We start from the raw sequence: 72,089 nt of genomic DNA, 5'->3' as shown, positions 1-72,089 counted from the left end.
CAATAATGGCTACCCAAGGAACAACAACCATCAACTCCAACAAAATTCCTATAGAAATCATGGCAACCAAAATTTTTCCAGAAGTTTACAAACTCAAGGACTCTTTTCCAACTCCTCAAATCAGACTTGGCAGCCTAACTTCAATGGGAACCAACCTCGGCTCATTTGTCAATTGTGTGACAAGCCTGGTTATGTTACCAAAGTTTAGATCACATTCCTTACCCATTACCTAGCTGCAAGCCAACTTCACAACTCACGAAACTCCCAGTAATCAGTTAAGTTGGATAGTTGACTCCGAGGCATCTCATCATATCATCTCATATGTGCATAACTTATCCATTCACTTTGAGTATGGTGGCAATGATTATGTCATGGTTGGAAATGGTAATGGTGTTTCAATCACTCATATTGGATTTACCACTTTTAATTCATGTGATTCCACTTTCAAACTCAATAATGTTTTGTGTGCACCTAACATCAAGAAAAATCTTCTTTCTGTCTCTCAATTTTTCTCTCACAATAATACCTCTATTGAATTTTTTCCTGATTCTTTTCTTGTAAAGGATCTAACCATGGGGGCATTCTTGGTGTGAGGTCGGAATAGAGGAACCACCTATGTGTGGCCTACTTCAGTTAGTAGAACAACCCCATCACCACAACACTCGGCTCTCACAACAACCTTGTCCAAACCCTCCCTTCCAACCATTAGTCTTTGGCATAGTTGCCTTGGTCATCCGTCCACCAAAATTCTTCATCAAATCATTGCCTCTCATAAATTACCTTTCTCTAAGTCCAGTTTCTTGTCTCACTATTGTAATGCATGCTTATGTAATAAAAGTCGCAAACTCCCTTTTGGTGTCTTGTCATTAACTTGTTTTACACCTTTGGAAACTCTATTTATGGATGTTTGGGGGTCCGTCTCCTCTCCCCTCCTTTGATAATTTTCACTACTATGTTATTTTTTGTGGATTACTTTACCAAATACACTTGGATTTATCCTATCAATAAAAAGTCAGATATTACTTTTGTATTTGAACGATTTAAATCTCCTGTTGAAAATTATTTTTCTATAAAGATTAAAATAGTTTATATAGATGGAAGTGGCAAAACCACCAGTCTTGGACATTTTCTCTCTGGGGTTGGTATTCAACATCTCAAATCTCCTCCTTATACCCTAAAACATGTTGGCACGATTGAGCATAAACGTTGCGATGTTGTTGAAACTACACTAGCCTTGTTACATCATGCATCTATTCCACTCAAATATTGGTCCTTAGCATTTCAAGCCGTCGTTTATCTCATTAATCGAATGCCCTCTCCATCACCAATCTCCATTCTATCATCTCTTTAATCCGTCACCTAATTATTTATCCTTGGAAATATTTGGCTGTCTGTGTTATCCATGGTTGCAACCCTACACCTCTCAAAAACTCCAACCATGGTCCCGTCCTTGTATATTCGTTGGCTACTCAATTCCACATCATGCCTAAATGTGCCTTGATCCCTCCACCAATAAACTCTACATCTCTAGACATGTCATATTTGTGGAACACACTTTTCCTCTTCAGAATAACAAATCTCACACCACGTCTCCTTTCATCTTACCCTCCTCCACCAATTGGTTATCCAAATCAATTCAAGTGTCCATTCCTGCATCTCTTCCTAATCACTTCCAATTACCTATCACCTCTATCCCTTGAGTTGAGTCTATATCTCCTCCTCTTACTACCACTTCGTATGGCGAGTCTTCTTTTTACTAGACTAAATCTCCACACTAGGTCATTTCATCATCAGGACCCTCCTCTACGCCTCCACCATCAGATGCATCCTATCCTTCCCAGGTAAGTATCTCATCTATGATATCCTCTCCCTCATCTACAATTCTAGCACAACCTCACCCTTATAATACTAGGCTACGTAATAACATTACGAAGCCAAAACGTATCTTTGACCTTTACACAAATTGAACCTTCCATTTTAAACAGGCCCAACAACACCTTTAATGGTGACAAGCCATGAGCGACGAATACAATGCCTTACTCTCCAATCACACACGGTCTCTTGTTCCATGCAATCCTACTCAAAATGTTATTGGGTGTAAGTGGGTCTATAGGATTAAGAGGAATCCTGATGGGTCCATAGCTCGTCACAAAGCTCGTTTAGTGGCCAAAGGTTTCCATCAACGACTTGGGATAGATTTTTATGAAACCTACAGCCCAGTTGTCAAACTTTCCATTGTTCAGTTATTACTTACTCTTGTTGTGACTAAAGATTGGCCTCTTCACCAACTAGATGTAAATAATGCGTTCTTATAGGGCTCTTTATCTGAGGCAACCTTCATAGATCAGCCCCCTAGCTTCATCCACCCCGATCTTCCTGATTATGTCTGTTGCTTACGCAAGGCCATTTATAGGCTTCGACAAGCTCCTCGTGCATGGTACTGTGAACTTCACAATTTTTTTTATCTCGGAAGGCTTCACCAACTCTTAGTTAGACACCTCCTTGTTTATGCTTCACTCATTCAACAAAGTGCTTTATCTATTAGTTTATGTGGATGACATCATCATCACTGGATCCTCAGTTGCTCATGTGACTGCTTTCATCACCAATCTTTCCAAATGATTCTCTCTTAAGGATCTTGGTAATCTCTTATATTTTGTTGGGATTGAAGCTCACTTTACCTCTAATGGTTTGTTTTTGTCTCAAAGGAAATATATCCAAGACCTCTTGCATTGAGTTAACAAGGCCAAGTTCATCTCTACCCCTCTTGCAACTATTGAAGCTCTTATATTGTCGGATGGTTCTTCACCAACTGATGCCACCTTGTATCGCCAAACTATTGGGTCACTACTATACCTCTCGTTGACATGTCCTGACCTGTCCTTTGCCATTAATAAGTTATCTCAGTTCATGCATTCTCCTTCTACCCTTCATTGGTCAGCAATTAAATGCTTGATCTGCTATCTGGTTGGAACTCATGACTATGGCATCATACTTCGCAAAAACTCACCTCAGAAACTTCATGCATTTGCCGCTGTTGATTGGGCTGCTGATCCTAATGATCGGACTTCAACCTCTGCTTATATTCTTTTTCTTGGTGCCAATCCCATCTCTTGGAGTTGTAAAAAGAAAAAGACTGTCACTCGCTCCTCCACCGAGGCCGAATACCAAGCTATTGCCTCTACTGCAGTAGAAGTAAATTAGGTAATGAATCTCCTTCAAGAGTTGTGTATACCTGCATCCCCTACCCCGGTCATTTACTGTGACAACATGAGTGCTACTTATGTATATGCCAATCCAGTCTTCCATTCTCGTATGAAACACATTGCCATCAACTTTCACTTTGTTCGTGAACAAGTTACTACAAGTCGCTCACATGTTTCTCATGTTCATACTTCTAATCAACTAGCTGACTCTCTTACCAAGCTGCTGCCTTAGTTCTCCTTTCTTACTCATCAAACCAAGATTGGTGTCCTCAACGGCCAGTCATTCTTGCGGGGGATTGATAAGTCAACACCTACAACACCTACTACCATTGCTCTTCTAGTCAAGCCTTCCGTCAAGCCGTCAATCACTCCTCTGTTCAAGCCTCCATTATCTCCTTGAATCTTGGAGGAGATTGCTCTGATCTTACCATGTATAGCTCACACATCCATTACTAAGCATGTATAAAATCATGTACAACCATGTATCATTTAACACTTTGAAATATACAAGATTAATTACTTTCTTTAGTCAACTGCTTCTTTTTCTACTAGGGACGTCCTAGCTTTGACTCCTCACTTCTTCACTACTCCCATGCTCCTAGATTTACTCCCACTATTTTTTTTGGCAGGCCAGATTTACAGCCACTCTCCTTATAAATCGTACAGCTGCTTTGGCTCTCTTTGAGCCCATCAGTCACAATGCAAGGGTAATATATATGGGCATCACAGTAAAGTTGACATTTTCACCGGGAAGAGGTAGAGGTTATGTCAGCTCTTCTATTTCAGAGAAGGGAAGGGAAGGGAATAGGTGGAGGTTATGTGCGTATATATTTATCTTGGTGTCCTACATGTTTTTGTAAGTGGAGGAGATGGAGGGGGGCGCAAGCCCATGAATGTTTCCCCTAATAATATTGGCCCGATTATGATGCCAAGTTGCCAACTTGTGAGGAATGGCATTGATATATATTTTGGATAGAGGATAGAGGAGGCCCTCATTTTATACCCCTCCGGCTGCCTATTGGAGCTATTTCTAACTAAGCTAAGGTAGTGCACTTGCACATATGCATGTGGGTGGAGGAAATTTTAATTAGTAGTGTGGTACCGTTGTTAGGTTATGGACCTTATATTCCTAATCCTACACTGCAAGACACTGGCTGCAAGGAAAAATAAATATAGGTTTTTTTTTTTTTTTTTTTTTTTTTTTTTTTTTTTTAAATTTTAAAATAACTTTCAGTTCAATGAAAACCTATATTGAGTGTAGAGTGTAAATTAGGATGAGAGGTAGTGCATATTCTATTCTATATTTATGTGTTTCTCAATACTTGAACTTAAAATTTGTAATATGAAAGTTACAAAACTTAAAAAGAGACTTTTAAAAATATATGCATCCGCGTAGAAAACTTACTTGAAGTGTACATGTATATAAAAATTTCTTTTTTTATGTTGTTTTTTTTTTTTTTGGTAAGAAGTAAGCCTCATATATTACAAAAAGAGAAATACAAAACAAGGAGCAACAGATGAAGCCAAACTCCTTAACATCACAATACAGTGAGACTAGAGAATTTATGAATTAAAGGAACTTCAACAACAAAATTTGGCTTCATCAACAACGATCTTCACAATAGTACTACTATCAATTGAGCCATCACCATATAAACTCTTATGATGAGAACTCCAAATGTGAAACAATATAGTTGCCCAGGAAATCTTCCTTATTTATTCTATTAGCATTAGAATTTCCAACTAAACTTGTAACAACCTCAAAACTACTATCATTTATATATATGCTATTATTATGATACCCATAATACTATTTACTATACATCTCGGACCCAAAGTGGTACAAAGGATACCTGTTCACAAAATATACCACCTAAGTAGCGAAAAACATAAAAATACATTAACCTAATTTAAAATACTAGAGTTTCATTATTTACCAAAATAGACATATACATCTCCTAGAAGAAACACAATGCCCCAAGGGCATACCCAAAAATACAACTCCCAACTCAAAACTTACCTTGCAGTTAGGGCAATATAAAAATCCTCTCTATCTTGGAGCACGCTCCACACGCCTATCTGGATCACCTGAAATGTTTGGAATGCTGGGATGAGACACCTCTCAATGAGACGAAATAAATTATAACCAGTGTGTGGCAAATGAGTTTCGCATGAATAACATAATTATTAATTTAACTGTAACTGTGATAACATTTAAATGTATAATAAATTATAACTCACACCTAGGCCTTTTAAAATAAACTTTCTATTTAAACATACTTATAACTATAATAGGTAGTTCCCGTTCTCTATAAAACTATACATATATCTATATACCTATGAAAGCTTCTATAGATAGATAATTGTATGCATGAATTAACCTCGGATGCTCGGGTTGTGCGGCCCGTGGGCGGGACTTAACACTGGCTAGCCTACCAGGCTAAGTCAAACTATAACCTCTGTAGTACGATTGACCTCCTCAACCTAGACCGTCTGCAAGGGAGCTTACGTCTCTCCTCTAGGCACAATTGATTGTTCCATTCCACACTCAATCTGAGATGTGTGGTTGCACTCTATACTGTGTTAGCTATAGTACCGTGCTCTATAATCTGTACTGGTCTATCGATACTATATAATACTATGTATAATACTGTTTTACAATGATTCTACAATAAATTGTAATACCGTGATTCTGTGATAACTGTAAATCATGGTTCTATAAAAGCTGTGTATAATCATGGTTCTGTTAAAGTTATGTATACTTATTGTGACAACCCGAATAGAAATAGAATTTAAATAATAAAGAGGAAAAGAAAAATTCAAGGGGACTTGTCGACGAACACAGGAATTTCGTCGACGAGGGCTTAAGAGAATTCGTTGACGAAGACTAAATTTCGTCGACGAAATTAATTAAGAATTCATCGACGAAGGACGTGGCTCGTCGATGAATTCAGTTCTATAAATATGGAAAAATCAGATTTTTAACTTCATTGTTAAGCTAACTTCGCCCTCTCTCTCTCCCCTTTGGCTCTCTCTCTCTCTCTCTCTCTCTCTCTTCTTTTTTAGGCCATTTTTACACCGGATCGACGATCCGAAGTCACTATGACACTCCTGGGGAAGTTCTTTCCAAATTCGCCGGAGCGGATTGTTGGTGAAAGTAAGTTGGAAATCATCCCTGAGTTGAGGTAAGACTTTTTAAGTCAAATATGGTCTTGTGGTAGTTATAGGAAATGATACACACGCGAAAATATTGAAGTTTAATACTGAAAATTTTTAGTTTCAGGGTATTTATCAGGAAATCCTAGGGGGGTTAGATCAGAATATTTTAGGGGCTTTCTCAGTAGCCAGGTAAGGGAATAAACTAAAGCAATTATTTTCCTTGCAAATTATTATTATTAATTATGAGTAAATCTATTTTCAGAAAAGCATATGTTATATTTGTTTATTACAAATGAAATGTATGATTGGGAAAATATTACTATGATGTTAAAATGTATATGTATGTATGAGATGTCAGCAAAACACGATTTTAGAATATAAAGTATGGCTTTAAACAACACATGTGTGGCATGAATATTATTTTACGTGAAATGTATTATGGTATGAAAGATTTTACGAGTAAAGCATGTTTTCAGGTATTATGAAAAGATGAGTTATGTTATGATGATTTTGACGAATATACAATAAATGACTTATTTTCAGAATGTATATACTTGAAATGATTTCGGCATGAGGTCATATCTATGTTTTCGGCGTGAGACCGTATTTATGTATGATTTTCGCATGAAGCCGTATCTATGTTTTCGGCACGAGGTGGTATTTATGATTTTAGCGCGAGGCCGTATTTATGTAATCAGCACGAGACCGTATTTATGTTATTGGCACGAGGCCGTATTTATGTTATCGGCGCGAGACCATATTTATGTATGATTTTGGCACAAGGCCGTACTTATGAAATTATGAAAAATGTTATATTATTATTTTCTATATGTTATTAGAATCCGGATGTTAGTTTAGTTCAATTCAGGAGCTCGGTACCATAGCTATATGTAGATTAGATATCTACGTCAGATTAGTGCTAACCATCCCACGAGGGGATGGGAGATGGATAGTGGATGTGACTTTCAGTAGAGTATGGACGTCCACCTGGCAGTCCGGACCAGAGTGTGGCGGGCTCATCGTACTTACAAACATATTTGACTCGGTAGTGGTCGGCTAGCCATTGTCAGGTCCCACCTTCGAGCTGCACAACCCGTCATGGGGGGTAATACATGATATTAGCTAGCTATTCATCCTGAGTATATTTTCAGTACTACAATTATAGCAAATGTTTATGTACGTTATGAGTTATTAGAAAATATAAAAATGTATGATTATTCCATATGATATGATGAATGTTCTCCGATTTATGAAATGTCCGGTATATGTATAATTACACTAAATATTCATGTTGTCACTGTCGCGACGTCCCGAGAGCGCGTGTGCCCCGGGCGGCGAAATTAAAATCAATTTATTAATTTCAAGGAAAATATTGAATGTCGGAGTCGCCACTAACCTTTTAGTGTGGTTAGAACACATGGTTACTACCCCGTTAGGGGTAGAGTGGGTCTATGTTACCAGAGTTAGGCTCGGGAGTTCGGTTACGCGAGGGGAAGGTACAAGCACCCCCTACGCGCCCGTTCTTACGAACGGTACCTAATTAATTTGAAATTATCCCTAAGTTAATCTAATAAGTCTTTTGATTACTCCTTTTTATGAATTTATAAATACACGTAAAAAAATAAATAAATAAATACAATATATACATATACATTCCCTCAGAGCTTAAGGTACGTGAAGCCCGAAGGCTAATACCCCCCGCAATTAAATCATAGGGATAAAATTGAAAATAATTTACAAAATACACTCCCAAATTTTGAAGATTTTCTAGGGTTTTTTTTTTCTAAGTATTAAAATACTGGTTGGGAGGTTTTGATATATGATAATAGGATAATCAGCAACTATTTAAAATATTACAAATGTCAAAATATGTAATAAAATATCATATATATTACAATACTAAAGAGTCTATCCAAAAAGTAATACCTTATATATTGAGAATACTAAAACTATCTTAATAGGTAATGCTAAACATCCTACAGATATTATATTAAGTTATATTCTATATGTTAAAATACTTAAAAAAAAAACCCTAATACGTGATACTAAATATAATAATAATACCATATAATTCATAATAATAACAATAAACATATAATATGAACTTAAATACTGAAATACCATATGAACTAATAATAATACTACAATGCCATAATAATAAACTAATACTTGTAGACTAAAATATAAATACCACCATAAGAGTAATGTAAACATAATGATAAAGATAAACCTAATAAACTATGCCTAAAGATAAAAATAATAATATATGAACATAGTAATACCTATAAATACCACAATATATATAAAATGAACATAGGAATGATATGAACATGACAACGAACAAAATATCCAAAACATCACACAATAATGAAAATTGCACCATAAGTAAAAAGTAGTGATAATAACTCTCCAAGCGGTACACCAATATCCTATAAACACCACTACACAAATAAGGAAATAACTAATAAAGGAAATAAACCAAGTTTAGAAGTAAAACATGGGAACTAATGAAAGGTTAAGAAATAATGAATATATTACATTCTAAAATGTGCATAATCACAAAAATTAGCATACGATCCTAAGAAGAATGAACTTAAATCCTGCAAAAAAAAGACATAAATATCATATTGTCACATTAAAAGACAACAATATTCATTACTTAACATGCATTAATATAAACAATAAAAATTCGAACCTAAATGAATACTATGATGAAAACGAACCCTGCAAAACATAATAAATAAATAAATAAATCAACGTCAACTATATATATGAAACCTGAATTAAAATTTCTGCCACAGTTAGAAAAATCCTGCAAAAAGTCAATTAATGTTAGATATACACATATATAAAATACCAATTAAACGTAAAAAAAAAAAAATAAAAAAAAAAAATAATCTTTATATGATAAAACCCCAAACAACTCCAAAAAGGATATATACACGGGCATGTGTGTGACTGTGAGTGCGTGTTCTGTGTGTGTGTGTTCTGTGCGTGTGTGTGTACAGGAGATGGCAGCGGGTACTTACAGAGGAGGGGGGTACAGCCGGCACTTGAGATGGTGATGGCCAGAAATCTGGAGCAGAGAGGACTGGGTGGTTCGGGTTGCTGTGTAGCAGAGGGTTCTGTGACTGCAGGAGGGGAGCTAAGGTGCTGCCGGAGATCGAGCTAGTGGAGACGCTGCCGTGGGTTGATGTTCAGGCTGCGGTGGATGTGGGCTGCGGCCAATGGAGAGGGATGAGGGAGGTTAGGTGAGTGGTCTGCTGGGGAGAGATCGTGAGGCTCTGCCGGAGCGTGGCTGAGGTCGGTTGGTGTGGTGGTTGCTCACGGCAGTGGAGTGTTGCAGAGAGTGGCCGAGAGGCCTGCTGGGGACTGCTGTGCTGGTGGGGTTCTGGTCGTGTGGGTTCCCTGCTACTTGTGCGTGAAGGAGATGAAGAGAATTGAGGGAACCAGGCTGTGTGTCTCCCTCCCGGAGTGTGTGCAGCGCGCCAAGGAGACTTGCCGGAGAGAGCGAGAGACAGTGAGGTTTTTTTTTGGTTTGTTTTTCTTTTTGGCCTCCTGCGCTGCCCCCCCCCCCCCCCCCCCAACTTCACCCCATGAACATGCCTTTAAATAGGCATTCCCCCGAAAACCCTAATGAACTTTCCTTTTTCTTTTCTTCTTTTTATAATGATAATACTAATTACAATAATAATAATAATAGTATTACTAATAATAATAATAATAATAATAATGATAATAGCAAAATAATAGTGATAATAAGGTATAAATAATAATATAGGAAAAAAATAATAATAATAGTAATAATAATAATAATAATAATAATAATAATAATAAAATAAATAAATAACAATAATAATAGCAATAATAATAATAATAATAAATGAAGAAAATATACCCAAAATAATAGTAAAGCAACACTAATTATAATACTAGTAATGAACAATAACAAAATAATACAAATAATAATAATAATAATAATAATAATAATAATAATAATAATAATAATAATAATAATAATAATAATAATATTACTATTAATATTAAATAATAACAAATAATTATGGTAAAAATAAAAATAATAAAGATATTATTAGTAAAATAATAATAATAATAATAATAATAATAATAATAACAATACTAATAAAAATAAAGTAATAATACAAAAAGTAATAATAATAATAATAATAATAATAATAATAATAATAATATATCAAAAATAATAACAATAAAATAAATGGAAAACAAAAATAATTATAGTAAAGTAAAAATAAAATAAAGATAATAAGAGTACTAGTAATAATAATAAAAATAAAAATAAAAATAAAAATAAAAATAATAATGATAATAAAAATACTAGCAAAAATAATAGTAAAGTACTAATAATATAGGAAAATAATAATAATAATAATAATAATAATAATAATAATAATAATAATAATAAAATAAGAGGGGACCCAGTGTTCTATTTGGCTAGGGCAAAAATAGGGTGTCTACAGTCACACAGCTGTATTTATTTTATTTTCCCTTACTGAGATGTGTTTCACCCCCAACATTAATTAATTTTTTAGGAGACCCTGAGTGACCGGCGGGTCGTAACCGCCGTGGAGTCAGTGATATTACCCCGTTAGGAGGGTAAGATTTTGTACTAGGATCAGGAGTATTTTGTGTTTGATCCTAGAGTTATTTTGATATTTTGGGGGATGTATATAAATACAGTATCATGATGATTGTAGTAAACTCTGGTATTATGCTTGATGAATGGATGATTTAAATTTTATGATTGCTGCTGCTTAGGTTTCCGCTGTGATTGACAGGTGTCCCCGTTACCCACGGGTTCGGGTTGACTTTTCCATTCATTATATTACATTCTATGTTAAGAAAATTGAGATCGTTACATTTGGTATCAGAGCCTAGGATACTAGGTTCTGTAGACTCTAAAGTGCAACAGTAATAATACCAGAGTATAGGATAAGGGGATTTGACTTCCGTGGTGGTTTGTGTGATTTTCTTGGGGTGACGATTTTAGGAAAGTCATTGTAAACTATCGTCGGGTTGGGTATCTAGGTTGTAGGATTGAACCTTGAATTGAGATCAGGAGTGACGAATTAATTAGGAGAATATACTATATGAGTTGAGTAATACGTATAAAAAAGGAGGTTTTGAGTTAAGTTACATGTTTTTCAGGATGGACCTTGGTGGCAATAGTGTCCACGCTAGTGGGAGTGAGGGTGCTGGACTCTCAAGCGCTGCGGGTAGTGATTCAAATGCCGTCCTACGTAGCGTGGCACAGCAGGTTATGGTAGAAATTGCCAGGAGTTCAAGGGAACCGAGTGGTCCATTGGCAGGCCACGGTTGTTCGATCAAGAAGTTTATTAAGATGAGTCCTCTGGCGTTCTTAGGAGGGATAGATCCTGCAGTTGCTGAAAACTGGGTGCAGGAGATAGAGAAAATATTTGCAGTGCCACAGTGTTCAGAGGAGCAGAAGGTGCTGTTTGCCACCTATAGACTGACTGGGTAGGCCGAGAGATGGTGGTTAGCAGTGAGAATCTTAGAGCAGCATAGGACTATACCTGTGGAGATGACGTGGGAGCGATTTAAAGAAATATTCTTCGACAAGTATTTTCCATCTTCGTCTAGGGAGGCTAAGATTAAGGAGATCCTGAATCTGAAGTAGGGACAGCTATTAGTGCAGCAGTACGCGGCGAGGTTCATCGAACTATCTCGCTTCGCCCCGTACATCATTCCAGATGAGGCGAAGAAGGTACGATAATTTGAAAGAGGCTTGAGGAGAGAAATATACAAGTAGGTATCGATTCTGAAGTTGCATGATTTTGCTGAGCTAGTGGATAGAGCCACTATAGCAGAGGTTGGTGAGCGATTGGAGGCTGAAGAGCAGAGGCAGAAGAAGAGATCCATACATTCTGGTTCCCAGCAGGGGGTTGGACGTGGTTCATGGAAGAGAGGTGGCTATTATCGAGACTAGAGATAAGAGACCGGGAATTACGGTTTCCAGGGTGTACAACCATCTCCAGCTTGCCCATCTTGGGGGAAGAGACACTTGGGAGAGTGTCGTGTTGGGCGAGGTGTTTGCGACAGGTGCGGGGAGCTGAGACATATGATGAGGGAGTGTCTGATGCAGATTAGTACTGGTCCTACTCCTAGACCTGCACAAGGAGGTTACCAGGTGCCATGAGGAGGCCAGTAGAGGAATATGGCCCCAGCTAGGGTTTTTGCTTTGACGCCTGGGTATGCTGAGGCTGCCGGTAATGTGCTGACAGGTACTATTAGTATGTTTTCATTTAAAGTTATTGCACTTTTTGATTCTGGTGCCACACACTCGTTTGTGTCCTTGTGGTGTGTTAAATTATGTGGGGCGGAAACGCAATCATTAGATGTTGAACTATTAGTGGCTACACTGATCGGGTCAGCGATGAGATGTAGTAGGATGCTCCGTGGTTGCCTAGTTGATGTTTAGGGGAGAATTTTATCTGCTGATTTGGTGGTGCTGGATATGCACGGATTTGACATCATCTTTGGCATGGATTGGCTAGCAGCTAATTCTGTTATTATAGATTGTCGTGCAAGGGAAGTGATATTCAGACATCTAGGGAAACTATAATTTAGATTTATAGAGTCACGAGTGCAATCCTTACCTCAGATGGTCTCAGCTGTTCAGGCGAAGAGACTGCTCCAAAATGGTTGTCTGGGATTCGTGGCTTTTGTGAAAGAAATGTCAGAAAATGAATTGAAACTTATTAATACACCTGTGGTGAAAGAATTTACATACGTGTTCCTAGATGAATTACCAAGTTTGCCGCCTGGTCGTGAAGTAGATTTTCCCATTGATCTACTTCTAGGTACAACGCCTATTTCTAAAGCACCGTACAGAATGGCGCTGGCAGAGTTGGCGGAACTGAAAGACCAGTTGCAAGATTTGCTTGATAAGGGTTTCATATGACCTAGTGTATCTCCGTGGGTAGCTCCAGTGCTATTTCTGAAGAAGAAGGACGGGACTATGAGGATGTGCATAGATTACAGAGAGAATAATAAAGTGAGAATCAAGAATAAGTATCCTCTACCCCGTATCGATGATTTGTTTGACCAGCTCCAGGGTACACGGGTGTATTCCAAAATTGATCTCAGGTCAGGTTACCATCAACAAGTTAAGGTGAAAGCGAAAGATGTATCGAAGACGACTTTTAGGACCAGATATGGGCATTATGAGTTTCTGGTTATGCCATTTGATCTGACGAATTCTCCTGCGATATTTATGGATTTGATGAATAGGATTTTTCATCCATATTTAGATTAGTTTGTGGTTGTTTTTATTGATGATGTACTGGTCTATTCGAGGAGCTATGAGGAGCACGAGATACACTTGAGGCAAGTTTTGCAGATGCTTAGAGAGAAGAAGCTGTATGCCAAGTTCAGCAAATGTGACTTCTGACTCAAGAAAGTTATGTTTTTGGGGCATGTCATTTCAGGAGACGAAATTTCTGTAGATCCTAGCAAAATTGAGGTGGTAGTGAATTGGGCTAGACCGAGGAACGTCCAGGAGATCAGGAGTTTCTTGGGGTTAGCCAGTTATTACCGTCGTTTCGTTGAGGGATTCTCAGCTTTATCAAGGCCTCTGACACGACTGACAAAGAAGAATGCCAGATTTGAGTGGAACGATAACTGTGAGCATAGTTTTCAGGAACTGAAGCAGAAGCTAGTCACAACGCCAGTACTGATCATCCCGTATGGGGGTGAGGGGTTCACTATTTACAGTGATGCGTCCTTAAAGGGTCTTGGCTGTGTATTGATGCAGCATGGCAGGGTAGTGGCGTATACGTGTAGACAGTTGAAAGAGTACGAAAAGAACTACCCTACCCACGATCTTGAGTTGGCTGCAGTAGTACACGTACTGAAAATTTGGAGGCATTACTTGTACGGCAAGTAGTGCGAGATTTTCTCTGACCATAAGAGTTTGAAGTATTTCTTCACCTAGAAGGAATTGAATATGAGATAGAGAAGGTGGTTAGAGTTGATTAAAGATTTTTATTGTACGATCAGTTACCACCCAGGGAAAGCAAACGTGGTAACTGATGCGTTGAGGAAGACTGCAAGTCCAGTGTTCGCAGCTATGGAGATCTAGCGTCTGATCATGATGGATCTGGAGAGACTCGGTATAGAGTTGGTAGAGGGTAATACCCCAGTATGTATTGCCAGCTTAGTGGTACAACTTACTCTGCAGGAAAGAATTAAAGCTACCCAGAAGGAAGATCCAGAGTTAGTAGAGGTGATGGACAGGGTGCAGAGTGAATAGGGAGAGGAATTTGGCATTTTAGATGACGGAGCTTTGCGATTCCGTACCACACTGTGTGTTCCTGCTGATGTTGACATTAAGAGGACTATTTTAAATGAGGCTCACAGATCCTTGTATACGATTCATCTCGGTAGTACGAAGATGTATAGGGATCTGCGAGAGTTTTACTGGTGGAGTGGTATGAAGAGAGAAATTGCCGAGTATGTAGCCCAGTGTTTGACATGCCAGCAGGTAAAAGCTGAGTACTAGAGGCCGGCAGGCTAGTTGCAGCCATTATTTATCCCAGAGTGGAAGTGGAATCATATTTCCATGGACTTTGTTTCAGGGCTGCCGTCGACATTGCATGGTCAGAATGCGATTTGGGTGATAGTAGATCGGTTGACTAAGTCTGCCCATTTTCTCCCTATCAAGATCATCTATTCCCTCAGCCGTTTAGCGGACATTTACATTTAGGAGATAGTTCTTTCTCATGGGATTCCTATATCTATTGTGTCATATCAAGACCAGCAATTCACGTCACGATTTTGGAGGAGCTTGCAGGAGGCTCTGGGGTCTCAGTTATCGTTTAGCATGACATTCCATCCTCAATCAGACGGACATACTGAGAGGATGATACAGACACTAGAAGATATGCTCTGTGTATGTGTATTAGATTTTGGGTGTAGTTGGACTTAGTTCATGCCATTGGTGGAGTTCACGTACAATAACAGGTATTAGTCCAGTATTGGCATGGCACCGTTTGAGGCACTATACGGTAGGATATGTCGATCTCCTTTGTATTGGGATGAGACAGGTAAGCGGCGAGTTGTGGGACCAGAGCTGGTATAGCAGGCGTACGATAAAGTACGACTTATCAGGGAAAGAATCGGTGCAGCTCAAAGCCGATAGAAGAGTTATGCTGTCAATCACCACAGGAATTTAAAGCTTGATGTGGGTGATCGCGTATTGTTGAATATAACTCCATTGAAAGGAGTTATGAGGTTTGGTAGAAAGGGCAAACTTAGTCCTAGGTTTATCGGTCCGTTTGAGATTTTAGAGAAAGTGGGGTCAGTGGCTTTCATGCTAGCTCTACCACCACCACTATCCAGAATACATGACGTATTCCACGTATCTATGTTGAGGAAATACGTCCCAGATCCTTCTCATATTATCAGTTATGGTGAGTTAGAGGTCAGTGATACGCTAATGTATGAGGAGGTACTAATGCAGATTCTGGACATGAGAGAACAAGAACTACGTAGTAAGAAGATTCCTCTGGTAAAAGTTCTATGGAGGAATCATGCGATAGAAGAGGCTTCTTGGGAGCTCGAGGAACGGATTAGAAAGAAATACTCGCAATTGTTCCAGGAAATTTAAATGTAATTAGAAAATGTGAATAAATATGTAGTTTTCTTTTGTAGGTGCATGTAATGTTTAGTAGTAAGAGGTATTTTAGTCTGGGGGGAAAATTTTCTTTTGGTATATGTAATCTCCCAGGACTTGAGTGTAACCATGGTATTCTTCCGCCACAAGTGAGGGTAAGTAATAAAGTAAGTAGACCATTTTGCTTAAGGGATGATAAACTATGTGAATAGTAAATTTCAAGGACGAAATTTTATAAGGAGGGGAGAATGTGACAACTCGAATAGAAATAGAATTTAAATAATAAAGAGGAAAAGAAAAATTCTAGGGGACTCGTCGACGAACACAAGAATTTTGTCGACAAGGGCTTAAGAGAATTCGTCGACGAAGAAATACCGAGAGGCGTTTTGAGCCGACTAAATTTCATCGACAAAGACTGAATTTTGACAACAAAATTAATAAAGAATTCATCGACGAAGGATGTGGCTTGTCGACAAATTCAGTTTAATAAATATGGAAAAATTAGATTTTTAACTTCATTGTTAAGCTAACTTCGCTCTCTCTCTCTCTCTCTCTCTCCCCTTCGGCTTTTTCTCTCTCTTTGTTTTTGGGCCATTTTTACGCCGGATCGATGATTCGAAGTCACCACGACGCTCCTGGGGAAGTTCTCTCCAAATCTTCCGGAGCAGATCGTTGGTGAAAGCAAGTTGGAAATCATCCTTGAGTTGAGGTAAGGCTTTTTAAGCCAAATTTGGTCTTGTAGTAGTTATAGGAAATGATACACACGCGAAAATATGGAAGTTTAATACTAGGAATTTTCAGTTTCAGGGTAATTATCAGGAAATCCTACGGGGGTTAGATCAAAATATTTTAGGGGCTTTCTCAGTAGTCAGGTAAGGGAATAAACTAAAGCAGTTATTTTCCTTACAAATTATTATTAATTATGAGTAAATCTATTTTAAGAAAAGCATTTGTTATATTTGTTTATTACGAATGAAATGTATGATTGGGAAAATACTGCTATAATGTTAAAATGTATATGTATGTATGAGATGTCAGAAAAACATGATTTTAGAATATAAAGTATGGCTTTAAACAGCACATGTGTGGCATGAATATTATTTTACGTAAAATGTATTATGATATGAAATATTTTACGAGCAAAGCATGTTTTCAGGTATTATGAAAAATGAGTTATGTTATGATGATTTTGATGAATATACGATAAACAATTTATTTTCAGAATGTATATACCTGAAACGATTTCGGCACAAGGCCATATCTATGTTTTAGGCATGAGGCCGTATTTATGATTTCAGTGCGAGGCCGTATTTATGTTATCGGCACGAGGCCGTATTTATGTTATCGACGCAAGACCGTATTTATGTATGATTTCGGCACAAGGCCGTACTTATGAAATTATAAAAAATGTTATATTATCATTTACTATATGTTATTAGAACCTGAATGTTAGTTTAGTTCAGTTCAGGAGCTTGGTACCGTAGCTATATGTAGATCAAATATCTACGTCAGATTAGTGCTAACCATCCCACGAGGGGATGGGAGATGGATAGTCGATGTGACTTTCAGTAGAGTGTGGACGTCCACCTGGAAGTCCGGACCAGGGTATGGCGGGCTCATCGTACTTACAGACATATTTGACTCGGTAGTTGTTGGCCAGCCATTGTCGGGTCCCGCCTTTGGGCTGCACAACCTGTCATAGGGGATAATACATGACATTAGCTAGTTATTCATCCTGGGTAAATTTTAAGTATTACAGTTATAGCAGATGTTTATGTACGTTACGAGTTATTAGCATATATGAAAATGTATGATTATTCCGTATGATATGATGAATGTTTTCCGATTTATGAAATGTACGGTATATGTATAATTACACTAAATATTCATGTTGCCACACAACTGTATTTAGTTTATTTTCCCTTACTCAGATGTGTCTCACCCCCAACATTAATTAATTTTTTAGGAGACCTTGAGTGACCGGCGGGTCGTAACCGCCATGGAGTCAGTGATATTACCCCGTTAGGAGGGTAAGATTTTGTACTAGGGTCAGGAGTATTTTGTGTTTGATCCTAGAGTTATTTTGATATTTTGGGGGATGTATATAAATATAGTATCATGATGATTGTAGTAAACTCTGGTATTATGCTTGATGGATGGATGATTTAAATTTTATAATTTCTGCTGCTTAGGTTTCCGTTATGATTGTCAGGTGTCCCCATTACCCACGAGTTCGGGTTGAATTTTCCATTCATTATATTACATTCTATGTTAAGAAAATTGAGGTCGTTACAGTCATGGTTCTGTAAAAGTTGTATATAATCATGGTACTATAAAGGCTGTATAAAATTCTATATTAAATCTCTATACTAAATCTGATATTTCTCATGCCACACAATTTTAATGAAACTATTATACTATATTCTATACGGGTAAAACTGTATTTTCTTGCTGTGTGAAAATAATACATATTTTTTGTGAAATTTTCCTGTAAGCCAAATTTCAGAATTTTCACAAATATACCATAGCTGTAAAATTTAAAACCCATAAACACAAGTTATACTTTAATTAATAGAATTCTCGAAAATTAGCTGGTGTAACTTATTTCTCTTACTTGATTATCGAGAGGCTTGCAAATACACTATACTTACGCCCGTGGCGTTCGGAACTCTAAAATCCTGAAATCATATAACCCCAGAATAATATCACAATCACATTTTCCTCGGATCCATATAATCCATTTAACCAATGAAACATCAAATAATTAATTATTCATCACCCTTACCTTATTTCCTAAGGAAACGCCCGCAGGAACCCTAATCCCGCGCCTACAGTGTTCACACCAAAACCCTATATTCAATAAATCCCAATTAATCAATTCACCCTAGAATTATGCTCATATTTACATTCCTAGGCCTATATACCCATTAAACCAATTAAAAAACCAAATAACATCATAAACAACTTCCTTACCTCAGTTTGGGATGGTGCCTGGGATTCTCAAAGCATAATTATGCTTCGGTCAATTTGAAGAGAATCGCCACTAGGCTGTAGATATGAAGTCTAATCGTCGATTGGGCGAATTTAGAGTGAGAAAATGAAGAGAGAGAGGGAGAGGGAGAGAGAGAGAGAGAGAGATTTGCAGCTGATGAGAGAGAAGATGAGGGTTTTGATATTTTTTATAAAAATATAACATGCAACCCCTTATATATTATTTTTCCTCTGGCCAAAACTGTCAATGGTTTTTTTAGGTTCCTAGAAAACCGTTGCCGATTTTCTCTTTAACTAGCCCAGTTTTTACCGTTTACCCTTTAACTAGGCCGTGGTAAAATAACATAACTGTCGACGATTTTCTTAGCTCTTTAGAAAACTGTTGCCGATTTTCTCTTCACCAAGTCATTTTCCATCCTTTTCTTATATATTCTTAATATTATTTTTTCCGGATCTCTACATTCTCCTCTCCTTATAAAATTTCGTCCTTGAAATTTGCTATCTATGTTATATACCAATCTCTAAGGAAAAATCGCTGCAATTTTTTTATTACCCTCACTTATGGTGGAGGAATATAGTGGTTACAAGAAAGAGTTTAGGGAGATTACAATTATTCAAAGAAAGAGAAAATTCTCCAAAAACCATTTATAACCTAAACCAAAAACACTAACTATCGTACCCTATACTATACAAGTCAAAGAAATACATACAATGTTATTTATTTTATTCTTAACATCTCATCTCTGATCTCCACTGAACGGATGTGGATAATGCTGGCACATCTATTCCTCTAATTCCTACGAAGGCTCCTAGACTGCATGGTTGTACCATAATATTTTTACCAGTGGAATTTTCATTGTGCATAGCTCCTGTTCCTTTCAATCTAGAATCTGTATAGGAACTTCTTCATAAGACAAGGCATCACCAAGTTCTAGTGCCTTATAACTAATCATGTGAGAGAGATCTGAGACGTATGTTCTTAACATGGATACATGAAATACGTCATGAATTCTAGATAGAACTGGTCGTAAGGCTAACTTGTAGGCAACTAGATCCACTCTTTCAAGTATCTCAAATTACCCAACATACCTGGGGCTCCGCTTACCCTTTCTCCCGAACCTCATCACCGCTTTCATCGGTGCAATTTTAAAAAATACATAATCTCCTGCACCAAATTCCAACTCCTGCTGGCGAGTATTTGCATAACTTTTCTGCTGACTCTAAGCTGTTCGAATTTTATCTCTGATAAGTTTGATTTTCTCTGAAATTTGCTGAACCAATTCCTGCCCCAAAATCTATCTCTCACCAATTTCATCCCAATATAACGGGGATTGGCATCTCCTGCCATATAATGCCTTATATGGTGGCATTCCAATGGTAGCCTGATAGCTGTTATTATAAGCAAATTCAACTAGTGGCATGTACTAGATCCACCTACCACCAAAATCTAATATACAGGCTCACAACATATCTTCCAGTATTTAAATCATCCTCTCCATCTGTCCATCGGTCTGAACATGAAACGCCGTACTAAATGTCAGCTGTGTACCCATGGCTCTTTGTAAACTTTTTCAAAACTGCGATGTGAACCATGGGTCTCGATCAAAGATGATGGACACCAACACTCCATGTAGTCTTACTATCTCTTGTATATATATCTTTTCCAACCTACTCATGGAGTAGCCAACTCTGATGGGAAGAAAGTGAGCAGTCTTTGTCAACCGATCTACGACTACCCAAATAACATCCTGACCATGAAGTGCTGGCAGCAATCCTGTAACAAAATCTATAAAAATATGTTCCCACTTTCACTCAGTAATGTGGAGTGGCTGTAATTTTCCCGCTGATCTCTGGTGCTCAGCTTTTACCTGCTGACATGTCAAACACTACTTTACGTACTTAGCTATCTCTTTCTTCATATTGCTCCACTAAAAGGATTCTTGAAGATCCTTGTACATTTTAGTGCTTCTTGGGTGCATTGTATACAAGGATTGATGTGCCTCCTCCCAGATGGTTCTTTTAATTTCAGGATTTGCAGGTATGCATAGTATGGTACCCAACCTCAGAGCATCATCATCTAAAATAGTAAAATTAGCTCCCTATCCACTATGTACTTTATCTCTGATCTTTACTACTTTCGCATCTTGCATTTGAGTAGTTTTAATTTTCTCTAACAAAGTTGGCTGAAGTACCAAACCAGTAATAAATGTTTGGTGATCTCCCTCTACTAGCTCTACCCCAAGCCTTTCCAAATCCATTCCAATCTGATGCTGCATCACCACTGCTGACATAGAGGTATTCCCTGATTTTTGACTCAAGGCATCAGCTACCATATTTGCTCCCCCTGGGTGGTAACTGATGGTATAATCGTAATCTTTAATTAACACCAATCATCTCCTCTGCCTCATATTCAACTCTTTCTGTGTGAAGAAATATTTCAAACTCTTATGATCTGTAAAGATCTCACATTTCCCAACGTACAGATAATGCCTCCAGATCTTTAAGGCATACACCACTACAGGCAACTCTAAATCATGCATCGAGTAGTTCTTTCCATATTCCTTGAATTGTCAAGAAGCGTATGCCACAACCTTTCCTTGTTGCATCAATACACACCCAAGTCCTCTTAGAGACGCGTCATTGTAGATCACATAATCTCCATCCCTTGATGGAATGGTAAAAAATGGTGCGATGACGAGTTGCTTCTTCAACTCCTAAAAGCTCTACTCACATTCATCGGTCCACTCTAACTTCACACTTTTCCTCATGAGCCGAGTTAGAGGGTCTGATAATCTGGGAAAACCCTCTACAAACCGCTGGTAGTATCCCGCCAGACCTAAGAAAATTTGGATCTTCTAAAGATTTCTCGGTCTTGTCCAATTCACCACCGCTTCTATCTTGCTTGTATCTACTGAAATACCATCCTCGGATATCACATGTCCAAGGAATGTAACTTCCCTTAGCTAGAATTCACATTTCTTAAACTTAGTGTACAACTTCTTTTCTCTTAACACTTGTAGCACCATCCTCAGATGATCTTTGTGCTCCTCAAAACTAGACCAGAATATCATTAGTGAAAACAATAACAAACTGGTCCAAATACTGGTGGAATACTCTGTTCATTAGGTGCATAAATACTACTGGTGCATTAGTCAATTCAAAAGGCATAACCAAAAACTCGTAGTGGCCATACTTGGTTCAGAAAGCTGTCTTCGGAACATCCTCTGCTTTAATTTTTTCTTGATGGTATCCCAATCGAAGATCAATCTTAGAATAGACCCGGGTTCCCTAGAGCTGGTTAAATAAGTTATCAATATGGGGAAGAGGATACTTGTTCTTTACTATCACTATGTTTATCTCTTTGTAGTCTATACACATCCTCATCATCCCATCTTTCTTCTTTACAAATAAAACTGGCGCTCCCCAGGGCGACACACTAGGCCTGATAAACCCTTTGTCTAACAGTTCTTGCAATTGGTCCTTCAGTTCTTTTAGTTCAGCTGGAGCCATTTTGTAGGGTGTTTTAGAAATCAGTGCTGATCCTAGAAGTAATTCGATAGCATACTCAATTTCACGATCCAGTAGTAAACTAGGTAAATCTTATAGAAAAACATTTGAAAATTTTGTGACTACTGTAATATCAGCAAGTTTCATTTCTCCTTATGGCACTTCCTTTATACACACTATGTATCCTTAGCAACCATCTTGGAGTAGTCTCCTTGCTTGAATAGCTGACACCAACTATGGTGGGGCATGCACATAAAACCCCATGAATCTGAATTCCTACTCTTCAAGAGGCCTAAATACCACCTCTTTTTGATGACAATCAATACTGGCATAGTTAGCCTCTAGCCAGTCCATACCCAAAATCATGTCAAATTCCTACATATCTAATACCACAAGATCAATGAGTAATACTCTTCCCTGAATGCTTACTGGATAGTCTCTAAGTACCTTTCGACACCTCACTACTGACCTTGTTGATGTAGCTACTTATAGCTCGGTATCTAACAGCTGGCTTTCTATCCCATGTAATTTGACATAGCCCATAGACACAAAAGAATGTGTCGCCTCTGAGTCAAATAAAACAACAACTTTATATGATAAAACAGTAATAGCACCTGTCACGACATCGCCTGCAACCTCAGAGCGTCTCCTGGTGTCATCACATAGACTCTCACTAGGGCTGTGTTCCTCTTTTGGCCTCCTTTGGGTGCCTGATTATTTCCTTGGAATGGTCTAGGAACTAGTAAATTTGTTGGCTGAGCTCGGCAGTTGCTTGCAATATGTCTTGGCCATCCACACCGATAACAGACATTCTCTCCTACCCAACAATCTCCCATGTGCCTCTTGCCATATCTAGGGCAGATAGGACCAGTTTGCTCACCCTGATATCCATGGTTTCTCGTAATTTTCCTCTGTCCTCTTCCATACCAATCTCCTCTCCATGGGCTCCGACTAGTACCTTCCTAAAACCCAGGAGGCGTGGGCCTTTTTCTCTGGCTCTATATCCCAGTACCCCTCTGTCTGCCTGCCTATGCTATAGCAGCTCTGTCAACCAATTCTGAGAAATCTTGGACTTTGAAAATGGCCACCTGTTCATAGATTTCCTACCTCAAACCCCTCTCAAACTTCCTTTCCTTCTTAGCCTCTTCTGGAACAATATACGAAGCAAAACACGATAGCTCAATAAATTTCGCCGCATATTGCTGAACTGTCAGGTGCGTCAGATTTAAGAATTCCTCTACCTTGGTTTCTTTAATAGTGGTAGGGAAATATCGGTCAAAGAATATCTCCTTGAATTGGCTCCAAGTCATGACTACTAGTACATGTCTTTGTTCCTCTAACAACTTCACGGTTGTCCACCATCTTTCAGCCTCACCCATCAACTTATATGTAGTAAAGAGGACCCTCTGTTCATCAGTGTAGTGCAACACCGTCACTGTTTTCTTAATTTTTTGCATCCAGTTTTCAGTAACTACAGGGTTGGTTCCCCCCAAGAACGTTGGAGGACTCAGGTTAGTGAACTGCTGGATCGTACAACCCTGATCATCTAATGGATAACCCTGTTCTCTACTGTTTTGGGTAATTTCTGTCATAGCTTGTTGTGCCACACTGTGCAACACCTGGTCAGAGTTATTGCCACCCATACTGGAAGGCCCTGCATGGCTACTACCACCAACGTGTGCATTGCTATTTCTAGGATCCATCCTGCAATAGCACGAAAATAATATGAGAATCTTAACTACATAACACAACTATTACGTTAATCTAACTAAGATATCCTCATACCATCTATCTACTAATTTAAGGTTTAGTCCTACCATTCAGAAATAGAAACCGACAATAGTTACCATAATTTTCTTGAAATTGTCACCCCAAGAAAAACACAGAAACCACCCCAAAGTTCCTGCCTCCAAACTGCGAGACAAAACCCTAAATTCTAACCTTAGTCCCTCACATTGACTTTACCAAAATCCCAGTCCATCCTTTACCTATCCTCATCAAAATCCATTCATATACTTTGGTATTGTTTTCCACTATGTACTAAAGTCTACAGAACCTAGCAACCTAGGCTTTGATACCAAACTTGTAATGAACTCAAAATTACTATCATTTATATATATAGATATATGCTATTACTTTGATACCCATAATACTATTCACTATACATCTCGGACCCAAAGTAGTATTGAGGATACCTGTTCTCAAAATATACCACCTAAGCAACGGAAAACATAAAAATACATTAACCTTATTTACAATATCAGAGTTCCAGTATTTCCCAAAATATACATATGCATCTCTCAAAATAAACACAATGCCCTAGGGGCATACCCAAAAATACAACTCCTAACTCAAAACTTAACATGCAACTAGGGCAATAAAAAAATCCTCTCTATCTTGGAGCACGCTTTGCACACCTATCTGGATCACCTGAAATGTTTGGAATGTTGGGGTGAGACACCTCTCAGTAAGACGGAATAAATTACAACCAGTGTGTGGAAATTGAGTTTCGCATGAATAACATAATTATTAATTTAACTATAACTGTGATAACATTTAAATGTAAAACAAATTATAACTCAGACGTAGGCCTTTTAAAATAAACTTTCTATTTGAACATACTTATAACTATAATAGGTAGTTCCCATTCTCTGTAAAACTATATACATATATATATCTATATAACTGTGAAAGCTTCCCTATATGGATAACTGGATGGATGAATTAACCCCGCATGCTTAAATTGTGCGGCCCAAAGGTGGGACTTAACACTGGCTGACCTATTAGGCTAAGTCAAACTATAACCTCTGTAGTACGATTGGCCTCCTCAACCTGGACCGTCTGTTAGGGAGCTTGCCTCTCTCCTTTAGGCACAATCGATTGTTCCATTACACACTTTATCAGAGATGTGTGGTTGCATTCTATACTATGTTAGCTATGGTACCATGTTCTGTAATCTATACTGGTCCATCAGGGATTTGATACTATATAATACTATGTCTGTATATTACTGTTTTACTATGATTCTATAATAAACTGTAATACCATGATTCTGCGATAAGTGTAAATAATTGCTCTGTAATAACTATATAACATGGTTCTGTAAAAGTTGTGTATAATCATAGTTCTGTAAAAGCTATGTATAATAATGGTTCTATAAAAGTTGTATATAATCATGGTAATATAAAGGCTATATAAAATTCTATATTAAATCTCTGTACTATATCTGATATTTCTCATGTCACACAATTTTAATGAAACAATTATACTATATTCTGTATGGGTAAAACTGTATTTTCCTGCTATATGAAAATAATACATATTATACTTTAATTAATAGAATTCACGAATATTAATTGTAAAATAATACATATTATGCTAAATTTCAGAATTTTCACAAATATACCACAATTGTAAAATTCAAAACCCATTAAACACATGTTATACTTTAATTATTAGAATTGCCAAAAATTAATTGGCTCATTTTATTCCCCTTACTTGATTATCGAGAGGCCTGCAAATACACTATACTTATGCTTGCGGCATTCAAAATTCTAAAATCCTGAAATCACATAACCCCAGAATAATATCACATTCACATTTTCCTCGGATCCATATACTCCATTTAACCAAGGAAACATCAAATAATTAATTATTTATCACCCTTACCTCATTTCCTAGGGAAACGCCTGTAGGAACCCTAAATCTGTGCTTGTGGTGTTCACACCAAAACCCTGTATTCCATAAATCCCAATTAATCAATTCTCCCCAGAATTATGCTCATATTCACATTCCTAGGCCTATATACCCATTAAACCAATTAAAACACCAAACAACATCATAAACAAATTCCTTCCCTCAGCTTGGGATGGTGCTTGGGATTCTCAAAACACAATTCTGCTCTGGTCAATTTGAAGAGAATCGCCACTAGGCTGTAGATACGGAGTTTGATTATCAATTGGGTGAATCCAGAGTGAGAAAATGAAGAGAGAGAGAGAGAGAGAGAGAGAGAGAGAGAGAGAGAGAGAGAGAGAGAGAGAGAGAGAGAGAGAGAGAGAGATTCACAGCTGGTGAGAGAGAAGATGAGGGTTTTCAAATTTTTATAAAAACATAACATGCAGCCCCTTATATATTATTCTGTCTCTAGCCAAAACAGTCGACAGTTTTCTTAGGTTCCTAGAAAATGGTCGCCGATTTTCTCTTTAACTAGCCCAGTTTTCACCGTTTACCCTTTAACTAGGCCATGGTAAAATCGCATAACTGTCGACGATTTTCTTAGCTTTTTAGAAAACCGTCATCGGTTTTCTCTTCACTAAGCCATTTTCCATCCTTTTCTTATATATTCTTAATATTATATTTTCTGGGTCTCTACAAAACTTCTCTTAATATCTCAACTTCAATGGCTTTAATCCGGTAGAAAATAACTTAAGTACGAAGTCATTAGTCTATAATAGTTTGTTATCATCAAAATTAGGTTAATGAAACCTTGGGGATCATAATCTACCCCTTTTGATGTTGACAAACCATTCACAAAAAATTGGAGCAAATATAAATCATTTAAATTATACATAAGTTCCTATTTTCCCATCGCTTCCCACTTGATATCATCAAAATTGAAGTATGAGGGGCAAGACAAAAGAATTTAATATTTAAGCACAAAGTTTCAATTTATCAACAAGTTCATTAATTAATTATATATATACCAATATGGTCCTCATAAAATTCTTTTAACATGGTAAAAAAATATGACAAATAATGATATTGTTAGCCATAAGATTTCATTAACCATGTTTTGATGAAAACAAACTATTATGAACTAATGAATTTATGCTTAATTTGTATTTCTACAGGAATTAAGCCATTGAAGTTGGAGAAAAGTTGAAGATAAAATTGAGAGATGTTTTTGAAAACTTTAATTCAATTATTTCTCTCTCAATTGTAATGTATTTTAAAGTTTAAAATCATAAGAAAATATAAGACATAACACTAATGAACCTAAATTGGAAAATGGGAAAACATACTAGACCAAACCTTGGCCTTGTCCTAGGGCTGTCATCCGACCTTAGGGGGCAGTCAACCAATCTACACAGAGGCCATAGGTAGTTAACTAACCCTTGAAGGTAGTTGACCATTTTGGGAATTCTTGCCTTCCTTCAACGGTCTAGCATCCCTTTTTGATGATTAGTTAGCAGTCGATTAGACCTTGTAAGCGGTCGATCAATTTGTCCAACAAAAAAGCTTTAACAAGAAAAAAATGATTAGTTTTCATCCAATCTATATATATATGCCCTCCTAATCCTTAAGAGCCTAAGAGAAACTATCCATACTGCATATATAAGTGCTTATGCCACTACAAAAAGGGGCTTTTTAGTGACGAAACTATTAGTGAGGAGCTAAAATCGTCACTAATAATGAGCCATTACAGACAAAAATAAAGTTCTTTTATTAATAGTCAACATATTAGTGATGAAAATAAAATCGTCACTCATACTTTCGTCACTAAAAGTAGATTTTCCACTCAAACTATTGTAGGAAAATATTAGCAAGGATTTTTTTGGTATTAGTGACAAAAATTTTCGTCCCTAATAGAAGACTATTAGTGACGGTTTTTAAAAACGATTACTAAAAGCTTTATGCAGAAGGGTACTTTTCCCTTTCGCGTGGAAACTCGAGAATCCCCCAAACCCATCCTCTCCAAGATCCATCATGCAAAACCCTCCTCCCTCCTCCTTGTCCTCCCTAGACCGCCACTAACCTCCACACGGAAACCTGAGAACCCCCAAAATCCCTTCTCTCCCAGCTCCCTTGTGGGAAACCCTCCTCCTTGTCCTCCCTGTGCCATCGCTACCCACCTCTGCCGCTACCCACCGCTGCTACTACCCACTACCACCTGCAAGGTCTGCCTCCTCCTCCCCCTCTGCCTACAAATGTTATTCTGTTTAAATAAATTATTTATAAATTTAAGTTTAACTAGTATGATTTTTAATTAATGTATGCCTTCTATATTGTGTTTTATATTTTTAAGATTTACAATGTCTTTGTATTAGCATCATGCCATATTTTTGTTTTTTTTTTTTGTTTTTATGATCCAACACTCTCATCTTGAGTCTAAATTTTTTATAAATGTCATTTTAACTAGTATGATTTACAATGTATTTGTATTAGAATCTTAACTGTGAACTAGTAAAAATTTGCATGATAAAGAGTTAGCAAATCTTATTTCCAGGTGGTGCTTAAAAGTTAGGTGCTCCATGCAAACATTTTAACTTATTACCCAAACCCTTATGGATTCACCATCTTGTGGCACTTCAAATGTTGTTCTTATCATATGGGACTTCTATTTATAAAGTGGGCAATTTAGTGGGGTTCGTTTCCCTCTCAGTTATTGTCGAAGTGAAAAACAGGGTTTAATGGTGGGGTTTCCTCAGTATCTACGTATACTTTAAGGAGTGTGTTCTAGGTTGAGTGTTGTTTTATTTTTTTAGGTTTTGTTCCCCTAGGTGGGTAGTATGTGAGGATTTTAACATGGCAAGATTTTCTAGAAGGCGGGGGGGGGGGGGGGGTTTGGGAGTTAGTATGCAACATTTTGACTTGTTGATAAGGGAGTGTGGCCTTAGAGATTTGCCACTGAGTAATGCTACCTATAGCAGGTCTATCGAGGGGAGGGGGGTACTGGAGTGATTTGTCGGTTAGGCCAACTTGGGAACCATCCCAAATTTTGGGTAAGTTAGTTAATTTCAATTTTATAAGGTTTTTGGTGTTTCTAAACTGAGGATAATACGTTAGGGAAGATAATACTAAAGTTTTGTTGGGAAATATCAATTTCAAGGTGTTGAGCTGGGGACCACACGAGTGTAATCTTGGAGTAATATGTAAGTTTTCCATAAGTTAGGTAAGGGGATAAACTAAGTCAGATATCTTATGAAGATATATTTACTATTTTACAGCATTTAATTTCAAGTAAATATGTATATTGTGGAAATATGTTGAAAATAATGTTGTTGACCAAAAATATGATTTTCATGTATAATATCATAAATATGTCTTTAGAATAGATTTTATGTTCTGAATATTACCCGTTTTGTGTGACATGAGTAACATATATCATGAAAATTATGATGATGAAATATTATGTTTTCAAAATAAGCATGTTATTACTACTTTCAAGAAATTATTAAAAACGATACAGATATGTAGGAGGTGTCATTCTCCTTTATACTGGGATGAGATAGGTGAGCAGCGAGTTGCGGGTCCAAAGCTAGTGTAGCAGGCATATGATAAAGTTTGGCTCATCAGAGACAGAATCAGTGCAGCTCAAAGCCGGAAGAAAAATTACGCTGATACTCACTACAAGAAACTTAAGTTTGATGTTGGAGATCACGTGTTTTTGAAAATAGCTCCATTAAAGGAAGTTATGAGATTTGGAAGGAAGAGTAAGCTTAGACTTAGGTTTATTTGCCCATTTGAAATTCTTAAGAGAGTGGGGTCAATTACCTACAAGCTAGCCTTATCACCCATTTTGTTCAAAATACACGACATATTCCATGTTTCCATGTTGAGTAAATACGCCCCAGACCCCTCTCATGTGATTAGTTATGGTGAGATAGAGCTCAAGGATACTCTGGCGTGTAAGGTGGTACCAGTGCAGATTCTGGACACGAAAGAACAGGAATTGCGCAATAAGAAGATTTCTTTAGTAAAAGTTATGTGGAGGAATTATGCGGTAGAGGAAGCCTAATGGGATAACTGTGTTTCTGCCCCACATAATCTAGTGCACTCCATAGACAGGAATGAGTGTGTGGCTCCTGAATCAAATAATACGATAACTTTAAATGAAAGCATGCTAACCATACTTATCACCATGTTGCCGACTGTCCTAGCATCACCAGGCATCAAGGTATAAAATCTTGCTAGAGCCGTATTCCTTTGATGACCTCCATGAGGCACCTAATAGCCTCCCCGAGTAGGTCTAGGAGTGGGAGCAGCTCCAATTTGAGCCTGAAAATCTCTCATCATATGTCCTGGCTCCCAACATCGATAACAGATACCTTGCTCGGCATGACACTCACCTGGGTTTTTCTTCCCACAAGTCGGACAAGCTGGAAAAGATTGCATACCCTAAAACCCACGATTCCCTGACTTTTGCCTCAGATCCCTATTGTAACTACTTATCTTCCACGAACCTCGATTGGACCCTTGCTAGGAACCAGAAGGCGTGGATCTCTTCCTCAGTTTCTGCTCCTTAGCCTCCAACCGCTCTTTGGCTTCTGCCATAACTGCCCTGTCTACTAGCTTGGAAAAATCTTACAATCTCAGTATTGACACTTGCTTATATAATTCTCTTCTTAGACCTCTTTCAAGCCGTTTTACCTTCTTCATATCGTCTGGAATAATGTACGGGGCGAAGTGGGATAACTCAATGAACCTCGCCGCGTACTGCTGCATTGTTTGTAGTCCCTGCTTCAGATTCAGGAACTCCTCTATCTTGGCTTCTTTGGATGAGGATGGAAAGTATCTGTTGAAAAATACTTCCTTAAACCGATCCCATGTCATCTCTATAGGCACTGTCCTCTGCTGCTCCAGAAGTTTCACTACCGTCCACCATCTCTCAGCCTCTTCTGTAAGTTTATATGCAGTGAACAACACCCTCTACTCCTCAATACACTGTAGCACTGCAAATAATTTTTCAATCTCCTGCATCTAGTTCTCGGTGACCGTAGGATTAGTTCCTCCTGAAAAAGCCTGAGGATTCATCTTAATAAACTTCTCAATCAAACTCTGTGGCCTGTAGACATACCACCCTACTTTCTGGAGTTTCTAGCAATTTTAGCCATGACTTGCTAAGCCATGCTGTGCAATATTGTGTCTGAATCGCCACTCGCAACGCCTGAGGGCCCAACACCCTCATTACCACTAGCATGGGTGCTACTACCTCTAGGGTCCATCTTGAAAAGACATTAAACTTAGCTTAGGACCCTATTACCATAACATATCATCTAACTAGTATATTATATCCTTAACTGATTTATCATCCCTGATCTTAATTCAAGGTTCAATCCTGCAACCTCCTAGTTATCCAACCCGACAATAGTTTACCATGACTTTCCTAAAATTGTCACCCTAAGAAAAACACACAAACCATCATAGAAGTCTTGTATCTAGGCTACAAAACCAGACCTCAAATTCCCTTATCCTATACTCTGGTATTGTTACCGCTGCATTCTAGAGTCTGCAGAACTTAGCATCCTAGTCTCTGATACCAAACTGTAATGACTTGCTTAATTTAATACATAATCAACCACATTAAATACCCTGATACCATTAACTTATAACATAACAATGTTAACCCGAACCCGTGGGTAACTGGGACACACCTGTCACACACAACGGACACCTAAGCAGTAGTAAATATAAATTTCATCCACCTAACCATCAAATACAATACTAGAGATACTTACATTCCACTATACTTCTGTAGATGTATATATACAATCCTCATAACCTCAAAAGACAAAACTAGAATCAAACACCAAAAACCAGCTGATCCTAGCTAAAAAACTCACCCTCCTAGTAGGGTAGTAAGAAATGCTTCTAATGGCATGGAGCTCGGTCCGCCAGTCTGTTTAGATTTCCTGAAATAATTTTAAGTTAGGGTGAGACACCTCTCAGTAAAGGAAATAAACTAAATACAATTGCATGGCAACATGAATATTTGTGTGCTATAATAAATATACAGTACATATTACATGCTTGAAAACACTGATAATATCATAATTGAATAATCATACAATTTCATAGTTATACTGAATCATACTATATTTCAATGTTCATAAAATCATCTGCTATAAATAGTAGTAATGAAATATACCCAGGATTAATAGCTAGCTGATGTCATGTATTACCCCCCATGACGGGTTGTGCAGCTCGAAGGTGAGACTCGACAATGACTGGACCACCACTACCGAGTCAAAAATGTCTGTGAGTACGATGGGCACCACGATGCTCCTGGTGAAGTTCTCTGCAAGTCTGCCGGAGCGGATCGTTGGTGAAATGAAGTTGAATTTCATCCCAAATTCAGGGTAAGACCTTTTAGTCCATTTTTGGCCTTCTAACAGTTATAGGAAATGATGTAGGCGTAGACTGATATTTTGTTCTAGAAAACATTGTTTTCAGGGTGTTACGTAGGAGGCCCTGTGGGTGTTAGGCCAGTATACCATAGGGGCTTTCCAGTAGTCAGGTAAGGGAAATATGCTATGCTAGGTAATTCTAAAATGATTTTCAGTATCAAATGTATATTTTTACCAGGTTATTATTCACAGTAGGACTTTATACAACCTATTAATTATAATATTATGTATTAAATTTTTGTGTGGCTTAAGAATATGAAAATAGTACGGAAATATGTTATACAGTTTATAGTACCATGATTATACGAATTTCAGTACCATGATTATACAGTTTTCAGTGTTATGATTATACAGTTTTTAGTACCATGACGTACGTATTATAGTTCAGTTCAGAAATACAGATAATATAGTTACAGTTTATTTCATTGTCATGGTTTATATGGTTATTTCAGAATCATGGTAAATCAGATAGTTGTATATAGAAATATATTATATAGTATCAGACCCTGTTGGACCATAGAGTTACAGAGCATGGTACCGTTGCTATATATATTATGTTATGTTATGAGTACAACCACCTATTTAGATAATACGTGGTAGTAGGTCGATCACCTAGGCCCTTGACGTGGACAGGCTCCCCATCAGACATGGGTTGAGGTGGGCAGATCAGACCGATGGAGTTTAGTGATTTACCTTGGTCGACCAGCCAGTGTAGATCTCGCCTACGGGCCACGCAATCCTGTCATGAGGGGTTAATCATGACACACAGTTATCCACAGGGAAAGTTTTCTGTTATTATTACGCATGTATAGATTTACAGAAATAGGGAACATACTTATGTGTACTAGAAGTATTTTAAATAGTAACCTACGATACTGTTATGTTAAGCAACATGGAAAGGGTGGTGAATTTTATCACTTGTACTATATTTACATATTCAGTTATACATGACTATATGAAAATAGATTTTCATAATATTGTAGCTCATTTGCCACACACTAGTAATAGCATATTTCATCTTACTGAGCGTTGACTCATCCTAGTGTTGAATCATTTTTCAGGTGATCTAGGTAGGCGAGCAGACCAGGCTCGCAGATAGAGGGGCTACAGTAGTGCCCTGTCAGTGAAGTGAGTATTGTGGAGGATTTTGTATATCCCAGCATAGTTGGGGATATTTTGGGAATAGTGATATGTGTATATTTTGGAAAACGTGTTAGCACTCTGGTATTGTATGGTATTGGTATTGTGTATAATTATATATGGATATGTTTATTTGATTTTCGCTTCTTGCTGCTTAGGTTGATAATTGGGTTTGATTAGTATGGTATCAGAGCATGTAGAATATCATAGTATAAAAAAAAAAAAAGGAAAAAAAAACCCAGTTTATTAAGCAGGTCGTTACAGATAACATTTTCTGAATTCTGTCATAACATAAATAATCACGGCCTTGCGCCGGATAGCATACATAATTGCGGCCTTAGGCCGGCAAACATACATAACTGTGGCCTTATGCCGAGTATCAATCATGGCCTTGTGCCGAACATATCATAGATACTGAACTGAGCATATATACTGTTTATCATATATTCTGAAATCATAATTTTCTATATTATCATGTTATTCTTGAAAATAACTGTAAACATGCTTTTTTAATAAATCTGACTTAACATAATACATTATATGTGAAATAATATTCATGCCACACAAACTGAATAAAATCATGAATTCTGTTCTGAAAAAACATTTCCTGACATTTACACTAAAACATATACTTGTGTAAAAACAAAAATTTCCTAGGTATATATATATTTTCCCAAAATACTCATACATAATACATGCTTTCTGAAAATTAATCTGCTATTAATTAATAATAATTTTCATGGAAAATTATTGCTTTAGTTTACTCCCTTACCTGACTACTGGAAAGCTTCTAAAATGACTAGTTTTGCACTCACAGGGTTCTCCGTTCAACACCTTGAAAACAACATTGCCCCGAACAAAACTTCATGATTTCTTCAAATGCTACATTTTCTACAATTGTAGGAATGCCAAATACTCAATAAAAAACCTTATCCTAAACTTGGGATGGAGTCCAAGATAGCCCCACCAATGATCTACTCTAACAAACTTGAAGAGAACTTCCCCAGGAGTAACGTGGCAGCTTCAGATTGTCGATCTGGCAAAGAACGGACCCAAAATCTTAGAGAGAAGGAAGGATAACTAAAGAGGGGAGAGAGAGAGAGAGAGAGAGAGAGAGAGAGAGAGAGAGGTTCTTCGCGTGAATTCTGCGGTGAAAAATGAGTTCTAGCTATTTATACACCTGCACTTGTCGACGAGACACGCCACCTTGTCGACGAGGCCATGAAAGGAGTTCGTCGACGAACGCTTATTCCTTATCGATGAAATTTAGAGTTGAATATAGCCCCTCGGTAACTTCTTGTCAATGAGATGCGTGTCAACGTCGACGATCCCATTAAGCGTGTGCGTTTGTCGACGAGACCCTATTGAATTCGAATTTACAATTTCTTTTTCTCTCATCCTCCTATTATTTAATTAATTTAATTCAACCGGTCTCTACAATTAAACTCTCTAATGCGTGGACAATTTAGGAAGTTGTATTTACATTGTTGTCATTGTTCATGCTTTGTTCATTATCATTACATATTTCGAGAGTGTCTCTACTTATGTTCTCTGGGTACATAGTGGGGTGTTATGACAATTTGTTAGTGATGAAAAACTAAGAACATGTTCACTTCCCCCATCTCGTGTACTTGGAGAACCATGGGGAGATGTTGCCAAAATTTAGAATGACTATGATCAAAGAGTTTAAGCGATTGGCTACAATTTCAGGGGGCACAACAGTTCTACTAAACGGCTCAGTCGACTGCCCACACCACACTCTCCATGATATCGTGTGGTTGCATTAACACCTCACTAGCAACGGTATAGTGCTCAATATCACAACCCATCATTAGGGTTTCCATAACCATCCGTTAGGGTTATCATTACCACATACCCGCAATCATTATGTGGTATTGACATTTCATCAATCATATTTCAATGATCCTATTGTAGCTTTCGCATTTTGCAATGTTCACATTTCCCAGTATTTAATGATCCCATTGTAGCTTTCGCACTTTACAATGTTCACATTCAATTTCCACATTTCAATATTTATATTGCAGAATTTTTATTGCAATATTCCCATTTTTAATATTCACATTTCAAAATTCATTTCATAATAATACATATATATATATATATATATATATATATATCTCATTTCACATTATTCAACATTTCCCAATAAAACATTTCTATACTGAATATTTCATCATTTTTCTTAAAATACTCTTCAATATATATATATATATATATATATATATATATATATATATCCTCGTTTCAATGTTTCTTAATAAAACTATTCTCATATCAGTATATTTTAATTCATCGCAATAAAAATATTCTCATAATTTTCTGTGCACATCTCATCATCTCATAATAGTATATATCATGTTTCACGTATTTCAACATTTCTCAATTAAACATATCTTCATTTCATAATTATCTTCCCGTAAACATATCAATGTTTCACATATCAGTATTTCTCAGAAAGTACTCATTAATATTTATCACTTTTCATCACCTCTTATATTTCAAATACCAAAACACCACAATTCAATATAAATCACATGCCACACAACTTTATCTAATATTCATATCATAATAATTTCAGGCAAAATATCATATACTCATTTTCACGTATTAACTAAATCAGTAATTCTCAAAATATCTGTAATAATTTATTCCTTTTACCTGGTTTCCTGAACTATGCCTGTAGGGATCCCAAAATTATACTCGCGGCGGTCATGCTAACCCTAAATTCAATAACCCTAGTTCAATCCCAGAATGCCCAATATTCTAGCATTTCCAAATCTACATCAATTAAATAACAATTAATTTCTAAATAACCCTTTTATCCTAGTTTTGGGGTTATGCCTATGACGACCCCATGAGAAATTCATTCCACTAGACTTGTAGAGAATCATCCTTAGATTCTTGTGATAGTGTCCGATCGTCAATTAGGCATAAAATTTAAGAAAAATTGAGGTAAGAGTGAGAATTTACCTTATCCCAGGGGATATGCCTACGTCGCTCCTACGACAAATTCGCTCTGGTATAAATGTTGGTGGTGGAGAATGGAGCCCAGTGATATTTTTCGATTTATGATCGGTGCTCGTTAGATCGATAAAATCGAGGAGAGAGGGAGAGAAGACGAGGAGAGAGACGAGAGTGAGAGACGCTGTGAGAGAGACAGTGCATAGATACTGAGAGAGTTTGAGAGGCGCAGGCAAGGGAAAGAAAAGAACCTTTAATTGAAATCCACAATCTTCCTTAAGATTCTTTTAACCTACTTTATTTTATATATATATATATATATATATATATACACATATATATCTTATTATATTATATATTTAATTAATTCAATTTAATAATATTTAATTAATTTAGTTATTAATAATTAATTAATTAATTAATAAATTTTATTTTATTTTATTTATTTATTTATTTATTTTTTATATTTCCATGCATAAATTTTTCGGGGTTATTACATCCCCTATCAGTCTAAAGGTGGTATATAGAAATCTCCGCTCGTCGGTGTAACACAAAATAGTGTGGATCTTCTCAATCTCCTGTGTAACACCCCGACCCCGAGGGGCCTGGGATATTAACTTTTTACTACTGATTTACAGCGGAAGCAAATAAACTCAAATTTTATTCAAACCAGAGCGCTAATTATTCATATTACAATCATTTATTTCAAAAGAAGGAAAATTTCACAAACATAAATATCTGAAACCATACTAATATTTTTAATCAATCTTTATTTTTCTAATCCCCACCCGCATGCTTGCTAAGCCTGATTCCCGACATGTCCTTCGGAGTTATCTGAAATAAAATATGATTGGGATGAGACGACGCTCAGTAAGTAAATAAGATTATTATTAGTGTGTGGACAAAATGAGTTTTTAAAGAATTTCGTAAAACAATAATGAATACTATAACTTCAAGATTTCTTTTAGAATAAACATAAATTTAACAATTTCTGCATAAAACTTTTGTCATCAATTTCAACAGTAAATTTTTAAATCATATACTATAACTGCTAAATTAAACTTTTAACTTTAAAACTGTAAAAATATTTAATGATAAACATACATATACTTTTCCTTATACGTTTTCCTTAGATCGTCATATAAGCACCAAAATGATCCTTTTCACGTAAACTTACACTTTTCCTTCAAATTATCAGTAACTTTGTACACGTAATTAAATACGTATAAACATATATTGTAAAAACCACCCTTAGGCCTGTTTGCCGTAAGTCATGTTTACCCCCATGACTGGGTTGTGCGATCCGAAGACTGGACTTAGCTGGCTGGCCGACCAAACTAAATCAACGTACGTAAACTTTAAGTGAGATTTTCCTTATTAAGTCCTGGACTTAAACCAGGTGTGCACTCAGGAGAAATCCACTAACATAAATAACCACTCTGTAAACAGTGTGGGTGCACTCTGATCCGTATAAACTTTAAGCTGCGGTACCGAGCATCTGTAACTTTGAACTTTCGTTGCCATAAGGGGTTTGAAAATCATCTTATTATCATTTATGCAATTTAAAATAATATCGTGAAAATCTCATCTTTACTCATATTTACATAAAAAAAATGTAACGTAGAAATAAACTCATGCCACACAATTTTTGTGTTAAAAATATATATATAATTTTATTTTTGAATAGAAAGAAATGCTGAAAATTTACCCGAGGGGATTAGAACATTTCTTAACCCAAATATAGATGCAAGTATATTAAAGATAGAACTGGTATAATTAAATATGCGTGAAAATAAACTCATGAAAATTTTGTGGAACTAATTGACATAATTAAAATTTACGTACAAAATAAACTCGGGTATGAATTTAAAATAAAAAGAAACTAACATAATCAAAATTTACTTACAAATAAACTCGGGTATAAATTTTGAATAAAAATACTAACATAATCAAATTTACTTACAAATAAACTCGGGTATAAATTTTGAATAAAAATACTAACATAATCAAAATTTACTTACAAATAAACTCGGGTATAAATTTTGAATAAAAATACTAACATAATCCAATTTACTTACAAATAAACTCGGGTATAAATTTTGAATAAAAATACTAACATAATCAAAATTTACTTACCTTCTTCTTTTACCGTGTGCTACGAACACAATAATTATCTTTAAGAAATGAGATCGGAAAAAGTGGGTGATTAAGAATTTATTCAAAAATTCTCTCTCCACCACAAATTCTTTCACTCACTAATCCTTCTCTTCCTTGGAAAATTGTTGTGAAAAATGAAGGTTGAGAGCTCCCTATTTATAGGAAAATTTTGGGGAAGAAATAGAATTTATAAAAGTGTGGGGAGATGTGTGAAATTATAATTTTAAAAATTAAAGAATGGGCAAGGGATGGGCAAGGTATGGGTTGAGTGGAGGCTATTTGGAAGTGCTTGCCACCATTCCCACTAAATAAATTTTTAATTAATTACTTACCTAATTAATTAATCCATTACCTAACTAATTATTTTATTATTTTATTATTTTTCTTAATCATTATTATCATTATTATTATCATTGTTATTAATTTTAAACTATATTTAGTATTTATTTTATTTTATTTTATTTTTGAACAAGAATTAAATTTAAATTTTAAAAACTCATGTGGGCCCCACATGGTCTTGTGGGCCCCATGTAGTCTTGTGGGCCCCACACAATTTCGAGACCCAAATGGATCGTACGTAATTCCAATAACTCTTATACGATTTTATGCATCCTGCATAGTTTTGAGACTTGTGAAAACCTTCATACGGTTTCGGGACTCATGTGGGCCCCACACAGTCTTGTGGGCCCCGCATAGGATACCTATTTTATTATTATTTTATCATATATTTCTTCAAATTATATCAGTTAAAACATTATTTTATGTACTCATTTACGTATATAAACAGTGTCTTGTGGCTCCGGGACTCATGTGGACCCCACATAGTCTTGTGGGCCCCACATATGATACCTATATTATTATCATCTTATTATGTATTTCTACAAATTATGTCTGTCAAAACACTATTTTATGTATATATACTTATTTACGTATACAAATAGTGTCTATCCTGTTTATCCTATGAAATTCCATTTTGACCATGCCGGCCTCCAGGGAGCGACTGAGCCGCAATGGTCTCTGAGCACTCGCTAAGACAAGGTCTTTCTTAGGCATCAAACATGGAATCAAGGATCCTACAGAAAAACACTTCTGTATTGATATTAACTTAATGACTATTTTTATTATTTTATTATTATTGTACTTTAATCATATATATATATATATATTTGGGTCATCACATCCTGTATCTAGTTCTCTGCCATAATCGGGTCTGCACTCCCGGAGAAGGCCGAGGGATTCATCCTAGTGAACTGTTAAATAGTGCAACCCTGATCCACTTATGGGCATCCCTGCTCCCTCAAATTCCGTGCTATCTCAGCCATTACCTATTAAGCCACACTGCGTAGGACCGCATCAAAATCTCTGCGTCTATACTAGAGGGCCCCGCATCATTACCACCTCCAACATGAGCGTTGCTATTTCCAGGGTCCATCTTGAAAATAGAACAAAACAATTTTAGAATCCTATCATCATAACATGCCTATTGCATTTATCTATCTAAGAACTTTAGCATATCCTCCTATACCAATCCCCTTTACATCCTTATTAGTTTAGGATTCAGTCTTACCACTCAGAAACAAGAACCGGCGATAGTTTACCTTGACTTTCTTGAGATCGTCAACCCAGGAAAATCATAGAAACCACCACCGAATTTCCTACCTTTAGGCTATGAGACAGAACCCTAAATTCTAAACTTAGTCCTCACCAAAATCCATTCCTATACTCTGGTATTGTTATCCACTATATCCTAAAGTCTGCAGAACCTAACAACCTAAGCTTTGATACCAAATTGTGATGCCCTGATTTTTTTTAATATGTATATATATATATACAATCAAATAACTAATAGAGTCAACTAAGACAACACGGTACCAAAGTGGGGTACCGAGGATACATCTGTCTATATCCATATTTATCTGTGCAGTGGAAAACATAACATATTTAAATCTTATATACAATACCAGAGTGCTACTAGTCTCCAAAATGTGCACACAACTCCCAAAAACAAACCAACTGATATCACAAGGTTTACATATCCTTATCCCTAATCCCTGATATAAACACACATACCCTACACTACAGGGGCGATGACTCCTCTATCTCGGAGCTTGCTCCTTCTGACGTCTCGTATTTCCTGAAATATTTAAGATCTATGAGGTGAGACACCTCTCAGTAAGCAGAAATAAATTATTATCAGTGTGTATCAATGAGTTACAGTGTATCATATCATGTTTATAAAAAAATATTAATTTAACTGAAGTATCAAAGAAATCTTTGCTCATATCTATACTTTTTATCGAAATCATAATCATACTCAATAGATATTTCTGCGTATAAAATAACATATCTGTCAAAACATAATCATATGAGTGTATCATGTCTGTAATGTGGAGACCTATTCATATCATCGTCATGTAATAACCCCACATGACTAGATTGTGCGGCCCGAAGGTGGGACTTAACCCTGGTTGGCCTACTAGGCTGAGTCAAAATATCTCGTCTGTAGTATGATTGGTCCACTGCAACCTGACTCGAGCCAAGGGGCATTCAACATCTCTTCGAAGGACTAATCGAATTTAAATACCTACACGCTCCCTGAGCTGTGTGGTTGTACTAAATCAATCACTAACAACGGTACCGTACTCTCATTTGGTTCTTATTTCCATCACTCATTATTCATACAAATCCGTTTTCAAAACTATCGTTTCTCATAAACATGCTCAAGTATGTGAGTATCCATGTGTAACAAATCTTGTCTATAACTCATGGTGCTCAAGCTCATGAGTATTCATGTGTATGCAACACATCTCATCTGTAACTCATGGCTGTTCATTATATCTATAAGTATAAAACTATCGTGTTTATGTATATCACATATCATCATATCATATTTGATAAAAACATGTCTATATACATCTCATTTCAACATATTTGTCTTAAACATATTGGTATAATACTCATATCATCATATCAGTGTAAAACATATCTATACATATCTTATATCAATATAGCTGTTTGCAACATACCTGTTTATATCCCATCATAAACTCCATCTCCTCATACAAAACATTCATAGATTTATTTTTCAATAGTCGAAATCATTTCTTATGCCACACAGATTTTCAATAACAATATATAACGATATCATAATAATCTAGTAAAACATTAGGTATTTCCAAAACTACCGTTTCACATATATATACCCGATAAGTCAGAAAATTTACACATATATTATTTTCGTATCATACTTTATTTTAATCATTTAATTTCCAGAAATTGCTGACATAATTTAATTCCCTTTACCTAATTTCCTAAGATATGCTCGTAGGGATCCTAAATCCACGCCTGTGGCGGTCGCACAAAACCATGTATTCCAAAATTCTTAATTTTATCAACTCAACCCTAGAATACATATCATCCCAGCATTCTTAAACCCACACAAACAAAATAACTAATTATTATTAAAAACCAACTCTCTTACCCTAATTTTGGAGTGGTGCTTGAAATCCTCAAAACACAATTCTATCTCGGTTAAATTGATGAGGTTTGCTGCTAGGCCTTGGAAATGGAGTCTGATCGTCAATCTGGGGTATTTAGAGTGAGAAAATGAGGAGAGAGAGAGAGAGAGAGAGAGAGAGAGAGAGAGAGAGAGTCTTCGTAGAAAATGAGAGAGAGAGAGAGTGTTTCTAAATTTTTTTCCAAGAAAAATGACATGCAATCAATATATAGTATTCTGTCCCAGCATGAAACCGTCGACGGTTTCCTTAGGCTCTTTTGAAACCATCGACAGTTTGGTCTTTAACCAAACCATTTTTCACTGTTTTCCCCTTAACCCGACTACAGTAATAACAACACTGTCGACGGTTTGGTCTACACCAAGCCAAAAATCCCCTTTTTCTTTATTTCCTTATTCTTATTATTTTTCGTGTCACTACATTGACAATCAAACTATATTTAATTTGAATGATTTTGAAAATAAATAATTTTCAAACCTTATAATTGATTGACTTTTCATGTGTTTTTCTTTCTCCTTCTTTGGGTTGTATACATGGATCATAGTATATATTGTTCTTGGCCCAAGTAACAAACCAAGGGAGAGTGGATGAATTCGGTTTAATAAAAGTTAAAGTGCTGTATACCAAAATTAAATCAAATTAAATAATTCAAGCAACCACACAAATATAATATATATATATATATATATATATATATATATGTTTACTCATGTATATGTAAGTGTACCTTATGTACTAATATGCATGTGTGTTTGCATCCACATATATGTAGAATTTTGACACAAATATAATATATATATGTTTACTCATGTATATGTAAGTGCATATACATAGTTAGGTATGTAACTATGTACCTTATGTACTAATATGCATGTGTGTTTGTATCCACATATGTTCATGTATAATTTTGCAAACAATTATTAAGCATCATTTAAAGACTCATCTTAGGAAATGACTTTTAATTATTTTATATAATGTTTAACCTCCCTTTTAAGATTAATGTACGTTACTCTTTAATACAATGGTTGACAATCAAACTATATTTAATTTGAATAATTGAAAATAAATACTTTTCAAACAATTTAATTGATTGACTTTTTTTTTTTTTTCTTTCTCCTTCTTTAGGTAGTATGCTTGGATCGTAGCATACATTGCTGTTGGCCTAACTGACAAGCCAATGGGGAGGGATTATATTGGGTTTAATAGAAATTAAAGTGTGTGATACCAAATTTAAATCAAATTAAATAATTCAAGCAACCACACAAATTTAAAACAATTAAATTAAAGACATTGTAGAAAAGGGATGCAGAGACTTTATAGTACTTCAGCTATCCCCATCTACACCCACACTCTCAAGGCCACACACCTTGAAATTCTGCTGTTCCACTTACTTTAATGGCAAAAAAGGCACCAATACACCCTTTGCTTTATACGAAAACAAGAAACTGATTACACTCCTTGTTTTATATGGAGACAAGGTAACCAAATATAAGAATAATTACAAAACAAATTTCTTCACAATTAATTTTGTACAAATTGAAGCACAATAAATAACTTTCAAAGGATATGCAAGATTGTTGCACTAGAGTTGTGAAGGGTTCTCTCAAGAGTGAGCAAATTGAGGCACAAGAGAGATTAAGAGAGAAGAAAGAGTTTGGACACTTATAAAATCAATATCAATAGCTTATCTAAGATTCTTGGGTTTAAGAAGGCATATATATAGATTTTTTTGATTAAACTAGTGGCTTTTTTTTTTGTCTGTCAAAGTTAGTTTTATGTTTAGAATGGTTGACCTTTTTTTTTTTTTTTTTTTTCTAAAAAAAGAGGGCGGTATCTCCAAATATTTATTGATATACCCTCACTTATGACGGAGAAATACTGTGGTTACAAGACAAGTATTGGGAGATTACAGATAAAAACATTAAATGCCTTCTAGAAACAACCCCAACAACTAACCAAAATTGGACTACAAAACCAAACAAAACTAAATAAGAAATAAATCTAAACAGGCCTATAAAAAAAAAGGATAATAAAATAAACTAAAATTAAAAAATTTAAATCAACCAAACAAAAATCGAAAGGATGAACTAATGACGAAAAGAAGTGAGACCCAATCTATCCATTCAAAGGATACCTTTCAGAGAACGTGGTAAAAGATATTGTTCTTCGTAAATGACATTGTTTCCCATTTCTCCTTCTCTAACGAGAAAATAAATCGCGCTATTGCCTTCTCTATATTGATGGATCATCATGAAGTTTACTCCCTCTAGTTCCATAGATTGCATAGGTTGGTTGACCTATGTAAACTAACTATTGGGAGTCTCTAGAAAGCAAGGCCGATTACCCTCTCAAGCTTTCTACCTAGGTTGATTGACCTAGCTACCTAGGGGCAATTGACTGCCTGGGCATTCTGCTTAGGCCAGTCAACCACCCCTTTTGGCTAGTCAACTACCTTTATAGTGGCAGCCCTAAACAATCTCACAATTTTGTTTGTTTTTTCCTATTTAATTGCTTTGATGTCATGACTTTCATGTTCTTTAGATATACAAGATAAAACACATTAAAATTTTGAAGAAATGAATAGAAATAATCAAATAAGTTTTCAATTCTTCTCTCAAATTTTCAATTGTAGTGGCTTGAAATCTTGTTAAAAGACAAGTCAAACATGAATTTAGTGGTCCAATAGTTTGTTATCATAAAAACTAAGTTAATGAAACTCTTCAGCTAACAATTGTCACTAGGGAAAGTCCATAAATCAGAGGATTTGATAATTTATCTTTTGGACAATCATTTATGTTGACACTATATAGACACATACACACACACATATTATTTAGGGGAGAAAGACTTACAAGTTGCATGGGGTGGTCCTTGCACATAGGATTTCAAACACTCCAATCATAAAATGCCTCATTAGCACTTAGACCTATACAAATAAAAGTTATTGTTTAGTACGGTTTCTAATGATATGGATCCCATATAACTTTAGTAGGTTTAAATATTAATACAATATCCTGAGATTGGAGGGTTTGAAATCCTATGTGGAGGGATTACCCTGGCAAGTCTTTCTCTATTTAGGCTATCATATGATCATAAAATTGATATCTTATTTCAATTGAAAGATTTTAATCGCATATCAAGAATAAAATTTTGGGACATTTTATATATGTATGCAATAAATGTGTTGGGTTTTAATTAAGCAACTTTTCTTTTTCTACGAAAGCTAAAATTATATGTGCACAAATGACATACAAACACATGTATGTATGAACAAATGTATATATGAATAATTTTTTTGCAAGTACCATCAACATTTAAAGCATCTTTGAAAAATGCTTTGTTATTTAAATAATTATTGACCTTTTTTTTTTTTGGAGATATTCTTAATTAGACAAATGAAAATATCCTTTGGATAGGTTTGAAAATAAAACTCTACGAGGATTTAATTAAATTAATTCTCATTTATGTGATTCTACTTGAATTTTTTTCCTTTAATGTAGAATAATTGTATATAACTTTTTTCCCCTTCAATGTACAACCATTGTATGGAGTCGCTTAAGAAAAGTCCAAAAATTAGAAGTTGAAATTTTTATATTGTAAGTTTCCAATTCTAAGTGTAAAAGGGGTTAGGATGAGCATAAGTATTAAGATGATCTACATCCAAAATGTTTGTGGCATCCCAATACCGAAAAACATATATTATGGTACCTTTTTAAAGAAATTCACTTTATTTGTTAAATTCTTGACCTCCATTTTAAGACTCTACACTAAATTGACCTTAAATATTATAAATAATGAATATTTTATAAAATAATAATAAATAAGTACTCCCTGACAATTAGTATTCTATTTATATTTATGTTGTGTGCTATGTGAGATTCGTCATCTCTTTAATTACTAGCTAACTTCGAAATAAAATAAAAATATTTTCATAAATTTATAATTTATTTTATAAAAAAAGTTGAAATTAGTTGAGATGTCTACCATGCTATACTTACAAAACTTTTTACATATGGACCTAAAAAAAATCAAATTATTGATACATGTACAGTAATTCTGTGAATATTACAAAACATCATAATTTGATTCATAATTCAATTTTTTAATTGTTAAATTTTAAAAATTATTAAAATTAATCTCATGCATAGCATAGGCTTTCTGCTAGTAATAAATAGAAAGGATAGATCTACGCATGACAAAATATAGTGTCAATAAGAAGAAAAATGAGAGATTGCATATGTTTTAAAGAACATCAAGAGAGATCCATGTTTTAAAAGTTGGGTTTAAGTCTAGGTCCTCAACGATCTTTGGGTTTTATAAGGTCACACTCAATGAAATTTCAATATTTAATTCCAACCACATGGATGCTCCTAAAAATACAAAGATTACACTCAATGAAATCAAGAGCAATATTTTATTTAATCACCATAAACTTGTATGTATATATATATATATATTATAAGAGTCTTTAATTTAATTAGTAGGGGCGCTGGTCAGGGTAATTGCCCGGGTAATAGTAGTTGCAGGTGACAAACCACCAATTCACATTCTTGCACTTAGCCCTGGCACATCCAAGCTTAGTCGAGCTACGCCAAACCACTTGAGTGTAACCACGACAGTTCAGACCATTGGAACAGTTGTTGGTGTTATAGTCATAGATGGGCTTCTGCGCCACCCACTTGTTTACGGCGTCTTCGCCGGAGAAGGAGCCAGGCCCGTTGGCAAGGTTCTCCCCATATATAGTAAGATACTGTGGAGTTAGATCGCTGCAGTCTCCCAGCCTCTTATGGGTGTAGTTTTTGGCATTGGCCTCGACCGTTTTGTCCCATCTCATCGGCCCGACGCCCACCTGCGCTCTGGCTGCATTGTGCACCCTCAGATAGTCTTCTGGAGAGTTCTGTGCTTGGGAGTGAAGAACCCCAATTGCCAAGCTCATCAACGTCATCTGAAAACAAATGGCACGAAACCCCATTTTTGAATTTGGTTGAGAATAGTGCATATGAGCCTGGGAAATACTATATATATATAGGAGAAAGAATATATTCCACTGTCATTATTTGAAATAGAACTTGAAATTTTTAGGCTTTTAAATGGTAATATAGAATAAATGTGCAAGGTTTTAAAGAAATAACCTTTTTTCATGGCTTAGAAAAGGAATTTTTTGAACCATCAATATGACATTACCAAATGTGGTCTAGACAGTTGTGAAAATTTTTAGTAATGACAACCTTGACGATACGTATGGTAACATGGTCATATATTTTGGTCACATTAGCAAGATTTTAGTTGTTGTACGTGGGTCCATCTTTTGGTAATGACAATAAGGGTTCTTGAAACATATTTATCAATGGTAGAAATAATTTTTCTTAACCTCAAATTATTATATCTGAAAACATCTTTTGGCAATGTCTTGGTTTTGATGTTACCAAAAGTGAATTTTAGTTACATCAAGTTGATGTTACTATAAACCTGTTTAAATGTTTATAGTAACTTGTTTTGGCAATGTCATGCTCTTAACATAAAAAAGGACTGGCTCATATTTTCAATCATTTCCTTGTTTTAAACTAATTTTTCAATAATTTTGTTTGTCTTATCCATTATCAATGTAGATATATCATACATGACCAAAATATTATTTTTCAATAACTAAGTACATATACTTTTGTCTACCATGCGCTATAGTTGGGATCCGAGGGAAGCATTCACTCCTTGTCCCTAAGAAAAAAGGATAAATATATATATAAAAAACCAATATTTGATAATTAAAAAACCTATTTTTTCATAGTAAACTAATAAAAAATATATTCTTATGTGCTCATTTTCATTCATATCATAGTTAAAAGTTTGACTTGTAGACTTTGCATGCCCCTGCATAAATATAATATAATACAATAATTAATGCTATAATAGATGCTCAAAGCTACCAAAGATAACAAAGCGACACTTAAAGCATCTTTAGAAAATGCCTTTTTATTTACATAATTTTTGACCACTTTTATGTTTGGGGGATATTCTTTACAGGAGAAATGAAACTATTCTTGGGATAGGTTTGAAAATAAAACTTTGTGAGGATTTAATTAAATGAATTCTCATTTAATGTGGTTCTACTTACTTTTTCTTTTTTGCTTTAATGTAGAATCATTGTATAGAGTTCGTTAGGAGAAGCCCAAAAATTAGAAGTTGAGATTTTTATGTTATAAGTTTCCAATTTTATGTGTAAAAAGGGTTAAGATGAGTATAAGTGTAGAGACTCGGAAAATATAATAATAAAATAAAATTAGAAAAATGGATTTTTGGCTGAGGCAGGAGAAAATCGACAACAGTTTTCTGAAGGGGGAAGAAAACTGGCAACGGTTTTCTCTAGCAGTACTGAAAGTATAAAATCTTGCAAGCTCATTTTATTTTACAAAATTTACTTCTTCCTCTCTCTCTCTCCTAAAACCCACGGACCCTCTTCCCCTTCTCTCTAAAATTCTACTTCGTTTTAAGTCTGAATCGATGATCAGGAACCACCACGACGATCAGGGGTTGATTCTCTACAAAGTTGGTGGAGTAGATTTTCAGTTTAGGGTTCTGGAGCACCAACCCAAAATTGAGGTAAGGGTGTTATTTGAGTGTTTTTGGTTGGTTTATTTAATCTATTAAAATATAAGTTTAGATGTGAATATAATTCTGCGGTTGAACTGAGGAATTAGGATTTGTGAAATACATGGTTTGGTGCGTATATCGCAGGCAGGCTAAGGAATCCTAGTGGGTGTTTCTTTGGAACCTAGGTAAAATGATAAATAGTTTATAGTTTATAAAATTATGAATATGCAGATTTGAGAAAGACGTGAATATGATAGTTATTATGGATATTCAGTTGATTGATAGGGATATATTCATATGTGTATAACTTCAGGATTGGAAATCATGAATGCCGCAGAGGCGTGAATTAGAAAATTAGTGAGCGAGTTCAGTTAGTTAGGTAAGGGAAATATGTTGTGCTAATTAAATTAGAAATTTTATCAGTAAAGGATAGTATTGGATTATGAGTTATAAAGTATGATTTTTGAACAAATTAAAGCATGAAAATTAAACAGTTTTACACAGTATATTTAATGAGTTTTATTTAATTGTGTGGCATGAGAAATACTGGAATATTACGGAATTTTATATAGATTTACAAAACTATGATTATATAGTTTTTACAAAATTCTGATATACAAATTGTACAGTTTTATTTATAGAGCTATGGTTATACAATGTTTTATAGAAATATAGTTTACATGATTATACAGAACTATGATATACAATTTTCACAGTACCATGATATTCAGATTACAGAACCATGAATTTACAGTGTTTTATAGAACCATGATTATACAATGTTGTACAAAACCATGATATACAGAGCATAGAACCATGACATACAGAAATACAGTTGATATAGAAATATAGTTATATTATAGCGTCATGGTTAATACAGAGAATTACAAAATCATGGTTAATATAGTTGATACAGAATCATGGTAAAATAGATAGATATTATATAGAAATAGTATTACATAGTATCAAACCCTGATGGAACAGAGCAGTTATAGAGCACGGTACCGTAGCTATACAGTATAGACAGTTTAACCATACGTCTCAGATAGAGTATGGTATTGGATGCCGATTGTGCTATAGGTAGAGTAGAGGGCTCCCAGGCGTTCAGACCAGGTAGAGTGGGCCTTTCGTGCTACATACATATACATAAATATAATTAGATTAGCACTAGTAGGCCAACTAGTGTTTAGTCCAGCCTACGGGCCGCACAGCCCTGTCATGAGGGGTTAAATCATGACATACAACCATCTAGGCAAGTTTTCATAATTATGTACATATATAGTATGCACAGAAAACAGATATTATATATTATAGATAAAAGTATGTTTGAATGGATAACTCAGAATTTCATTATTTTAAATAACATAGGTGTTGGTTATTGTATAGATACTTTTACATGATATTTCATTTATTGTTTTGATTAAAGTATATGTATTGCGTATGAACTATGCCACACACTAGTAATAACATGTTTCTCCCTAGTAAGAGGTGTTTCACCCCAGCATTATAAACATTTCAGGTAACCTAGAGAGACGTGTAGGGTCGGCTTAGAGATAGAGGAGGCGGCCAAGTTGACATAGTTTTGGGGTGAGTTTTGGGCTGGGTAGTAGAGCCCTTAGTATTTTGGGATTTTTGGGAAAGGATGTATATGCGTGTATGTGTAACGACTAGAAGAATAATGGTATTTAAATAATAAGAAGAAAGGGAAATGGAAACAGGAACAGAAGGAGGCCTTGTCGATGAACACAGGGGTTTTGTCGACGAGGGTTCTTCAGGATCTCGTTGACGAAGTTCTGTCTCATCGATGAGAAGATACCGAGAGTGGATTTTTTGGAAGCCTGAAATTCGTCGACAAGGGTTGAGGTTCGTCGATGAAGGCCACAGTTTAAATAGGCCTAAAATCCATTTTTGGCCAAAGTTTTCTGCGCAGAATCTCCCCCTCTCTCATCCTTCGGTTCCCTACCCTTCTCTCTAAGATCTCGAGCTGTTTTTTTGCCGGTTCGACAATTTGAAGCCACAACGATGCTCCTGGGAAAGTTCTCTGCAAGTTTGCCGAAGTGGATCGTCGGTGGGGCTGAGTTGGAAACCATCCCAAATCTAGGGTAAGACTTTCTACTTAGTATTTGGTTATTGGACAATTGTAGAAAATGTAGTATGCGTAGAAATACTGAACTTTAGTTCTGGGGAGTGTTGTTTTTAGGGTGTTGAATGGGGAACTTTGTGGGCGAAGGAGTATTTCTCTTAGGTGCTTTTCAGGATTCGGGTAAGGGGATAAACTAAACTAGTATTTTATGAAAAATATGGATAATATTATAGCATTTGATTACAGAGAAATAAATATATTTATATACAATTTATATTTGGGAAAATACTATTGAAAATGATGGTATGTTAAATATACGAAAAACCTTTTTAGTGTGGCATGAGTAGAAATTGTTATGAAATACTATTTTTTGGGAATGTGTTAATGATACGGATTTTTATAATGAAAAATCGGCGTATGGGCTGAACTATGTGTATGATTTGCCGGCGTACGGGCCGAGCTATGGAAATGATTTGATAGCATACGGACTGTGTTATGTATATGATTTGCCGGCGTACGGGCCGAGTTATGGAAATGATTTGCCAGAGTATGAGCTATGCTATGGATATGATTTGCCTGTGTATGGGCCGAACTATGGTAAAATGTGAAATACCAGCGTACGAGCTGATGATTTTCATGATATACGTATATATGCAAAATGATATGATTGACTTGATAATTAATGATATAAAATATCCATGTATCACAGTTTCAGTATATGTTATATGATATCAGAACCTGGTTGGTTTGGTCTAGGCTAGCACTTGCACGGTACTGATGCTATGTGTCAATGGTCATCATAATCATGATATTTGTGTTAACGCCGCTGTACGGAGTGGTGTGAGATTGGTTGGTCGATGTGGTTTCTAAGAAGTGTGTGAGCGCCCTTGGTGTACGGACCAGGTCTGGCAGACCCATTAGACTTACAGAATGTACTCTTGACTTGGCAGTGGTCGGCCAACCATTGTCAGGTCCCGCCATTGGGCCACACAACCCAGTCATGTGGGGGTAATACATGACAACAGCCAGCTAACCTACCAAGATTGTTTTCATATTATGTTATACGAGATGAATTATATTTATGAAAATCATGTATGTTCTGCAATGATTTGAAAATATATGTTTCCTAGATATGATACAGACAGTTATACTGATATGTTTATGTATGATTTTATATAGAACACAGAAATACTCATGTTACCACACACTGGTGTTAGTTTATTTCCCTTACTGAGAGGTGTCTCACTCCAAAATTTTATAAACATTTTAGAAGCCCCTGATAGGAGAGTGGGTAAAGCCCCGTTGATCTAGTACTATCGATCTGCCCTTCCAGAAGGGTAAGTGTTTTGATAAGGTCGGATGTATTTTGTGGGATGGCCCTAAGATATCTTTTGGGTTGTGTACTGTGTATATATAAATACAATGGTTGTAGTAACTCTGGTATTGTGATGTATGGTATAATGAGATGTATATGATTGTATGATTCCTGCTGCTTAGGCTTCCATTATGTGTTCTGATGTATCCCTGGTACCCATAGGTCCAGGTAGATGATCTGTTGAGTTTTGTGATATTGATTTTATTATAAAAAAATGTGAAAATTAAGTAGGTCGTCACAGTATGTGTATATATAGGTGGATCTGTAGTACTTTAGTATTGTATATTTTGGGATATGGTTTGGATATTTATATTTTCCGCTGCATAGGTAATATACATGGAATGCATAGGTTATCAAGGCACCCACTCCGGGTCGCGATGATGACATATATTTATATACATGATATTAGAGTTATGTTATATAACTTGACAGTGAAAAAAAAAATGGTATGAATTTTTGAGTTTTTAGAATTTGGTATTAGAGCCTAGGTTGCTACGTGCTGCAGACTGTAATGTGCAGCGGAAACAATACTAGAGTATAGGAATAGATTAGGTATTTGGTGAGTCGGTGTTGGGGAAATTAAGATGAGCATTTAGGATTTTTTCTTGTGATTGGGAAGTAGGATTTCCGTAGTGGTTTCTATGTATTTCCTAGGGTGACAATTTCAGGAAAGCCATGGTAAACTATTATCGGGTTGTGTTTCTCAATTGCTGGACTGAATCTTAAATTGAGAATAAGGATGATAGATTAATTGATGGTATGAGATTTCAATTAGATGAATATGTTAGTTATGTTATGCAGATAGGGTCCTTAGACTATGTTTATGTTCTTTTCAGGATGGACCCTGGGGGTAGTAGTGCTCACACTAGTGGTGATGATAGTGTTGGGCCTTCTAGCATAGGCGGAGGGGATTTTGACGCCATTTTGCCCAGCATAGCTTAGCACGTGATGGCTGAGATTGCATGGAGCTCAAGGGAGCGGGGAGGCTCATCTACAGATCAGGGCTGTACGATCGATAAGTTCACCAAAATGAATCCTTCGGCATTCTCGGGGGGAGCCGACCATGTAGTTGCTGAAAATTGGGTGCAAAAGATGGAGAAAATATTGATAATGCTCCCCTGTACAAATGAATAGAGGGTTCTCTATGCTACCTATAAATTGACAGGTGAGACCGAGAGATGGTGGAAGACTATGAGATTATTAGATGAACAGAGATGGGTATCAGTGGCTATGACTTGGTGCCGATTTAAAGAAATTTTATTTGATCGTAATTTTCTTGCCACCGTCAGAGAGGCTAAGGTAGCAAAATTTCTGAAATTGACTGAGGGAAATCTCATGATCCAGCAGCATGCTGCGAAGTTTGTTGAGCTGTCATGCTTTGCCCTTTACATCGTCCCAGATGAGGTGAAAAAGGGGGAGAATGTTTGAGAGGGGCTTGAAGCAGGATATCAACAAGCAGGTGGCAGTCCTAAAAGTGTAGGATTTCTCCGAATTGGTGGACTGGGCCACAGTGGTAGAGGAGAGTAGCCAGAGGGATGTGGGGACCCCAAGTTAGAGAAAGAGGCCCACGCCTCCAGGTTTCCAGGCAGGGTCCAGCCAAGGCTCTTGGAGGGGAGATAGATATGGTAGAGCTCAGAGACAGGAGAGAGGAGATCATAGGTACCAGGGTGAGTAGATATACCCTATTTGCCTCACATGCGATAGGAAACGTATGGGAGCATGCTAGTTGGGAAACAATGTTTGCTACAGATGTGGTAGACCCAGACTTATAGCATGGGAGGTTCATTGGCCGCCGAATAGTGCAACAGCCCCTAGACAGATCCGAAGACATGATCAGGCACCTAGGGGTGGCGCCAGCAAATGAACACAGCCCCGGCGAGGGTTTATGCATTGATTTCAGGAGATGAGGAGGCTGTAGGTGACGTCATAACAGGTATTCTTACTGCTTTACCATATAAAGTTGTTGTTTTTTTTGACACAAGTGCCACCCATTCTTTTGTGTTGTTAGGATATGCTAAATTATCTAGGGTTAAGGCACAATTGTTAGACATTGAGTTTTCAGTAGCCACGCCGACTGGATCAACAGTGAGGTATAGGATGGTACTTAAAAACTATCCAGTGGGCATTCAAGAGAAAGTATTACCAGCCGATCTTGTGCTACTAGACATGCAGGGATTCGATGTGATATTGGGTATGGACTGGTTGGAAGCTAATTATGCTAGCATTGATTGTCATAAAAAAGAAGTGATCTTCAGATCCCTAGGTAAGTAGGAATTCAAATTCATAGGATCATGAGTGCGTGCCTCGTCGCAGTTAGTGTCAGCTATTCAGGTGAGGAGGTTGCTTCAGGGTGGTTGCTAGGGGTATGTTGCGTATATAAAGGAGAAGCCAAAGGAAGAATTGAAACAAGTTGATATTACAGTAGTCAAATAATTTCCAGATGTTTTTCCAGAAGAATTACTTGGTTTACTACCAGATTGAGAGATAGAATTTGCTGTGGATTTACTACCAGATCAGCACTGATATCTAAAGCACCCTATCGAAAGGCTCTAGTTGAACTGAAAGAATTGAAAGATCAGTTGCAGGAGTTGTTGGATAAAGGGTTTATTAGGCCTAGTGTGTCGCTTTGGGGAGCACAAGTCTTGTTTGTGAAAAAGAAAGACGAGACTATGAGGATGTGCATTGATTATAGAGAGATAAATAAAGTGACAGTCAAGAATAAATATCCTCTTCCCAAAATTGATGATTTATTTGATCAGCTCTAGGGGACCCATGTCTACTTCAAGATTGATCTTCGATCGGGATATCACCAGGTGAAAGTTAAAGTAGAAGATGTTTCGAAGACAACTTTCCAAACCAGGTATGGGCACTATGAGTTCTTGGTAATGCCGTTCAGATTGACTAATGCACCAGCAGTGTTTATGGACCTAATGAATCGGGTATTCCATTAGTACTTAGACCAATTTTTTGTGGTATTTATCAATAATATACTAGTCTACTCAGATTTTTGAGGAGTACGAAGATCATCTTAGGCTGGTATCACAGGTATTAAGCGAAAAGAAGTTGTATGTTAAATTCAAGAAATGTTAATTCTGCTTGAGGCAGGTCACTTTCCTCAGACATGTGATTTCCAAGAATGGCATGTCAATAGATCCGAGCAAAATAGAAGCAGTGGTGAATTGGGCAAGACTGATGAATGTTTAAGAGATCAGAAGCTTCCTAGGTCTGGCAGGGTATTATCGATGTTTTGTCAATGACTTTTCCAGATTATCAGGTCCACTGACACAACTCACGAGGAAAAATGTAAAGTTTGAATGGACCAACGAGTGAGAGCAGAGCTTCCAGGAGTTGAAGCAGCGGCTGGTCATTGCACCGGTATTACCTATTCCGTCAGGAAATGATGAGTTTGTTATATACAGTGATGAATCTATGAAGGGATTCAAATGCTATTGATGCAGCACGGAAGGGTTATTGCTTAGCTTCTCGGTGGCTTAAGGAGTATGAAAATAACTACTTGATATATGATTTAGAGTTAGCTGCAGTGGTGTATGCTATAAAGATCTAGAGGCATTATCTTTATGGTGGGAGATGTGAAATCTTCACTAACCATAAAAGTTTGAAGTATTTCTTCATTTAAAAAGAATTGAATATGAGGCAGAGAAGATGGTTGGAGCTAATTAAAGATTATGATTACACCATCAGCTATCACCTAGGGAAAGCAAACGTGGTGGCTGATGCACTGAACCAAAAATCAGTGGGAGTAGCATTGTCATCAGTGGAGAGTCAGCATCCGATCCAGATGGACCTAGAAAGGCTCGTGTTGGCCTTACAAGGCTTAACATCCTGTTTTGATGCTAACAAACAAATGGAACTTAACATATTTGGTTAAGTAATGACATTTTAGGACTCAACTATGAGAAAGTAAGGTTAAATGTTCAGAAGGATTCATGAAAGCTTATATTTAAACAAAGGATGATCATATAAAGCTTAAAGCATGGGATGATTTATCAAAACTTGAAGAATATGAGAGCATGGATATTAAGGAGCTTAAAGTATATCAAATCTTGAAGCAAAGTAAGAAAGCTCAAAAGAAAACAAGCATGAAGACTCAAGCACTTAAGAATGTCAAATGTCTTAAAAAGTCTTTCTGTAAGTGCTTCATATTTTAAATATCTTTTGAAATATATTGAAGCTCATTAGGGTCAACAAAGACTTAGAGACCAGTTTTTAAAAACCCTGGAAAATGGTTTTGAAAAGTTACATTTTGGTTTTTCAAATAACAAAAGGTTTAAAATTTTTTAAAAAATAGAAGTTTTGAAAAAATTGACTGGTCAGCCTACTGACCAGAATATAGTGAATTTTCTCAGCCGACTAACAAATATAACCATTGAATAACTGCCCAGCTGACACATCATTTTGAACTAACATCAGTCACCTGATTGACAAGCCCAGCCGACTAATACTTTTTGAACTGTGTTCAGTCAGTCGACTGACAATTTAATGGAATTTAATTTCTGGTAGATGACTCACTTCTAAAAAATGAGTAGCACAATGGCTATCCCAAGTATAGGAGTTACGTCATATAATAATTAGCCCAAATAGGCCAGATCGTCTCCTCAGGCAATGCATATTAGTTTTAAACTAGCACAAAATAGTAAAAGGAAATAAGAAAACAATTTTACTGAACATAGTTCAGATTCGATTTCTTGGGATTTTTAAAAGTTTGTGATGAAATTGAAATGACGCAAAACCTAAACTAAAAATTTAACACGCGTAAAACCAACCAAACAACTCACTAATTGAAAACTAAAATTAAACCTCAACAATGACTTAAGATTAAACACCCAACTTCTCACAATGATAACTTGAAGGAAATATAAAGATCATGCAATATTTCAACTAAATAAAAATAAACTAAACTAAACAATAAGTGAAGCTCAACTAAATAAAAAAAATAAAACTAACAATAGATCTCAAAGGGAAATTATTAAAGCATGGAAAACAATCGACATTAACCCGCAACCCAAGTTATAAAACTTAGCCACTCATGCTTGCAATAAAAAATTTCCGGATCAAACTAATCCTACAATAACTCATTGAAATGATAAAATAAAAGACAACAACTTAAAAGAACAATAAACTAGATGTATACTAAAACTAAAAGAAAACTAATTAATCCACCCTATAATCATTCCAAACATTAGACTAAATATATACTAGGTTAAACAACAAATCAAACTAACCTTGAAGCATTTGGGATAACTAAATAAAAGATAAGCAATTAATTAATCTAATGAACCACTGAAATAACAAAGTAAAAATTAATATTTAAACCCAACATTAACTATTCAAACAATATATTTAAACAACATTAAAGAAAAGAGACAAGTTGAGAGAAAGATACCCAACACTACTTGGAAGATAAATATTCAATGCAATAAATAACTCAAACTACACTTTAAAGTATCTATGGAAAATGACAAAGAAAAATAAATAATAACTCAACAACACTATTTAAATAAACAAGAAGAGAGAGAGAGAGAGAGAGAGAGAGAGAGAGAGAGAGAGAGAGAGAGAGAGAGAGAGAGAGAGAGAGAGAGAGAGAGAGAGGAGGCCGTGAGCTCCCCACATAGCATCTAACTGCTGTCTTCTGCTACTTGCAGTGGCGTGGAGACTCAAAAGACCAGTTTCCCACATGCAACACCTACAAAAAACCCTATTCCCCCTTTTCCTTCAATGCCCCCACTTTAATTTCTTTTTAAATTCTCCCTTTGCTGCCCCCTAGCCTTTCTTTCTTTTTTTTTTTGCTTTACTCCAGCTGCTGCTAGCATACAAGGAAACGGACCCAACTGCATGGCCGAGTCAAATCAAGTTTATTTTATTTTTTTTCTTTATTTGTTTCTTCCATTTTAAGTTTATGCCCCCCAGCGAATAAGTCCAATTTCGACCATCTTAAAGCTCATATCTCTCAAAGCTCGAAAAAAAAAAGTCATATATAATTTCTTCAGCTTTCCCTAAAATTTTGAATCGTCTCAATCGGAGCTCGAACGAGAAATTTACGCCCAAAATACGAAGTAGTGTTGATTTTTGCTTCCAATAATTGCCCTGCGATAAAAAACACCAAAAATTCATAAATTACTTAAAAAAACCCAAATATTATAAACATGACACAATGTTAATTTATTAAGATTAATTAGACATTTACTTAAAAATATAATTCGTAATGCATGAATTAAAACACCTAATTATGCAATTTAAGCGCATAATCACACCCCTCAACTAACGTTTTGCTAGTCCCTAGCAAATAACGTGAATGCAATCAAACCAGGGGAAAAAGCAACCAAAATTCTAATACTCATGAAAATTACATGCCATGAAATATGTTTAATGAGCTTAGAAACGCATGAAACATATTAATCCAAGTTACGTCTCAACTGAAGGATTTATGCACCATTTAGTAAAACAACCAAGATAATGGAGTGTAACAAAGCTCACATGTACAAGAGAGGATCAGAATTTCAAAATTGACCACTAGAAAACATTAACGGTTTCAAACACACCAATTAATCCGAGACAACCGCACGGTCTTACTCTCATTCAAAACCATTATATTAGCGGCTTTCACACTATTATACTTTAAAAGACACCCACTTTCTTGATTAGTTAGGACCCTGGTAGTAGGTCACGCTACTACACTAAGGTGCCCTCTTTTTGATTAGTTAGGACCCTGTTAATAGGTAGCCCTTTTCAATACACAAATTTTCCCCTCTTTTTAATTTTTTTCTTTTCTTTATGCAATTGATCCCTGACTTGCTTCTTATTTTCATTTGCTTCAAAGTTTTTCTCTTTTTTCTCTTGTTTCCAAGCCATTAGGATATGGTTCATTAGAGTCCCAAACAATTGAAGTGTACATCAACCAAAAATGATCCAAGGTAGTCTTTCTAAGTATTTTAACCTGTGTGGTGTGTGTAGCAAGACTTTCAACATCCTTCTCTTGATTACAACTAAATGAAATGGATAAAGATCTCTTTTGGTACAAACTTTGATTGCACTATGCCCTACATGTTCCATATCCTCAAAAAGAAAGAAGAAAAATTGGGCATGTAACGTTCACAAATAAGGAATTTTGCATGCTCTGAGCTCAATAATAGTATTTCCCAAAAGGTGGACCTAACTAACATGCAAACATCACATGCAATTTTCACATTGAAATTCTACCACATGGAAACACACAATTGTACACAATATCACATACAAATGCTCCCCCCCCCCAAACTAAAATGAAACATTGTCCTCAATGTGAAAGCTAGGGGAGATGGAAAAGGTATGCATGGGGGAAACAAACCAACAGAAAGAAAAACTGAACAATAGAGGGTCACAACCAGCAAACACAGTAGAAAAAGAAAAGAAAGATGCAAATAAGAACAAATAAAATGAAAAGAAAAAGAATAAAAGAGAAAGGTCAGAGGATTCCCCTTGGGTCTTGCAGAAGCAAGACCTCCTCATGTGGATCGAATGGAGTCATGAAAGGCTTGAGACGGTGGCCATTGACTGTGAAGCTTTTGCTATTCTTTAGATTTATAATTTCTAATGCGCCATGAGAATGAACTTTTTCAACAGCGTACAAGCCACCCCATCGGGACTTCAGTTTCCCAGGAAACAGATGCAATCTGGAGTCATAGAGGAGCACTTATTGAGTAGGGAAAAGTTGTTTGTCTTTGATTTTCCTATCATGCAGCAACTTCATCCGCTCCTTTGCTAAGCAGACATTGTCGTAAGTTTCCCTCTTAGACTCTTCAAGCTCACATACCTGCAATTTCTTTAAACCTTTGGCTTCATCAAGTGAAAAGTTAATCTATTTTATAGGCCACAAAGCATGATGCTGAATCTCAATAGATAAATGACATGCCTTGCCGTGAACTAACCTATAGGGAGACATCCCTAAGTTTGTCTTGAAAGCAATTTGGTAGGCTCAGAGTGCATCAATAAGTTTTTCTGACTAGTCTTTTCAATTATGACGCACCGTTTTCTTAAGTATGACTTTGATCTCTCTATTGGCCAACTATGCTTGACCATTAGTTTGAAGCTAGTATGGAGCAGAGACCTTATGGGTCACTCCATACTTTTGCATGAGTTTTTCAAAAGGTTTGTTACAAAAGTGCAACCCTCCATCACTAATGATCACCTTGGGCAAGCCAAAACATGCAAATAACTCCTTGAGAAAACAGATGACAACCCTGTGGTCATTTGTCCTTCAAGGTATAGCTCCCACCTATTTTGAAACATAGTCCACAACAACTAGAATGTAAGAATGCCCAAAAGAGTTTGGGAATGGTCCTATAAAGTCAATTCCCCAACAGTCAAAAATGTCAAGAGTCAAAATGGGACACATAGAAATTTCATTCTTTACTGTGATTTTCCCTAATTTCTGACAAGTCTCACAAGTTTTACAAAAACTCTCAACATCTTTGAACATAATAGGCTAGTAGAGTCCACTTTGCAAAATTTTTGAAACAGTTTTCTTTACAACAAAGTGGCCTCCACATGCTCCATTATGACAAAAATGCATCACAGAAGTAAATTCATCATTGTGCACACATCTACGAACCAATTGATCAGAACAATATTTAAACAGATATGGATTGTCAAAATAGTAGTGTCATACCTCTGCAAGGAACTTACACTTGTCCTGAGTTATCCAATGGTCTGGTATTCGGTCGGTAACAAGGTAGTTCACAATATCAGCAAACCAAGGAGCGTGCGACACTACAAAAAGACACTCATAAGGAAAATCATCATTTAAGAGTGAAAAGGATACATATATATCAAGTAGCTGCAAATGAGAAAGATGGTCAGCTACAACATTTTCTACTCCCTTTTTATCTCGAATGGTGATGTAAAACTCCTAAAGAAGTAGAATCCATTTGATCAACCTAGGCTTAGCATCTTTTTTTGCCAACAAATATTTCAACATAGAATGATTAGTAAAAATAATAACAGGAGATCCAATGATATAAGAGCAAAATTTTTCCAAGGCAAACACAACAATCAACAACTCCTTTTCATTAGTGGTATAATTTCTTTAAGCATCATTCAAGGTATAACTTGCATAATAGATGAAAAAAGGCTTGTTATCAACTCTTTGACCAAGAACGGCCCCATGAGCGAAATCACTAGTATCAGTCATAATCTCAAACGACAAGTCCCACTGAGGGGGTTGCATAATGGGTGCCATTGTCAAATATTTCTTCAGTGTCTCAAAAGCTTGTTGGCATGCATTAGTTCATAAAAATTCAGTCTTAGTTTGCAATAAAGAGCACATTGGTTTTGCAATACTACTGAAATTCTAAATGAAACTCCTATAGAAGCTGGCATGGCCAAGGAAGGAACAAATATCCCTCACTGTCTTAAGGATAGGTAACTGAGAAATCAACTCTACCTTGGCTCTGTCGACCTATATACCATGCTTAGAAACTAAATGGCTTAGTACCAAACTACTACTTACCATAAACTGACATTTTTCCCAATTCAAAAACAAGTTCTTTTCTTCACATCTTTTTAGAATGACAGTTAAATTTTTTAAACAAGTATCAAAAGACTTACCAAACACAGAAAAATCATCCATGAAAATTTCACATATCTTATCTAACATGTCAGAGAAAATACTCATCATGCAGCGCTGAAAAGTGGCGGGTGCATTGCATAATCCGAATGGCATCCTGCGAAACGTGTAAGTACCAAAGGGGCAAGTGAAGGTGGTCTTCTCTTGATCCTCTGGTGCTACAAAAATTTGATAATACCCAGAAAAGCCATCCAGAAAACAATAGAAAGCATTACCAGCTACTTTTTCGAGTATCCGATCCAAGAATGGTAATGGGAAGTGATCTTTTCGGTTAAACAAATTTAATTTAAGATAACCAATGCACATTCTCCAACTCGTTACTTTCCTAGATGGGATCAACTCTCTACTAGCATTCTCAATGACAGTCAACTCAGATTTTTTTGCCACTACCTGTGTCAGGCTTACCCACTTGTTATTGGAGATGGGATAGATGATGTTAGCAGCTAATAGTTTTAGCACTTCTTTCTTTACCACCTCTTTCATAATTGGATTCAATCTCTGTTGTTCATCACGAACTAGCCTTGCATCTCCTTCTAGAAAGATGTTGTGAGTACATATTGCAGGATCAATACCTTTGATGTCTGCAATAGTCTAGCCTATTGCTTCTCAATGATGCCTCAATACCTGCATTAACTCAGTTTCCTACTTGAAAGTAAGATGAGAAGAAATTACCACCGGAAATGTGCCCTTAGCTGGGCCTAGGAAAACATATTTCAAGTCCTCAGGTAGTGGCTTCAACTCAAGTGTAGGGACTTATTCTTCTTATGACTTCATGACTTCTGGTAAGTCAAGAGCTTCAAAAGTTGGCTTATGATAACAACTCATATAACCTGCATCTAACAACTAAGGGGAACCATCTATCTCTGTGCACTGCCCCTCAGATTCTGTCAACTCTCTAGACAAAGGAATTGTCTCATCAAAAACATCAGGCTGCTCGGGAAAGTCATTCTCAAATGCACTTGACTTACTCGAAAAATGAGTAACTCGGAAGCTATCCCAAGTATAGGAGTTATGTTGTGTAATATTAAGCCTAAGGGCTGGATCGTCTCCTCAGGGAATACGTTTTAATCTCAGATTTTATGTTTTTCCAATCGAAAACAAAAAGAGTACTGAACTCAGTTCAGATTCGGGATTTTCAAAATTGTTGATATTTATTCAGACAAATTAAAATAACACGCAAAGTAAAACCCAAAAAAAAAAAAAAAAAAAAAACATGCATAGAACTAAAAAGCAAGAATGGAAACCCTACGTCTAATGAAGGAAACTTCGTGATACACGTTAATTAAAAATGGCAACTTGAACACAGAATTAAAACACACAATACTGGGGACTCAACTAGACATGAACACACACAAATATAAAAACTTAAGCAATACCCAGACAATATAAAAACACGAATTTTAACAAGAAGAAACCTAAACTAAATCAAGATTCAATTAAAAATAAAATTTTTAAAGAGAAGAGCAAACTAATAAAACAATTCCTTTTCTTTTGTTATTTTATTCTCCTTTTTTTTGTTTTTTAGAATTATTAGTCTTACAGAGATAAACTAAAACAAAAACTACTACTAATTTACGTGAGGAAAAAAAAACAAACAAAAACATAAACATAATTAAATAAATACAGCAAAATAAAATATTAAATTTCAAAGCTACAACTATCAATGATAAATAATGAATAAAATAATACATCAATAATGCTTCAAAAGAAAATAACCGAAAGAAATAGAGAGAAAACACAACAAAAAGAGAGAGAGGAAGAGAGAGAGAATTGGCATGGCTGGCTGGAGTGGCTATGCTGTTGTAGAGGTTTGGCTGAGATGCTCGAGTGGTTCGTGGCTTGGCACAACTGCTAGCTGCTATGGGATGGTGCTGCAGAGGCTGGAGCGGTGGATCTGCTGCTGCCGGAGTTGAGGATGCTGCAGAGGATGGAGGGGCTAGCCGAAGGTGGTGGTGTTTGGTGTGTGGAGTTGCCGGAGAAATAGAGGAAGAAAGGAGGGGGAGTTTAAGGGAAGGACAGAGAGAAGAGACAGGGAGAGAGAATGAGCAAGAGAGAAGATAAAGTATAGGGAAGAGAAGGAAGAAGTTGGGAACAGAGAAGGGGAGAGTGAGAGTTGAGAAAAAAAAAATTGAAAGAGAGAGCAGGGTTGAGAGATGGTGCGCTGGGCACCGCTAGGAAAGAGGAAAAGAGAAGAATAAATAGAGATTGGGGAAGAAAGCCCTAGAACCCGGCAACTAGATCCGTTTGGAGGACCCGACCCGGCCTGCATGACCGGGTCACATCAAAAAAATAATTTTTTTTTTTAAATTTTTTTCCTTCATTTTTGTTCTCTGCTTTCACAACCAAGTTTGACCTTCTTGGAGCCTATTTCGCTCAAAACTCAAAACACAGAAGTTGTAGATAATCCTTTCCTCTTTCTCCAAAAATTTGAATTGTCTCGATCGAAGTTTGGATAGAAAAGTTATGCGTGAATTACAAACAGGTATTAGCTTTGGTTCCCGAGAATTTTTCTGCAATAAAAAATTACCAAAAATTCATAAATTGCACAATAGAACTCAATAACGATAAATTCAGCACTTTATTAAAAATATTGGATGTAATTGGACATTCAATTAAAAATAAAAGTCGTAAGGACCGGATTAAAGTGCCTAATTACACAGTTTTGACGCGTAATTAGCACTGTCAGAATCAAACACTACTTACAACTCTGAAATATGAAAATCATCTATCACATCAACTGCACGTACCTCAGAGTCATCACAGCCACTAGGCATCTTGCAAGCATTGAACACATTCATCTCCAATGTCATATTTACGAATGTGAGCTTCAGTACTCCACTTCAGCAATTGATCAACGCATTGGAGGTAGCAAGGAATGGGCGTTGAAATTAGGAATAGCTTCGCAAGAGGGGGGGGGGGGGTGAATTGGTTTTTAATACTTTCTTTTGACTTCTTTTAAGAATCCTTAACTTCTTTAAACACTTAACCAATTTTTTAACTTGTTTGTTTAATTTCACCAATCACACAACAACTTAATCTCTTTAATCAACCACACAGCTATAAAACATTCAAACAATAAATCACAATCTCCAAACCAACACAACCACAATTTATTGATCAAACATAAGTTCGCTGTAGCATTATTAGATTAATGAAATCATTCAAGATTTAGCACTCTTGGAATAAAAACAGTATCCAATCAATCTCAAGCTTTATACCATTCAATCACAATATATCTTTTGTTGTCAGCCCTGGATATGAAATTGTAAGCCCTGTAGTTGAATTATAATTTATACTTCATTGATATAGATTTGCTTCTTCAATATGTTTTTCAACAACACATTCACACTCTTCCCAAATACTTAAAATTCAAATAAACTTTCTGTTAATCTATCTTTGGGTGTTTAACCAAGTAACGTACTCCTGTATGGTTTCTAAAAAGAATGGTTCAACCAACGTACTCCCTTTTGGTTTCCGCAACCCAAATCAAAATCAAACTTAAAGTTTACTTGATTTCCAAATATACGTAGTTTATATGATTTTCAAATTTAAACCATCAACATAATTTAAATATGCACTGAAAATAAAGAATAGGGAAAGAGAGAGTGAGATGGAGATTTTTACGAGGTTCGGCTTCAACATAGTCTACGTCCTCACCTTTGGCAAAACGACCAAAGGATTCACTAAACCTGTTCTGTTGACCGGTGGAACAAACCTTTACAACACTCCTTGGTTAAGGCTAGAGCCCACCTTCTCCAAATGATATTCCCTTGTTCGGTCACTCCTTACATAGGCTAGAGCCCGTCTCTCTAAGCAATATCCCCTTACTTAGCCAACAATCCAAACACCTTGGAATGTCAATGAACTACAAGAAACACAAGATAAAATCTGCGTACAAGTATACTCTTTCAAAAAGCAAGTTAGTACAATTTCAGCACTATATACTTCAATGTAAATTATCAATAGGAAATAGAATGAAGCTCAAGTGTAGAATTCACCAATATCCTTCTTAGATGAGGATTAATAGTAGGAATTCAGAGGAGGAAGGATTAGCACTTCAGAATATCTCAGCAAAAGAATTTTTCAATGAGTGAGCAAGAGAACTTTGGAAGAACAAGAGTGCTTTCAGCTTCTCAAAATAGATTTTTCAATTCTTGGATGTATTTTGATTTGCAAAACCATGTATTTATAGGCTTTCAAACTTGTTTCCATGTTACAAAAGTTTCCTTTAAGTGTTTCCCAAAATTTTAGAAAGTTTGGAGCATAAACGGCTATTTTTTAACAAATATTAGATTTTAAAAAATTTTCCCGTTGAATAGTATTCATATGTCTGAAGGTTTGAGTTCAGTCATCTGAAGTTCCTAAGACCCCTTTAAAAATGTACTGGACACAGGGTCAGATGTTTGAAGAGAGGGTTCAGACGTCTGAGGTGTAGGGTTCAGATGTCTGAAGTGCCGGGTTCAGACGTCTGAACAACTATTGCCTCTTTCAATTCTATCCAAAAAATATTCAAACGTCAGAAGGGCCAAGTTCAGACGTCTGAGGTGGTTCTGTGTGCTGTTCAGACAGCTGAAGCCCCTCCCGTGAACAGTGTTCAGATGTCTGACAGCAGTGACCCCACTTCAGTATTTTGGCCATAACTTTTTCTATATAACTCCAAATTAAGTGTTCTTGATGTCAAAAGAAATCTAAGAGAAAATATTACAACTTTCATGTTGAGCAAATTTTAAACTAAGGTGATTTTGATAGAGAAAAATTCACCTCAATGTGGATGTATAAAAATTGACAGCATTTAGAAAAACTCTTTTTGGTGCTTTTCCTTCCAAAAATAATTCTAACCTTTTTAAATTTCAAACACCCAACTTGACCACAAATCATTTGATCACATCACTTGGATTATTTTCCTTCAAAGATTTTTTTTTATTCTCCCAAAACCAACAAACCTAACCTTCGAGTTCAAATCTTGAGTTCTAATTTCTTTGTTTGGAAACATCACCATCGATGTATTTACCATGATTTTCTGAAGCTACCTACTTCTTCAGAAAAAAACAGAAGACCATCACGGAATTTCTGCCCCCAAGTTTACGAAACACAACTCAGAATTCCTATCGGTATCCTAATATTCCCATTCTTATCCTTATCCCAACTCAATCCTATACTCTGGTATATATCCACCCTAACCTAATACTCTAACAATTCCTTATCCAGGTGATGTGAATCTAATCACAGTTCCGGTTGGATATTGCTCTAATACCATATGTAACGCCCTGAACCATTAAATCCAAGTCCAGTGCGTTATACCTGATAAAATCTGTGATAATCCATAATCAACATATACGCAGTGAAAAACATAAACATAATCTCCATATAACATAATACCAGAGTTTACTAATTCTAACTACTAACCATAATAAATTAATCATCCACCTGTATTCAAATATATACATGTCTCCAAAACATTATCCACAAATACCAGTATGTTTCACAACCATCCATATCTTATAAAACTTAAAACATAAATTGTAAAACATAAAATATACATATCAAAATTAACATAAAAATATACCATTTTCTCTTTCTATTTACCAAAAATGCTATAAAATCTCGAGCTCTCTAAGCTCAATCTCGAGGAAATCCTGAAAAAGATAAGTTCATATTCGGGTGAGACACATCACAGTAAGGGAAGAAACAATATATTAAAACAGTGTGTGGTCAACATGAGTTTATATAATAACATATTATTTAACATTTAAAAATCGTTAACACAATTTTTGAAACCATTCTCTGATCCTAACCAAACACATGCAAAATATTTAACCCGCGAGATTTCCTGAGGATAGGGGTGATTACCCGCCCATATAAGTAGCACCCCTTTGCTATGATACATTTAGCGACCCAAAATGCATTAGAATTTGCTACAGTTTGTCCACATAGAAATGCGCTAGAATCTGCTAACCCGGCTTTTAGCTGTCCTACCTTTATATGGTTGCATTTAACATTCACAGGCAACATTATCCATATCATATTTTATTCTCATTGCTTTACTTACTTAGCCCGCATCTCATACATTTAACATATAATTTGCACAGATTCTCATGCCACACAATTTAGTAGTAAAATTCATACATATTTCTCATAAAATAAGCCAACCCACATTTAACATTTATATGCTCAAAATAAATTTCATTTCTTATTTAATTTATTAGAAAATTCTTTTCACTTTCATTCGTTCACTTTCACATATACATAACTATGTCGACAATCCAAAGCTCAAAAAATATAAATTTCATGGCTGACATTTTAAACCTACATAAAAACATATATACATAAATAACACATAATCATTTTTAATTCATGAAAAACCTGATCTAATATGTATATTTCTCCCTTACCTGATTTCTTGAACTACGCCAACAGGGATCCCGAAAAATACCTGCGGCGCTTACCCGGACCTTGAACCAAAAATCATAATTCCATTAAGTTAAACCTAAATAAAATATTATTTTAATATTTCCTAGGGCCATAAATTCTAAATAAATAAATATACCCTTAAATTTAGCCATATTACCAAATTTCCCAAATCCCACTCTCGCTTTGGAGTAGGGCCTAGAAAACCCAAATTGGAACTTTACTTATGTCAAAATGACGACGATCACGACTAGGACCCCATGGTGGTGTCTGATCGTCGATTCAACAGCACATTTAATGAGAAATTGAAAAATTAGGAAAAATATACCTTTCCCCAGGAATGGTACCTATGCCATTCCCACGACAAATCCGCTCCAATAGAAATGTCGGTGGCGGAGTTAGGAACCCAACAACACCTTCTATTTCCCGATCGGTCGAATATTCGTTGAGAAATGAGGGAAGAGAGAGAGACAAATTCACGAAAACGAAGAAAGAATTTCAAGGGGGGGGGGGGGCGCAGCTCTCTGCATCAACTCAGATTTCAGATTTCAATTTGAATTTTGAAGGAAGCTTCTAACTTCCTTTTTTTTTTTTTTTACTTACTTTAACTTAAATATCATATACTTATATTTATATATCATATCCTTTTATATATATCTTATCCTTATATATTCATATATGTATATATATATATATATATAATCACCATTTTACTTACATTAATTAATTCAAGTTAATAATGTTTAACTAATTAATTACTAATAAATAATTTTAATTAAATATAAATCTTTTTTTTTTATATTTTCTTTATTTGTTTATTTAACACATTAATTTAATAATATTTAACTGATTAACTAATCAATAATTACTTTTAATTTTAATTTTTTAAGTAATTATTATTATTATTTTTAAATAATTTTTTTTCTGGGTTATTACATTCTTCCTTCCTTTAAGAAATTTTGTCCTCGAAATTTTTGCTAATCCACCATCCATAGCCAAATTAAATCATTATTATCTTAATCATAAACCTATACCTGCGTCCCTAACATTATTTGGTTCCATCGAGATCAACGAGTACTCGTGCTGATCCTCCTCTACCTTGAGGTACTTGCTGATTTCTCCCGATACCATAACCTCATACCACACATTTCCATATACCCCAATTTAAATTTCAAACACCCAACTTGACCACAAATCATTTGATCACATCACTTGAATTATTTTCCTTCAAAGATTTTTTTGTGCTCCCTAAACCAACCAACCTAACCTTCAAGTTCAAATCCTGAGTTCTAATTTCTCTGCTCGGAAATATCACCATCGATGTAGTTACCATGATTTTCTAAAGCTAACTACTTCTTCAGAAAAACACAGAAGACCATCACGGAATTTCTGCCCCCAAGTTTACGAAACACAACTCAGAATTCCTATCGGTATCCTAATCTTCTCATTCTTATCCTTATCCCAACTCAATCCTATACTATGGTATATATCCTCCCTAACCTAATACTCTAATAATTCCTTATCCAAGCGATGTGAATCTAATCACACTTCTGGTTGGATATTACTCTGATACCATATGTAACGCCCCGAACCCTTAAATTCGGGTCCTACGCGTTATACCAGATAAAATCCCTGATAATCCATAATCAATATATACGCAGCAAAAAACATAAACATAATCTCCATATAACATAATACCAGAGTTTACTAATTCTAACTACCAACCATAATAAATTAATCATCCACCTGTATTCAAATATAAACATGTCTCCAAAACATTATCCCCAAATACCAGTATGTTTCACAGCCATCCATATCTTATAAAACTTAAAACATAAATCGTAAAACATAAAATATACATATCAAAATTAACATAAAAATATACCATTTTCTCTTTCTATTTACCAAAAATATTATAAAATCTCGAGCTCTCTAAGCTCAATCTCGAGGAAATCTTGAAAAAGATAATTTCATATTCGGGTGAGACACATCACAGTAAGGGAAGAAACAATATATTAAAATAGTGTGTGGCAAACAGGAGTTTATATAATAACATATTATTTAACATTTAAAAATCGTTAACGCAATTTTTGAAACCATTCTCTGATTCTAACCAAACACATGCAAAATATTTAACTCACGAGATTTCCCGAGGATAGGGGTGATTACCCGCCCATACAAGTAGTACCCCTTGGCTCTAATACATTTAGCAACCCGAAGGTCACAATTTAAGCATATCAGGACACTCACCTTACTCAGTAAGCCCTCAAGTGTTAAATTGATCTCGTATTCACGCATTCAACAATAGTTTACCGGCAAAGGCCCTAAGGATAGGGAATTCTACCGGCCCATACAAGTAGGTTCCCTCTGCCCTAGTATGTTATGCGGCTACTGCCACATTTGAAGCTACTAGTGCACTCACCTTTCTCAACAAGCCCTCAGGTGAAGAGTACGCCCCGCCCAATCACATCATGTTCTACGTACATAGGTACTTCTAATATCATAATACTTTATTCATTTCCGTCATTATTCAATCGTACACATATGTTCATGTTCATAGCTTAAGCATTGCATTTCATTCCACTTTAAGTGGCTCTTTCCCATTTTACATTGTTCACATTTCACATTTCATTTCATTGCATTGTCATTTCTTGTCATTTCATTTCATAACATTTTCATTTCATTCCTTTGTACTACAGCCGCTCTTTAGCCGTCATCAGTTAGTCCACATAGAAATGCATTAGAATTTACTACAGTTAGTCCACATAGAAATGCGCTAGAATCTGCTAACCCGACTTTTAGCTATCCTACCTTTACATGGTTGCATTTAACATTCACAGGCAACATTGTCCATATCATATTTTATTCTCATTGCTTTACTTACTTAACCCGCATCTCATACATTTATCATATAATTTGTACAGATTCTCATGTCACACAATTTAGTAGTAAAATTCATATATATTTCTTATAAAATAAGCCAACCCACATTTAACATTTATATGCTCAAAATACATTTCATTTCCTATTTAATTCATCAGAAAATTCTTTTCACTTTCATTCGTTCACTTTCACATATACATAACTATATCGACAATCCTAAGCTCAAAAAACATAAATTTCATGGCTGACATTTTAAACCCACATAAAAACTTATATACATAAATAGCACATAATCATTTTTAATTCATGAAAAACCTGATCTAATATATATATTTCCCCCTTACCTGATTTCTTGAACTACGCCAACAGGGATCCCGAAAAATACCTGCGGCGCTTACCCGGACCTTGAATAAAAAATCATAATTCCATTAAGTTAAACCTAAATAAAATATTATTTTAATATTTCCTAGGGCCATAAATTCTAAATAAATAAATATACCCTTAAATTTAGCCATATTACCAAATTTCTCAAATCCCACTCTCGCTTTCGAGTAGGGTCTAGAAAACCCCAATTGGAACTTTACTTATGTCAAAATGACGACGATCACGACTAGGACCCCATGGTGGTGCCTGATCATCAATTCAACAACACATTTAATGAGAAATTGAAAAA

General features: G+C 35.9%; 2 protein-coding genes across 2 annotated transcripts; both read right to left on the bottom strand.

Annotated features, from left to right (window-relative positions):
* Positions 1-23,353: 23,353 nt before the first annotated feature.
* LOC131163375 (uncharacterized) lies at positions 23,354-28,378 on the bottom strand. Its single transcript, XM_058119969.1, has 4 exons — positions 28,292-28,378; positions 24,732-24,751; positions 23,644-24,240; positions 23,354-23,564 (listed from the first exon to the last, which is right to left on the bottom strand). Exons 1-4 carry the CDS (start codon positions 28,376-28,378, stop codon positions 23,354-23,356), a joined length of 915 nt encoding a protein of 304 aa, XP_057975952.1.
* Positions 28,379-46,855: 18,477 nt separating this feature from the next.
* LOC131164305 (pathogenesis-related leaf protein 6-like) lies at positions 46,856-47,427 on the bottom strand. Its single transcript, XM_058121399.1, has one exon. The coding sequence runs from the start codon at positions 47,400-47,402 to the stop codon at positions 46,935-46,937; it is 468 nt and encodes a 155-aa protein (XP_057977382.1). The 5' UTR covers positions 47,403-47,427; the 3' UTR covers positions 46,856-46,934.
* Positions 47,428-72,089: the final 24,662 nt, after the last annotated feature.

The sequence above is a fragment of the Malania oleifera genome, chromosome 9, assembly GCF_029873635.1.
Source record: "Malania oleifera isolate guangnan ecotype guangnan chromosome 9, ASM2987363v1, whole genome shotgun sequence".
In the NCBI taxonomy this organism is placed as follows: domain Eukaryota; kingdom Viridiplantae; phylum Streptophyta; class Magnoliopsida; order Santalales; family Ximeniaceae; genus Malania; species Malania oleifera.
This window is presented reverse-complemented; position numbering and strand designations above follow the sequence as displayed.

Bases quoted from the DNA above. Each gene is read 5' to 3' on its own strand.
- LOC131163375 (XM_058119969.1), bottom strand. From the start codon at position 28,378: ATGGCACAGGGAGGACAAGGAGGAGGGTTTCCCACAAGGGAGCTGGGA. The intron at 24,752-28,291 runs GTTAGTGGCGGT...TCCGTTGCTTAG, and splicing joins TCTCAGGTTTCCGTGTGGAG to GTGGTATATTTTGAGAACAG. The intron at 24,241-24,731 runs GTATCCTCAATA...GTGCTATTGCAG, and splicing joins GTGGTATATTTTGAGAACAG to GATGGATCCTAGAAATAGCA.
- LOC131164305 (XM_058121399.1), bottom strand. From the start codon at position 47,402: ATGACGTTGATGAGCTTGGCAATTGGGGTTCTTCACTCCCAAGCACAG.